This window comes from Micrasema longulum, unplaced genomic scaffold (assembly GCF_059751315.1).
Source record: "Micrasema longulum isolate JH-2025_06_02 unplaced genomic scaffold, ASM5975131v1 h1tg000287l, whole genome shotgun sequence".
In the NCBI taxonomy this organism is placed as follows: domain Eukaryota; kingdom Metazoa; phylum Arthropoda; class Insecta; order Trichoptera; family Brachycentridae; genus Micrasema; species Micrasema longulum.
Window position 1 is genome coordinate 16,761 of NW_028277491.1, and position 72,089 is coordinate 88,849.

The 72,089-nt window shown below is 32.0% G+C and overlaps 1 protein-coding gene across 1 annotated transcript; it reads right to left on the reverse strand.

The window, feature by feature from the left end:
* Positions 1-28,530: 28,530 nt before the first annotated feature.
* On the reverse strand, positions 28,531-30,418 carry LOC148282806 (forkhead box protein D4-like 3). The gene has a single exon (XM_088224521.1). It carries the CDS (start codon positions 30,057-30,059, stop codon positions 29,142-29,144), a length of 918 nt encoding a protein of 305 aa, XP_088080647.1. The 5' UTR covers positions 30,060-30,418; the 3' UTR covers positions 28,531-29,141.
* Between the last annotated feature and the right edge of the window lie 41,671 nt (positions 30,419-72,089).

The window sequence follows — 72,089 nt, forward strand, 5'->3', positions numbered from 1 at the left end:
ACTTAATAAAACAAAAATACTTAAATAATACGAAAATATTATCATATTAAAAATAATAAATATAATAATATATAGAAAATAATATATTATTTGTTTATTTGGAAAAATACATTTTAAAAATACTATGGGAATAACGTGAAGTACATACGTAATGTATTTTTATTTTTGGTCAATTAATAAATTCATACCGCTTGTAATTTCTACAAATGTATGTGTTTAAGGGTAGGTACATGTACTTGTAAATGTGTTTTATAGCACCCGAGTACTGTAACTGATTTAAGGGTGTGAGTGGATTATACGCAATAGGGGTGTGAATAAAAGATTTAGGCACTCAAAAAACAAATCACTTTCAAATTTGATTATTACTCGAAAAATATACGCACATGGTGCTTTCACATGCTGTGTCTCCAATGTTTTTCCAAATCGATAAATACCTACGCAAGATTATATGTTTTGTTCATTTTAAGTTGTAAAAAAAAATTCAAAATGTTTTTTATTATCATGTATTATTTATTTTGATGTTTGTTTTATTTTTTTTTTATTTATTTGTATTACGACGCTATTTTTTTTTGCATATGTTGATAAATTACACATAACGGCATAGTTCGCTTTTTGATTTGACAGTAGTTTGCTTTGGCCGGTTTATTTGATTCGAAGCGGATTTCTGCTGTCCTTTTGAATGATATTTTAGGCAAGTTTTAAATACATCTCGCTACAAAGTTAAACTAATTTTACTGAATAAACATATTTTGTAATATAATATCAAACGTTTTGTAAATTTTATCAGTCTGTGACCCAGTGTTCATTGAAAGTGATCGATAAATAATTTCTAAAGTGAAAATGATAATCGTATAATAATTTCCTTAGTAGATCAAAAAGAAATTATATTCAGATGTGAAAGGGTCAAACGCCTTTTAAATAACATTCCCTTAAATTTCAGGCAACCAAGCAGAAATGTCAAGAATTTTGTTTATGGATTTTATCAGCTTGATTAGGTATTTTATTTAATTATTCACTATATTGGTATGTATATTAAATAGAACAGTAACGTATCGAGTATTATTCAAATATCTAAGGGAGTTTTTCGATGCAAGATTATCTTTCTTTTTTAACATTTTCTCAAGTTATTACGTACATTATCACTATCTGAACAACATTCAGCACTATATGTGCATCATATTGTTGTTTCAAATAAAGTCAAATAAATAAAAACATTTTTTTAACCCCTTTTTTTATTTTCTACCGACCCGTTTCAAAGCAATACAACCTTCTTTATCAAGGTTTACTTAACTTATAAATTGTAGCCTTTTTTATTTATCCATTTTTACTAAATTCTACATGTGTTGCTAAGTATTTTTGCCTTACTGTAATATGAGATTAATACGATCTTTCAAACTAGACAGAAGTGGATTAAAATAAATTTCGTTTGTTTGGTTATGTTTTATTTTTTTCTTATCTTGAATCGCTTTTTTGATTTCTAATATTTCCAAGTTGTCCTATTTTAATATTATTTTTTTTAACATATAGAACTTTTAATCTAGCATTTTTATTAAAAAATTATTATATTCTATCAGATGGTTTGCGAATTCAGTTTTTTTTTCATTATTTAGGCACCCTGAAGTGTTCTTTTACTCTAATATTAAAGTGTCTTTTAGTTTTTCCAATATAGATTGAATTGAATGAAGAAAACAAATTTGTTTTTTTATTAAAACGAATAACCGCAAAGCTAGTGCTTCAAATCTAAAATTTATAAAATAAAGTAGTTTTTGGAATGTCTCGCAGCAGTTTCCTACAATGGACTCTTCCCCTAAACGAAATCCATATTTGACCCTCGTGGTGTAGCGGTTAAGACGCTTGGCTCACACAGATAATGTTCCGGGTTCGATTCCCGGTGAAAACATTTTAAATGTGATTTTTCTTAAGCCTGGGTGTTTTGTGTTGTAATTCGCCACAGTAATTGGGCCTCCTGGTTTGTGTTGGTGCAATTTTTTTTTCTCAATAAATAATAAGAAATGGCTTTCGTTTTGGGTAACTTAATATGTTCATTCGGGATATTGAACACTCTTGGGGCCACGAAATAAAAATATATTTGTGCAAAAGTCACATGTCTTGAAAGTATTAAGTAATTTTACTAACAGAAAAACTTTATCTGTTAGTCGTTGGTGTATTTTTACTTTAAACTCTCACACATCCTTTTTTTTCGTTTTTTTGTGTTCATTTTCACTAACTTTCTACAGATTTTACGTAATTTTCACCGTGTGGTTACATATTTTCAAGCGTTGCCAATATATGGGTGAAATAATTCAGTCAGATGAATCTCACTTGCATAAATAGAGGTTTCAGATCTTTTACTTCACTAAAATCAACAGTTTAAAGAATTGAAGAAATATCTATGTATAAAATGGGCAGAATGGTGAATATTGCACAGTATTTAACTAGGGGCGGGGGGAACAATCACATAAATCAACTTATTAAATTATTTTTTTATTTGCTTGTCTTGTTCTAAATCAGTAAATTAAGGATAATATTATCAATGTTCTTTATTACTTTATGTTTATGTTTAATTATTTTCAATTTTACCTTGTTATATTTATATTTAGACAATAAGATTTTCTCACTTAAATTGTTATCTTTTATTTGTCATCTTAGATATGTTTTTATTTTTTTATTTTTGCAGTTTTTAAAAAAAATATATTTTACTTTAACTAATTTGTTGAGTTTAAATTATTCAGTTACATTATATCGTTAAATGTCACATTATATAATACATAATTAATTGTTCAATGCTGAGATTATTTCTATAAAACTTTTTATTCTAAAAAATTCCTCGAACAGTTGATATATAAATAAATAAATTACACAAAAAAAAATATTTAAAACATTTAAGTTTGGAAGTAAAAATTATTGATGGAAGTTCATTGTAATTTATTATATAAATAGAAGACGAATGATACTTACATCCACAAATTTGGAATATCCAGTAACCGGTTTCATGGCTTTCGCGACATCTTCGAGACTGGTATCTTTATTAAGGAGCTCAATGTATTTATACAAAATAGAGGTAAGGATAGATAATTCGAAATCATATAAAAGTAAATTAAATAAAGTTATTTTTATCTTAAGGATCATTATCAATAAAATTTCGGGTTAACTAATGAGTTGATATAATGCTATTTCAATGAGTATAATAAGTATAATAATAACTAAAAATAAAATACTTACACTCATAAAATAGCATTTTATCAACTCATTAGTTAACCCGAAATTTTTTTGAAAATGATCCTTAAGATAAGAATAACTTTATTTAATTGACTTTTATATGATTTTGAATTATCTATCCTTACGTCTGTTTTGTATAAATACATTGAACTCCTTAATAAAATTAACTGTCACAAAGATGTCGCGAAAGCGTTGAAACCGGTCACCGGATATTCCAAATTTGTGGATTAAAGTATCACTCGTCTTTAAAATTATTTGTTATCGGCTACAAAAAAAGGTTTCTCGAGGAAGAATATTTTCTAACTTTATGCCTTAAACGACGTAACATTCAAGAGTTATCACTTATCGCCATACTATATATTCCCAGTTTTTAGCAATAATCAAATTTCTATATGTATGGAGAAAAAAAAGAGACATTTTTTCATTGTTAGATTAATTTCCTGCAATGTTAGAGACACAAAAAACGGTCTCCTGAAAAGAAATACATTTTGACTTATGTGGTTTTTCCCCTCGCCCATGGATAATAAGTATATATGTAGTTACAACTTAAACCAGATAACGACAGGAAAGGGCAATTATCATGTTTTTTTTTTATTATCTAATAAATTAATCTAAAAAACCGCAAGCCGATCGGTACTATTCTTATTAAAATCTGTTAAGAAATAAGGGAGCTATAAAGGATTATATTCTAGTAATTTGAATGGTGCCAAAAACAAACGATTCGTGACGTCATCAAGTATGACGTCTTCGGATGTTTTGTGACGTCATCGGATTGTTTCTTTCAATGTCTATGGAGTATTGTAGATAGTTTCCTTTTTTTATGTGTCGTTTGTATACATTTTCGGCGTCCTGTCACTTATCAAACGCTACGAGTTGTGATTTATAATTTTCATGATAAATTGATAATTCAATTTATCATTATCATAATAAATCAATACAAAGAAGACGTTGAAAACCATAAAATAATTTTAAAAAATGGAGATGTAAGATGTAATCCGTTTTCACATTCATCTGTCAGTGCCTGGAACTGGAGTGTGGAGTGGGTAAGGGGGGGGGGGCTTAAGATAATATGCATGGACAACACCTCTCCTTATATTTCTATCTGTGGCCTGTGGCATTCATCATCATCATGATGACCAACATTAAAATGAAATCATTACTCGTGAACTTCTGTGACAAAATTTAATACCAACTTGAGAAACCATCGTTTTCGAAAGACCTTATTTTCGAAACGAAAATATTCATTAAAAGGGTTTATATAAACACTAGGAAAATCTTTAAAACATCTTTTATTTGTAGAGAAGGTTAAATCCGATATTCCTCCCGAGTGATAATACCCTATTGTTAAAGCCTAGACTTTCACATTCCCTTTTCAAAAATACTTTTCCTCCCTGTTACAATACATGTTTATATTATGAAACAGTTGAATCCATCATTTTGAATAATCATGTTACGCAATACGAGTACCTACTAGAACCGCAACGTCCCGATTAAGCTGCAACTAAGGATTACTTTGGACATTTTTTAATAATATCATAAACTTTGTTAGACGGTAGAAAGCCAAGCGTAAACACAGATAAAAATAATTTACAGGTAGGTATTATACTTTTACTCCTAAATGAATGATAAACTGATTAGCCTTACAACACTCGTAACTCATAACTCACATAGGAATAATATTGAGGCAACTTGTTTGCTCGGGAATTAAGCGAAGGTTTATAATGCGTATATTATTCTTGTTTCTTAGAACGAGGGGTACAAACACGATGCAATGCGGTATAATAAAAATTATGTTACTAGAACTTTTCTCGATTCTCTCATTGTTCTGTGCAGGCTAAAAAACAGTATTTAAGTAATTTTATTAAATTTTAAAAATTTAAATAAAACTTTGTTACTAGACCACTTGAATTTATTTCAGCTCAACGATATAATTTCGGAAAGCACAGATCTTTCCATCTACAGGACCCGTATGGGAAGTTAAAATTAATCTTTAATTTTATCCACAAATAAAATATTATGTTTTGTGTGAAAAATACAGTGTGTGTAATTTTTTTTACACGTGTTCAATTATAAGTTACCGATAAAGATACTTTAACTTTCATACAAATATATACATTTTTGAACATAAATATCGATATTAGAATGTAAAGTCTCGATATGTCCGATGAAGATAGCGTTCATAATCGCGGCCCTAGTTTAGTTATAAAATAAATATAAATAAACATAATAGGAGTTGGAAAAACTAATGACTATTGAAGGAAAACCATTTACAAGAAAATAACAAGAAACAATTTTTTTTCTAAAATTTTATTTGTATAAGCCGGTTAAAAAATTGGAAGAAGCACTAACTTTGTGGTTGTTTGTGTGTTAACATAAATATAAAACACATTTGTTTTTTGTCATTTTTTTTACTTTTTCTACCAACCAGTTTCAAAGCTACACAAGCTTCTTAATCTAGGTATAATTAACGAATTAATATTTGACTATTTTACTTTAACAGTGTTTACTAAATATTACATCGAAACATATGGAGCTAACGAGTTACGTCTTTTTGTCTTGTTTTTGTGAGGATAAGTCCTTTACTAGTTCAATATGTAGAAATAATTGTTAAATATTAATTCCATATGTTTTGATGTAATACTTAGAAATCAGAATTAAAATAGAATACGATAATATTCAGAGGTTAACTGAACGTAGTTAGGCAGAAAGCAGCCAGCTATAGAAAAGTGAACCTGAGATAATAGCACTTTTATGAAGAAAAAAAAACAATCTTCACAACAGTTGGAATTTTTTCGACTTTGACAAATTATAAACAATGAATACGTTAGTTTTTTTGAATATTACAAACAAGAATCTAATTATGTATTTGACTAGTTTTCAAGATTTTTAGAGTACCGTAAGATTCTTTTAGTGCTGTGGGTGTTTTCTGCAAATTGAAATGTCATTTTTGTGATCGATACTATATTGAGAAGGTGATTATTTTATTTTTTGTATTTGAGTGGTCTGACTGTTTTCAGCAGAACATAGAATTGACGTTACTGTACCCGATAACACTCATATCTCATTTTTTCAAAATTGTGGACTGGCTGCTTTCTGCATAACTACGTTTAATTATGCATTAAAAAAGAAGCTTGTGTAGCTTTAAAACCGGTCACTAGAAAAAAAAAATAGTGGGTAAAAACAAAGCTGTTTTATATTTATTTTAATTAATTATTTTTCATGTTAGTATGCTACTATGTACAATTTTAACTGGGCTTATAATAGTGTTTAATTGAAAAAATTCAATCACGTTTTTCCATCAAGTTAATGCAGATTCAATATGTAATATTTTGAAAAACAGAATGTTTCAGGATTTATGCACGCACCAATATACCAGCGAGCTGAGGTGTCAATATATTTAGCAAAGTATTAGGGATACGTTGAATGTTTGATACAATAATGAGGATGTTCGGTGGTTTTCTTATTTTTTCATTTGGTAACAGTCAATTAAATTAAGCTGAATTGCTTCGCGTGTGATGTCTCAACTTGTCTTCTCCTTCTTCTCGATGAGTTCTGCTGATTTGTCAGTTGACTTACCGTCAAACGAAAATCTAACACAACTCTCTTATCAATTCGGAAGAACTAGTGACATCATACAAAGTAGTTTGTTTTTTTTTTTTTTTTTTTCATTCATTTTCATGAAACTTCGCCGCACAATAAATACTCAAATTTTTACCATGCGTTAAAATACATTTTAAATATACAATTTCCCGAAGGGCGGAATTTCCGCATAGGCTTTCACGACACTGCAGCGCGAGTGAGGTGTTTGTTGCTGCTAGACTTCCTCAATGGGATGGACTACTGCGAGTGGGACCGCATTACAGCTTTAGGCACACTAGGCCCCGGCCTCAGGGGCTCAAACTTCTAAGGGCCTTCTGCCGGGACCTAGGGAAAAATGAAGACTAACTAATCAGCATTGGCAAATGGTGATTTTATTTACATGTAAGCTATAAAAAAATATCATATATTGGTACCTACATAGGAGGTACATAATAAAATGTAAGTAATACATATTATAAATTGATATTTTTCTGTGGTTCTGTGTGATACAACAACTCTCATCCATGAAATCAACTCAAACGATGTAATTTCGTTATAAATTATATTATATAGATATATTATCCATTACTTTAATAAATAATTTATTGAAAATAAATAAAAAATAGCATTACGAATTCAGTCGATATTAGGTATTCAATTGAAATATCAACTGGCCGCATTGTTCTAGTAATTAATAGTGCTAAAAACGGCCGCGTGGAGCGCTATATGTCCTGCAATATAATTATCGTCTTATGTCAAAAGTATCATCACAAAGAAAAATATTCCTTTGTGTAATCTGCAAGTTTAATCTAGGAGAAAAAACCCGCACTGGGGTTAATACATTTAAAACATAGTATACTTATTTGTATGAAAAATAAGCTGGAATAATCGGCTAGTTTCTTGGCTCACCGCAGGCGCTGGGCGTGTTTTATTAAAATTTATATTTATATTAGGATAAAAATACAAACGATGGAAATGATTTAAAATAAATGTTAATTATTTTTTCGTTTTTCTGTAAATAAAGTTACCATTAAACATTATTATGGTTGGTCAAATAAAACGGTAAGCTGCGCATAATCGCTTCTATACACGGTTCGCCCCTGCTAATCAGCAGTTTGTAGTACTGCGATTTGCTATGCGAATGTTGATCCTATTTATGTCAAACATATCACTATTTAAGAAGTGTATTTTAACCAGGTTTCAAACTCACGTTAAATGGGTAGTTGTTCTTTTAGATAACAAAGTATGTATGAGAAGAATGCCTAGTTATCTGGTCAAGTAAACAAGGAAGCGACCAGCGCAGCGTTTGTTTTACCAGATATCAACCATTTTGAGTTTCTTGGCAGTTTTTACACTTTCAACAACTCTACCGCAGTCCACTTAATACTTGATAATCATAAAACGTGTATAATACGGATCAGAAAACTGAGTGAAACAACTCGTCATTTTTTAAAAGGAAAAAATAAACTTCAAACACAGGCAAAGCAGTGAATGTTACACATTGTGTAAAGTGGCCACTTAAACCAGCCGATGACAGGTCATAAGTCCTTTAAATGTCTAGATTTTCATATTCCCTTCTCCAAAATGTTATCCATCCCTGATGTAATTTGTTAATCTTAATGACTCCCTAGGTGGTAAAATTTAGTATTTTATCTACAAACATTTGGACAAACTTAAAATATTGTAATAAAACCAACTGGTCCAAAATGAAGTTTAAAAATTGAAAAATTGGTTTAAGGCGTTGCCTAGTAGGTGAAATAACTCAATCAGATTAATCTTTTCACAACAATAAAGGTTTCAGCTCTTTGACTTAACTTACAACTGTGACTGTAACAACTGTGCACAGTTGTAAAGTGGCTACTCAAACCAGCCAATGACAGGTCATAATCCTTGTTAATATCTAGGCTTCCATATTCCCTTCCCTAAAATGTTCTCCATCCTTGTTATAATGTGTTAATTGAAAAAAATAATATTTACGTTTTTACCCTTATATTTTATTTTCAGGACCATTTTCAACAAGTTGTATTTAGTTCACTGTTAGAAAAACTTGTAATAGAGTGAAGTTGGAACCTCGGACCTCTGATCCGCTAATCTGCGTTACTAAAAAACAACCACAATCTGCAATTCCAACAAGGGATCTGTAAGTCAACTTTCCCTTTCCGGTGATGTATAGCCTAAACATCGCATCTAAAAACTTTCACGTCTCTGTAAATATAATAAATACACGATTTTCCATTTTACATTTAATTAAATATTAAAATAATATATTATTAAGTAATACATACTCATTGGACACAAAAAAAGCATTTTACTATAAATTGGTGATAAATTCCCTCTACAGTCAAAAGCTAACCGATGTGTCGCATTGTCGCGGCAATGAAGTAAAAGAGTACAGAATATGTTTTTATTTATTTATGTAACACTTTATATACATATTAGGGCGGGCATATTGCCTTAAGGCAATTTCTTCCTACCTACACAAACCGTTCAGTTTGAGAAAATTACAAATACATGGACATAATCTTACAATTATATACAAAAAATAAAAACAAAGATTAACAAAATAAAAAATATATATAAAAGAAAAAACACAATACTATGAAGAGCTGAGAGGGGATGGGAAGGAAATAAGAAGGACAAAGGAACAATTTAAATATTAAGATAGTGACATTTTAATCTGGACTTAAATGTAATTAAAGAAGGAGCGTCTCTTACATTAGTTGGTAGATTATTCCATAATCAAGTGGCTTCTACTGTGAAAGAGTAGGCAAGAAAATTAGATAGGTGACAGGGTATTAAAAGGGTTCTTTACTTCGTTACTAGAACGAAGAGATAGTCCGTGATGTGAAAGAGGTTGGAAGAGCTCTCTCAGATAAACAGGCGAAGTGGAATTATTTAAGATATTGTGAAGAAGTGATAGAATGTGCGATACTCGGTTATGTGGTCAAATTTGTGAAGGTCAAAGATATAACGTATACAAATATTCTGCAATCGTTCTAACGGTTGTCTCAAATACTTTTACGTCTCACTTTCGTGGCTATAGATGTATTGGCAAGTGAGAGAGACAATTTCACGACACAGGCCAGCCTGTACCATTGCCATTGAACAGAAGTTGCTCTCGGAGCTCCACTAAGGGTGAACCGTTATCTCGCGCTGTGAGCGTGAGCAAATGGTCCATGTTTTTAGCCATCGTATTGAAAATATTCTCTCTTTTTATTTCAAATATACATAGAATGGGTGCCATATTAATTGGACGTGCTTTAGTAATTGTACGCCCTAAATTTAATTGTCAGAAATAAATAAATGCAATGCGTTCAACACAACAAGAAAAAACACATAAAAATGTATATTTTACTGTGGAAATAAATTCTTACCTTAACTTATTTTTGAGCATCAGATTTAGAGCGTACAATTACTCTAGCATATCAAATTACTAAAGAACCCACCCTAGTTGATTGAACGCTTGCCTATTAATGTTTTATTTTTCAGATTTTAAATCCTTAAATTAAATTTTTATATATAAGTGGTTAAAAACAAGATGTTTTTATTTTAAACCACAAAGTTATTGCTTCAAATATAATGCAAATTCAATATTCATCTGTTTAGATTTTTAACGAATTGTTGGATTTTCGATCAGTGTTACACGGCCATAACTCTTTCGGACAAATCCGTCTAGCCTTGTTGGTTCTAACAAGCATTTTCTTGTGAAATCTTCAGATTAGATTGTTTACTCATAAAACTAAAACAGACGTGCTGGTAAAATAATATTAGGTTATCTTGGCTGTATAGATATGTCTTGTATTCATTTTGTTTGCTCCATAAATTACATAACTACCCGAATCAACGTAGGTATCACCATGTACAAAATCAGACCATTTGATGTAAAGTAATGTATTATTAACATATTACAAAAGATATAGAAAACACTTTCGATAAGGGAATATTTATTTGGTTATTTTATTGGGTAAACAATCAGTATGTACGAAATATATTGACAATTTCTTTGTATTTTAGTGTAGGACACCTATGAAAACACCAAAATAATATTTACACTAGCGACAATAATTCAAATTATGTTAAAAAAACAAATGTGAAAGATAAAAAACGAAAAAGATGTATATAACAATAAAATTAATTAAATATATGCTTCTCTCAATATTTAAACAACTTTTTGTCATGAAAAACATCAACCTCGGGAAATAAAAAACAGTTATATTTCTCGCATATTCTAGGTATTATAGATTAATTTAAATGGTTTATTGATGCGTTGTCTGCGTAAAACAGAAGATTTTGACTTGATGGTCTAGATGGCACACGGAATGCAAGTCTTTCAATTAGATTAGGAGAATCGATTTTATTGTTTATGAATTTGAACAAAAATAGCTGGCACAATATTATTCTTTAATTTTGAAGAGAGTTTACTCTATGGTACTGCATGCTTTCAGCATTGCGAGAGAAGTTACGGTTTAACCGGTAGTCGATCTGTATAAACTTTTTTTTTTACTCTTTTCTAGTGTATTAATATTAACATTATAGTAAGGTGACCAAATAGGGCAACAGCATTCTAGCTGAGGACGAAATGGAAGTCTAGGCATTTACAATAATACTTACGGTCTGTCATTGGCTGGTTTCAGTGTTCACTTTAAACTCTATTAAACATTTACCATTCTGTCTATGTTTGAACATCCATATTTATTCCATTCTTCCAGCTGAAACTTGTATTCATCCGGTGAGATTCGTCTGCGTTAAACTTATTGTGAGCATTCAAGGACAATTGGCCAAGCCAATTTTTTGCAATTTTGAAATTTTTTCACCATTTTTAGTTCTGGAAAAAAAGAGTCCAGTTATCTCTTTTTTTACGAAATTGATAATCGTAGATTAATCAAGTTAGTCTATAAACATCTGCTACAGGAAATGTCGACAAAATCAAAACACTTCCATACTAACAAAATACGTTGCTAATTATTTGTCTATGTAAAGAAAAAAAAGTAATATCAAAAGAGTACTAAATAGCAAAAGTATTAGTTTGTGACAATTAAAGAACTTCAATCTTGATTTGCCAACAAAAAAGAATTCAGACTAGGCCAGTTTTCCTTGTATGCTCACGATGTCAGTAAAATAATAAAATATTTTTGGTTTTCAATCAAATAACCTATATGTTATATAAGAACATCTCATTCAAACAAATATCTGAAAAACAATGACTTCTATTTATCAGGGGCGAACCGCGTATAGAAGCGATTAAGCGCAGCTTTCCATTATATTTGACTAACATAATAATGTTTTATTGTAACTTTATTTACAGAAAAACAAATAAATAATTACCGTTTATTTTAAATCATTTCCACCGTTTGTATTTTTATCCGTATAAATTTTAATAAAGCGCGCCCAGCGCCTGCGGTGGGCCAAGAAACTAGCCGATTATTCCAGCTTATTTTTTCATACAAATAAGTATACTATATTTTGAATGACGTATTAACCCTAGTGCGAGTTTTTTCTCCTAGATTAAACTTGCAGATGACACAAATTATTTAAAGAAACTTGATTTGGAAAACAGTATTTCAAACATTGTTTCTAAGGACTATTTTTCATTGAGATTGTACTTTTGACATAAGACCATAATTATTTTCATGCGTCATATTGCAGGATATATAGCGCTCCACGCGGCCGTTTATATCACTATTAATTACAATGCGGCCAGTTGACATTTCAATTGAATACCTGATATCGACTGAATTCATAATGATATTTTTTATTTATTTTATCATTAATTATATAGATACTAAAGTAATGGATAATATATATATATAATATAATTTATCACGAAATTACATCGTTTGAGTTGATTTCATGGATAAGAGTTGTTGTATCACACAGAACCACAGAAAAATATCAATTTGTAGTTTATATTACTTACATTATATAAGGTACCTCCTTTGTAGGTACAAATATGTATTATATTTTTTATAGCTTACCTGTAAATAAAATCACTATTCGCCACTGCTATTTATGACCTCTCTGTTAAACAAATAATTATCTACCACCAGGTAACGATTGCCTGTCATTGACTGATATTTGCTAGGAAATTCGACCCCTAAGGCGCTTAAGGCCTTATTTAACCGGCCTTTTAGGCCTCATGTTATCGGTCCTTCGAGTCTCGGTTGATTGCAATCTTATACACTTAGAAATTGCTCCCCATTGTTCCTCACAATGTATTTTTTGTTGTTCGGAGCCGTCAAAATGAGGGTAATAAATAAGAATCGCTCACACAAAAGAATGCTACCACAACCGACTGGCGCCTAGTAGATAGGCACATAAAATGATAAAATTACTAATCAATAAAAAGGTCAATACATCTTGATCACCTTGACAACTTTTTAACTTTTCTCACTTCGTAGTTTTATATTACTATCCTTGATCTTACTGGCGCGGCGTCAAATACCGAACGAGTAATAAACCGATGCATAAGTAAATAAAACCCTAAACTTGAAGAAATCGTACAATAATGCACCTTTTCAATACAGGAGGTCATTTATTGTGGACGATAACAGGGCCTGAATTGAATAAAATAATACTTATATAGTTATTTACCGATTTTAGGATTCGCGTAATGTGTCTAGGCATTTAAAAATTGCACGGCCTGTTATTTGATGATTTAAGTGATCACTTTACACAATGTAACATCAACAATTTTGGCATCGTTAATTACATATTCCGTTCTCAAAAACGTTAATTTTCTATTAAAATATTTCAAACCAAAATTTTGGTAATTTTGTAAACCAGTTTATCTTTAAGGTTATTTGGGCAAGAGGACTGTCAACGATCATAAATTTATAAACATATTTTGCGGAAGTGAGTTATGAAGAACATTTCTAAAAATTGTAAAAATACGCAATATTTACTATCTCCATATAAAAAATGAAGGTCTATTAAACTAAATATTAGTATTAACAAAACAAATTATTATTTTGGTGACTTTGAGAAAAGTTATTTATTTACTTAAATCTTTGTACGACTTTATCTGCGTACTTAAAAAAAATAGAGTTGCAGTATTATTGACCTTGCTTATAATGTACAAGGTTTATATTTTACAAGTGGATTTTATTTCCTGGCTATCTATATCTAAGAAGTGTTAGAAAAGTATGTATTCATTTCATATGTATTATATTTTCTTTACTAACTTTGCATACTTTGTGGAAATCTGTTATTAGTTCTGAGTTTATACATGATATCTGTTTGTTTACTATAAATATGTATGTAGAACTGTTGATTTCCCAAAAAAATAAAAATAAAGGGGGGAATTTCGGCTGTGGACCTTTATAGGAACTTCTCCGCATTTGATTAATGAAGAGAAAACCCCAGAAAACTTATTTAAGAGAAGCCGGACTATTGATAGACATCAGCAGACCTTCCGTTTCACTTGAAGAGACCAGGACATTTTGTGTCATGTTATCATTTACTGTCCTTATTACCTGTACTATCCTTACCATCAAAGATACTACCTTTTGTGATAAATCATTGTGACTTATTACGGAATAGATGTGCTTTAGATTCTCACCGACGCTTCTGCATCGCGCCTCCAGGTTACGTCTTTCGACGCTGAAAAGGGGGCAATGCATCAACAAATGGGGAACATCTTGAAGGGTTTCATCATCATACGGACAGCACTTAATCTTGGAAAGTTTAAAACAGTGCAGGCAGCTCATAAACCCGCCATGACCCGTGAGGATTTGAGCGAGATCGAAGCTCATACTTTGCTTTTTCCTGAAATCAATGGAAAAATAGAAGCAAAGAATTTTTCAGTTATTTGTCCTGTGGTTTCGTTCAAATAACGTTCATTCCAGATTTTATTGCTTCCAATTTTTCTTTTGGCAAAACTTAGAGAAAACTCTGCAAAATCGGGAGCTTAATCTGCGTACTTTATAAACGATGACTTAACCTTGACGCTTAAAAATAAGGTATATTTTAATGCGGAAGACAACTCAGTCCTTCATAAACGAAAAATATAATGCAGTTAAAATTTTCATCTTCCTTCACACTAAAGGCGGTTCTTTATATTTCCTATTTCTAGTAATAAATAATACGTAGAGAATGGACTCCTTAGTTTTAGAAAATTATTTCAGTGAGTGAAATATATTTACTTAAATATGGAATTGTTTAGTAATTATTCAAATCGTATTAGTAATAGATCCGATAGTGTACTGTCAGTTCCAGGATGCAGAACTAAGTTCGCACTGAGGCACTCCTTACATGTTGGTCCAAGATCCTTCAATCTTCTAAGCAAGGAACTACAAAACATTAAACTACTGGCGCAGTTACAAATAGGTTTAAGTTCTTGGATTAGCATGGAAGGAGCAGATAGACACATGCTTAAAAAAATAAAAAATTAAATGCATACTGCGAATAAATCATATTTTCGTAATATCACTTTATGTTAATTTGGTTTTTCCTTTATTTTTATTTTCTTTTCTTTTCATGGTTATGTCGTACCATATATATGTTTTATAAACTTTTTAATAATTAAAAAAGGAATGACCCACGCTCAGAGGCTGTAGTCTTTGTGGGCATTTTTTTCCAATTCATGTTATAGCTTAATTTTAAGATGTATTTTTCTAAAGTTTATTTTTGTAATTATATTTATATGTAAATAATATATGTATGAAAAATAAACAAATAAAAAAAAAAAAATGTGCACAAGTGTAGAGCACTCTCAAGTAAAAGTATTTTTTTAAAATTGAAAGTGAAAATAATTCATACGAAGAAGCGGGGATTCATAGCAACATTATTAGCATAAATATTTCTGGTTCATAAAAAATTTCCCCTTTCAAACAATAAATTTCGCTAGTTTTCTTCTTTCTTTTATTTTCTTTAGTAAACTACACGCATGGGAATGTAAAATTCAAACCCCACATATGGCACCCCAGAAGCACAGTGAATTTGATCCCTGAACATAGATTTAGGAGAGTTTTTGGTTTTGTTCTTCTTGAATTATATTTTTTATAGCTTGAAAACAATTACGTAGTTTTCAGTTTTTTTTAAACTCTAGATAAAAAAAAAACAGTCGTACAAATTCGTACCGCCAAGGAATAAGGAAATATCGCTTTTTTACAATTCTTAATTAATAAAGATTAATGAAATACTGAAGTCAGCCTCGTGGTGTAATTTCAGCGCGTTTGCCTACCATGCGAGAGGTCTCGGGTTCGATTCCCGACACGGTTGATATGAAATATTTATTTAAAAGGGTGTTTTCACACCAGAATATTTCAAAGTCCCTGGACTGGTATCTGAAGCGTAAGACTGATCATCTTAAAATTATGTAACAAAAACGATCAAGATACGCTGCGATTTGTGTACCAATGCAGTGCCCAATGCACCATTTGATGATGATGAAGAAATACTGTCGAATGCAAAAAACTTTTTTTTATACTTATTAGTAGTTCAGTTACTTAGTTAAAAACATGTTACATTTTTTAAATTTTAAATTCCCATGAAATCAATTTATTGCATTGGTCACGCTCCTAATACGTCACGATTCAGTTAAATTTTGAACTTTGTTTGTTACCGTTTAAATTTAAATCGAACATCGTCACGAAGCTTTAAGGCACATTTGTAAAGGCCAAACATGTCGCGTTTTTGTAAAGACATATTTCTTGAGAATTATTTTTTTTCAATTGTGTATTAAAACTACAGAGCAATAATGCGACAAACTACGCGTTATTACTCTGAAATTAAAACATTACTCCACAATATCCATATTTATTTTTAAAATTCTATATTTTTCTTCTAAATTCATTTCATATTTTTTTATCGGTATTTGTAGTATATGAATTTTCCCTATTGCAACTTAAAAAGCTGTTGTTTTTTTCAGTACTATGTATTTACAGAAATAAACGATAAACTCGCATTATAGTCAAACCACAAAAATATTTTTAAAAAAAAAGAGTATTTTTGTTTTTATAATTACGGTATTGAGGTTTGTAAAGGAGTAGTAATGTTACGCAAACAAACGGGTGACAGCTATACGCAAAGCTGATCCTCAGGAGTAATTTTTTTAACTAATTACATCAAAATAGCCGATTTAAAAAAAAAAAAAAAATTGTATGTGTGCCCGGCCAGGTGGCCCAATTACAGTGGTGAATTACATCACAACACCCAGTTTTTAATTTTTTAATTATTGTTTTCTCACCGGGAATCGAACCCGGAGCCTTCCGTGCGTGAGTCAAGCGTCTTGACCAATACACCACGGAGGCCGTCAATCACTCAAAAATATTCAAATATAATTAGTTACATAAAATTCACTCTCATATAGGAGATTTTAGATTTTTTTACACCGATACAAATTTGTACCATCGCATCGGGAGTAAAATACTTACCACATTTCTCTCTTTTTTGTGAGAACACTAACGTATCTCTTCGTTTTTATTTATCGAGTTGTACCATCAACTTCAGTATACTTTCAAATAAATTTAGTAAAATATGGAGCAGACAACAGCAGTAATTGTAATGCTACAGTATTATTATCATATTTTAACAGTCAAATGAGCAAACACCACAAAAATACCGGGCATTATACTCGTAAATAATTTTTAAAAAGTTTGCTTTTGCTCTCCTGAAAAATGGCTGATTTAGACATACGACAGTAGGCATCTGTACGTGCGATGTACAGAAAATTGAAAAATGAAAATTGACATACTAAATATGGGAGTCAACTACGTAAAGTGATTATTCAGGCTCTATAATTACCTACCATATTCTCAACTGCTTCATCTCTGTTGAAAAAGTGTCTGATCAAAAGATCTAGTTTAATCATGGCTAGCGGAAGACCTTTTTATATTGTCGGCTCACGCACGCGCCAATCGTTTCGCTATCTTTAACCCTTAATTTACTTCAATGATGTGAAACCATGGCTTGAGCGAGATTGACCATGTATGGTAGACAGAACACAATACAGGTAACCGTTAATCGCGACCCAGGCGAGTGCAGATTCGTTATAACGCGATATTTTTCACAATGTAGTGACGTTAGAAAAGAATCTCAAAATAATCGAAGAGATAGAAATATATGGTGATTTAAATGCAGTTGTAGGTAGGAATTTCAAATTGCCTGAGTCTACAGTGCGATCAATTGAAAAAAAGCTAGGAGAAGATTAAGCTGAAAGTCCGATATCCCCCGTTGATCGCGAAATTTCGCTTATCGCGGCCATGTCCAGAACGTATCCCCCGCGACCAACGGGGGTGACCTGTATACATAAATCCGTGCAGTGCCGGCGCATGCGCGGATAGGTCGCTCGTAACCTCATTTTGAACATGCGTGCTGACAGAATATTGATAAGAATTTCTATGCTTAGTTAGGTTCGAACAATGTAAGAACAATAATTGTGCTTATTTAAAAAACATGGGAGTCAACCTTTAATGACGGTACAAAAAGTTTTACGATAGTTAATAACAGGCTTGAAACATATTTACTTAGTTTAAATCAAGAAAAAAACATGTATTTGCCTTTTCAAATCTCAAACAAAAGTGGCCCTTTACAGAATTTGTCAATTAAAATTAATGATTTAAAATGTAATGTAGATATTTCTAATAAATGCTACAAAATAAGTTCAGGGGAAAGCTATAAATATTTGGGAATATACATAGATTATAGACTATAATGGGAAAAACATATAGCTTAACTAACATATAAACTCAGATATTTATCTTATGTTTTCCAAAGACTGAAAAATATCTTAACCAAAAAAAAAAAAATTGTATATTACGCTTCAATTCAATCATCAATAACATATGGTATGATAGGGTGGGGAGGAGTCTTGGACGCGCATAGTCGCTCAATAGGAATTGCACAGAAAAATATAATTAAAATAATCTACAAAAAACAAAGACTATTTCCTATACGTAGAGAGTGGACTCCTTAGTTTAAGAAAATTATATTTATTTCATTGCCTGAAATATGTTCATTGAATGGCCCACGCTCATACGCTAAAGTCTTAAATTTTAAGATGTATTTTTCTAAAGTGTATTTTTGTAATTACATTTGTATGTAAATAATATATGTATGGAAAAATAATCAAACAAAAAAAATAAAAAATGCAAACAGCTATGACGGATATTCTGATACGCGGGTTACGATTGTATTTATTTATTATTTATTTATTTATTATATATACGGCCTAAGCCAATTACAACAGTTACATGAAGAAACATAAATGCAAGAAACTGAAACAAAAAGAACATAAAACTATTTAGCAAAGACAAACAAGGGCAAAACAATAATTGTATACAATATTTTAAAAAAAACGAAAGACCTAAAACTTTGAGCTAAACCATGCCAATCCAACTTCATCCCACACTGTTTAGTCGCGAAGAGATCTACGAAAAGCCGGAAGATCTATCCCAAAAAATTCCAAGTCGTGCGATGAATTGACTAATCTACACATTCTGGACATTGGGGCATAAAAACCAAAGTTGCTCTTAGAAGATTTTATAAATAGCAGATTTTGACTTCTGGTGACACGGTTGGGAACATGAAAAGAAATCGATTGCAACAGAGATGGGACATCACTTAAAGCATTAAGTATTTTGAAAATGCATATCAGTTCTACGTCTCTCCAATGGAGACAGATTAAGAGATTGCTCTATTTCAAAATAGGAATAACTACCCCTTTGTAATCCGAGCAACCATGCCACTTTTCTTAGAAAACGGTGTTGGACAGACTCGATATGGTCAATATGAGTCTTGTCTCATTTACAACAACAGATAGATTTACATAATATTGTACAGCATTTTTATACCAAAGTTATAGCTTATCAGTTCATAGTTTACCTCTTCGTTCTTATTCCCAAAGCACCCTCTTAAATCCATCCACACTATTCCTTCTTCGCTAACTCGTGTAGGTACTGTCCATGCGGCTCGACTCTGAAATCATCTCCCATCCACTATCAAAGATGTTTCCGCATTCTGTCTGTTTAAATCGCACCTGAGGAAAGATCTCCTTTTTCTTCCTTAATCTCTCCTCGTTTCTTTTCTCTTCATTCCCTTTTCCCATTAAATACAAGTATCGATATTAATTCATTTATATTCACATTATATAAGTTTTATTTGAGTATCCAGTTCATTTCGCATACATTTTCATACTAAAATTATCAATATAACAGATTTTATTTTATAAGTTGGTTGGAAAAATTTTCTATTTGAAATTAAGCTGTCCAATGTGCAATATGCATGCAAAAGAGTCGAATTATTTTTTTGTAAGTATTTCCTAAAAATACATTCGGAAAAACACCTTCAAAACTTTATTTAATTTTTCAGCCTATGCAAAGTACAAACTTCTTTAAAATATCATACCAGTGTGACGATGTCGCGAGAGCGATAAAACGGGTAATTATTCTTTCAAAGTAGGTACGGGGATTAAAGTGTCAACTGTCAATTATCAATAATTTATTGATTACAAAAAACAATCACCAAGAAACTTCATCAACAAATTTGAATGTTTTGATATTATTGTAATTGTTAATGTATCTGTAAGAATAGATTATCAAGGGTTGGAGCTCCTACTCCAGTTAGATATTAACAGAAGACACAAGGTTTAATGCGTATTTATTACAGGGCGAATAAATAATGAATTGTGTCGCGCGAGTGTTACTGCGATGATTAGTTGAAGATACTCCAATTGAATTACATGCTGGAACTGAGTGACTGCATCGAGCAGAGTTTTTGGGCTGGCTGGACTGACTGAACTGAACTGTTTGAACTTAACTGGGCGTTGACTGCGCCCTGCGGACTCTTTGTATACCGCGTTCCTTTGTTAATCGTATTTTGATGGCAGGGACGGTGTTGATGTACTGCAGAACAATGCCCTCGTCTTTCCGTGCAATACTGCTAGAGTTGCAAAATTTATTTGATTGGATTGTATAGAAAACGATGATATTGCTTCATCGGTCATCGCACTATTTCAAGTGATGTGTTTAAGCACGTGTGTGTCATCGATTATGGCCTATGAACCCCACATATTATAGTTTAGGATAGTTTTAACCAATAAAACATTAATAAATCTATGTGTTCGCGTGAACGTACATTGAAATGGAAAATATATTTAATTGCATTAAACAAATATGTGTTCTAGACTGTAAATAAAGTAAATCAGCCGAGTAAGATATAACTGGGTTATTTAATAACTACTTTGTATTACCTTCACAAGGAATATTATTATTTAAAACTTATTACGGTGTTATGAGAGACTTGAGATGATTTGAGTAAAAATAACAGCTTAAGTTTTTTTAATAACTTAATTTATTGCGAAAGAGAGGAAAACCATTTTTTTGCCATTTTTTTGCCATTTTTTTATATGGGGTTGCACTATTTTTTACCTTGCTTAAAATGTACAAGGTTTAAATTTACTTCGGAGGAATAGTTATTTATAAAAAAAACTTTTTTATAACTTCCTTCCATATCCCATTATACAACTGCTGACAAGCCTCTAAAGAAGAGGCTTAGCGGGTTATTAATTTTTTTTAAATATGTTTATTTAAATGGGTGTTTTCAGACTAGAATATTTCAAAGTCTCTAGACTGGTACCCAAAGCGTAAGATTGATCATCTTACCTTTATGTAACAAAAATGATCAAGATACGCTGCGATTGGTGTACCAATTCAGTGCCCTTTGCACCATTAGGTGTAGAAAGGGAATGATGATGAATTCCAAGTTTAAAATGTATATACCTTAAAAAAAAATATGGACTATATCCAAAAAGTTTTGGTGACAATAATTGTAGTAAGGAGTCCACATTGTAGAGTTGTACTCTTACTGGCTTCTCACTAGTGAAGTTATACATCATGTTCAAAGTCACAAGTTTTTTTTAATTCCTTAGTCACACGTAACAAGATTAACACGAAGCCCAACATTTTCAGTGATTTACTAGTTTTGTTGTTAATGTGACTAATGAATGATAATTTTTTATTAAAAACGACACCTAAGTCGCGCACCTCAGAAGTTGAGACTAATTGTATAAATATTACCCATGACATAATCAAATAATGTGGATTTTTTTTTCAAAAAAATCTCATAATCAGGCATTTTTAAATACATATTTAGTTTTAGTTTATTTATTAGGAACATTTTATCTAAATTACGTTGCAAAGTCACACAATCATTAACAGTATTGATAACTTAAAAAAATTTAATGTCATCGACAAACAGCAATATCTCCACATTATCAAATACATCTATTATATCATTAACAAAGATAAATAATATTGGGCCCAAATGGGAACCCTGTGGAACACCACTAGTAGCACAGAAAGTTTGGGATAGAGTGCTACAAATTTTCACCGTTAGTGTTCTACCAGCTAAATAGCTTCGAAACCATTTAATCATAGGACCACTTATTATTAGTTTAGATAGTTTGGCGACAAGAATTTTTAAACATGATGATTTGTATAAGGGGATCGGATAGGATGATGTGGCCTGTTTTACGACCTTCTCCGCATTTGCTCTAATGACGAGGACATCACAAAAAACCTCGCCCAAACATTACACACTCTGTGTATAATCCAGTCAATATCTGAAAACTTTTGGACATACTCGTATCTAGTATTTTTTTTTATTGTAGACTAATGGTGATAGAGCATATTATGCATTAGCCACCAACTTTCAATTCCTGCGATTAAATACATTTTATGATATTTTCAAGATAAGCAAATTAATTCAACTTTTACGAAAGTCACTAATCAAATGACTATACGACTATTAATTTCATGTGTATGATTAGGTTGGTACATATGCATTAACTTCATAAATCTTTAGTATGCGACATACTCCTCTACAAAATTATTAACAGTCTAACTGATTCGTCCCAGCTCCTAAATAAAATTCAAATTAACTGTCCATCACGTGCCCTACGAAATCACCCAACCTTTCGAATACCTATCGTCAGTACAAACCATTGTCAGAATTCGTTTTTACATTGATTGTGTTCCACTTTTAACGGCTTTTTAACTATATAGATATCTATCATACAGGATTTCAATTATTCAAAAATAGTGTATTGAAAGCTTTTGAATAAAACTCCCGTTGATCCCTTTTTCTCTTACATCACTTCACATTACATACATTAATATTGTTAATTTTAATCAAATTTTTCTAATGAAATTTGTTTTACTGCGAAAATCACTTTATGGAAATTTTATCAACCACCTTTGGTTTAAAATCTTCTCCTTATATTGCTTTTTCAAATTTTAAATATTACTTGCTATACCTTTTCTTTTTTCTCTGCTGCATTGACATGTTTTTATACTTTTTAACTACTTTTAATTGCTTATATTGTATATGTATATAAAATCAATATATTGCTGCTCTTACTATGTGTCATTAATTTTGAAGGTGTTTTTAAATTGACTTAAATTTATTTTCTTATTTACAGATTTTTCTCATCGTTTCTTTGAACCCCTTAAACTATGTGTGTGTATATTTATGTTTTTCCTTTTTAAAAAAAATAAAATATTATTTTCTTTTATTTTTATGTCTGAGCATGTTTTATATTTTCATTCTTAACTTTTAATTGTTTTTCCAAATTTTCTTCATTTTTTTACTTTAATTTGAATTTTTAAACAACTTCTGTTTATGTTTATTTTCCTTCTCTTTTTTTGTACTTTAATTAATAACCTTACATATAATTACTTTATAATATGGAAACTTCACCGGTCCATTAGAGTTAAGTCTAACTGTGTAAAATATAAAACTATGTAACTGTACTGTATGTTTCCTAAATAAAATAAAATAAAAATACTAAATAAACCACATAAATTTATTTTCAAGTTATCATACTCTGACTCCCAAGTGGGACACCCTTGACCCACGGGCTAGATTTCTCCCTTGGGATGTTTTGACCGTACCAAATTTTGTTCATAAACTCAAAACATCGAACGTATGTGACTTATCAAGGTTTTTTTCACAACAATTATAATATCAGCCAGCTTGAGCAGATTTTCATGAAAATAACTCTTAATAAATTCGATCCAAATTTGTTGCAACAAAGAGGGAAAACATTTTTAAGAAGAGAATATGGAAGTCTAGGAAATTGGTTGGATTAAGTGGCCACTTTACACACTGTGTAACATTCACCATAATCAACAATATTTTGAGTTTATCCAAATGTTTGTAAATAAAGATTGGATTCAACTCCCTGGGGAGCTGTTAATATCAACATATCACAACAGGGATAAATAACATTTTAGAGAAGGCAATATAGTAGTCAAGGCATCTACAGGGCCTATGACCTGTCATTGGCTGGTTTAAGTGGCCACTATACACACTAATTCCAGAAGCATTTTGGGGCAATAATTATGTTCGTTTCTGTGTTGCGTATGTTGTCATAAAAATCTTCTTTACTTTTGCGTTTTTGACGAGATCGTAAAAGGTTGAAAGTGTGTTTGTCAGCTACTTTGTTGTAGTTTTTCCATTGTTTATGGTACGTATTATTCTCTTATAATATTTATAAGCCTTAGAAGGCCATAATGGGAATTTAGTGGTTCTTGACATCTGTACGGTACATAAAGTTCAATGCTTTTTTGAAAGTAGAGGGAGAAAGAGTCAACAGCATGGTCAAGATTCATTTCTTTTCAGCTGTCATGCCAATCAATGTTTATAAGATATTTATTGATTGAAGTTTGATAGGCTTTATGGAAAATATAAAGTTTATTCTGCATCTTTATTCAAAATTGCAAATTCAATATAGGATTGCCTGAACTGTTATCTCTCATCAACTTTGGGGTGCCTGGAAGAATGACTAGACAGGTGCCACCGTTTTGTAGAAACAATTCACGGACAGTGTATACTTGTAACGCCGTATTGAACAGACTTCATGAACTCGGAAATAGTTATTCCCACGTATCGGATATATTTAGTGTAGGGTATTGTTCCTATAGAACAAAGCTTTTGAGCTTTTTCAAAGATGGTGAATGGTAACGTTATTTATTTATTTATACATTTCATAATATTTGCAATTTTTGTTCACTTTGCCCAGCTGTATGAAACAGTACTTACGAGTTTTTTGTCATATTACTTTAAAATATTTTATTATTTAATTGGTTTTTTACATTTATTCTTAAATTGTTGAAAATTTTTACTGAATATGTTGTATAATTTTTAGATTATTTATTTTTTTATTAATCTTGTACAATTTTTGGTTTATTTTTTTTATGAATCTTATGTAAAGGAAATTTACGTTTTTTTTTATTTTAATATTTAGCCAAATATCTTAGTATTATATTTTTTTGTAAAATGCAGATTTGCCGTTTATGTTAATAAATTAAAATAAAAATCTTTTCTAGAATCGTGCTATAAAAGTTAATTATTTCCATTTCTAGTGCTGGATGATGGTTATCTTCTAAATGATATGAAGAATATGTATATATGTAGAGGATAGGTCTGTTTGCAACGACAGAGTGATATGGCAGTTGATCCTCTCTGCAAACCTCTACATGGAAACGGCGTGATGGTTGGTTTGTCTTTTTTTAATAATTGTGTAATTATTTATTTACAATATATGTATTTTTTTAAAATTATTATTGTTTCTGATCTTGAATAACATTTGTGGTCGTATACTCGTATGTCTGTGTTAACTAATTACTCCTCCCAACTCACACTAGAACTTTTAGTATCATGGAGTTAAGACTTATGTGTCCAAAAATGAGTAATAACTTAATGTAATAATAATTCAACCACATAACCGAATATCGCACGCAACTACACTGGCTCAGTATCGGGCAAAGAAGAAACATTTACATTATATCACTTCTTCACAATATTTTTAATAATCCCACTTCGCCTGTTTATCTGAGAGAGCTCTTCCAACCTCTATCAGAGCACGGACTATATCTTCGTTCTAGTAACGAGAGAACCCTTTTAATACCCTTTCATCGCTTTAATTTTCATGCCTCCTCTTTCACAGTAAAAGCTGCTCGATTGTAGAATAATCTACCCACTAATGTTAGAGACGCCCCTTCTGTATTTACATTTAAGTCGAAATTGAAATGTCACTATCTGAATATTTCAGTTGTTCTTTTATCTTTCTTCCTTTCTTCCCATCCCCTCTCCTCTCTTTCCTCTCTTCATAGTATAGTGTTGTTTTTTTTTATATATTTTTATTTTCTATATCTTTGTTTTTAATTTTGTTTAAAATTGTAAGATTCAATATGTCCATGTACTTGTAATTTTCTCAAACTAAAAGGTTTGGGTAGTTAGGAAGAAATTGCCTTAAGACAATATGTCTTCCCTTATATGTATATAAATTGTATATGTAGATAAAGTGTTAAATAAAAAAATATATTATGCACACACATTTAACTTTTTGTTTTTCAATTTTTATTCTCCTGTAATATAACTTGTTGACAAACATTGTTATTCATTAGTGTGAAGAAGGATTTTTTTAAGTATACGTATATTAATAAATTACAACAGGGATGGAAAATACCTTAAAAAGAAGGAAATATGGAACTCTAGACATTTTACAGGGCTTGTGACCTGTCGTTGGCTGGTTTAAGTGGCCACTTTACACACTTGTTTTCACAATTGATTTTAAGCGTTGCCTAGTATGTGAAATAATTCAGTCAGATGAATTTCTTTACAACAATAAAGGTTTCAGCTCTTTGACTTCACTCAAATCAACAAATGGAAGAATTGAAGAAATATGGATGTTTAAACATAGGCAAAATGGTGAATGTTACACAGTGAGTAAAGTGGCCACTTAAACCAGCCAATGACAAGTCATAAGCACTGTAAATGTATGGACTTCCATATTTCCTTCTTTAAGGTATTCTCCATCCCTGTTGCAATTTGTTAATATACGTTTACTTTAAAAAAACCTTGTAAATAAATTGTACATGTAAGGTAAGTGTTAAATAAATAAATAAATAATACACTGTTTATAAGTAAATAAATATAATTAAAGCAAAAAATTGAATAGTAAAAACCGCTCTAAATTTTAAATGTATTTTCAATGGTATTCTCGATTTGTAAAAATATTTTAATTTCAGAAACATTTCTGCATACTAACAAATCGACAATTTTGGACTCGTATCACAATTATGTAATGTAATTTGATGTTCATTTTACATGGCTCTTTTTTTGTATTCACTCAATCTTTTATGTATATTGTGTAATATATTAAGAAAGAATCGGAAACTCTGTAATGTTCTCAATATAATTGAAAAATAAATAAATGAAACGAAATGAAAAAAATGTCGCTCAGGTGCGAGGTGCAGTTATTCGAAGAAAACCTTTAAAGGTTCCTAGCCGAAATTCATCAAGAACGGAAAAAATAAGAACCTGAATGCTAATTTAAATTTGCATGGTTCTGCAAAATTAATTGCCAAGTGTTGGGAATTCCGTTATCATAATTAAATCATAAAAATAAATTACCGACATTTGTTAGTTTGCTTTGGCTTATTTTAGGATAGGTGCCACACGTCGCAGAGAATACAACGAAGCAAATAATTTATTATTAACAAGATCTTTATTATGTCTAAATCTTTGAAGACTAATTCGTGTTTTACGCCAATATTATGTAAGAAATGGAATATGATAGTATGGAAATCTAGACATTTATGAAAATGACAAATCATTAGCTCGTAAATACCTAAACTTTAATATCCCAAACAACTTTCATTAATTATCTGAACAACATTTGAAAAAAATATATATATTTGAAGCAGTAACTTTGTGGTTATTCATTATTATTAAATAAATGTAAACAATTTTGTTGTTCACGACTTATTTTTTTATAGCGAACAGTTTCAAAGCTATAAAAGCTTCATTGTCAAGGTGTAATTAACTAATAAATTATATCTCACTTCATACTTCCGATTTATACAAGAACAACATGACAAAAAGACTAGACTTATTACCTGCATATGTTTCGATATAATAGTTAGTGATCACTGTTCAAATAAAATAAGACATAATTAATTAGTTAATTATACCTTGATAAAGAAGCTTGCGGAGATTTGAAACCGGTCAGTAGAAAAAATTAAAACTTAGTGGTTAAAAGTAAAGTTGTTTGCTATTTATTTCATATCATTCTGTCTATGTTTGAACATCAATATTACTTTAATTCTTCCGCCTACGGCGACCTCCGTGGTGTAATGGCTAAGATATTTTTGTCGCGCATGGAAGGATCCGGGATCGATTCCCGAAAAAAACATATTTTTTTTTAATTCCCAAGCCTGGGTATTCCGCGCTGTAATTTACCACTGTAATAAGGACTCCTGGCCCGCTGTGATGCAAACAAATTAATAAAAAAAAAATATCTGTTGATTTCCAAATGATAGATCATAAGCCTTCTAAATGCCTCAACTTCCATATTTCCTTCCCTAAAATGTTTTCCGTCTGTGTTTTGATATGTTAACTCCATCTCTCTTGAAAAACATACAGTTAGGTTATTAAATTATAATTTTAAAAAAACAAACTATACAAAAAATCTCCTAGTCTGACGTGGAGATTGAGGACTAGGAGAGCTGACTCCAAGTAAATGGTACGCACAGCAAAGAGGAAGCAGAAGTTTTTAAATTCTCAACTAATATTTCGGACTTTTCCGTTACATGTTATCACCAGTAAGTTATTTATTTTATGCTGCATAATATTTACGCTATATATGTAACAGATTAAGTTTGCAGGTAAAATTTATAGGTTAACAAAAAAATGCTTTCTTTCACATTATGATTTATTCAGTTGGTTGGTTCTACTAAATTTATTGATTACATTTTATACACTCTTTTAGATGCGAATATTATTTGGCTTCATCTAAAAATAAAGTTTAAACACGAATACCTATATTTATTGCTATTTTCCTTACGCTATTGAGTTTATCAGTTGGTTCATATGTTTCAATAATAAATTATTTAAATAAACCTCATATATTTACAGGAATCATATCTACATATTTTCATCATTATATTCTTTGATTTTACTTATTAAACTCACAAAATAAAGTGCAGAGAGGATCCAACATTGTACAGATAAGGTACTTTTTTTATACAACTAAACTAAAAAATATGATAAGTATATACATTGACTAGATACCTACATAGGTAGATACATAACAAACTTTACTTTATTATCCATAAGTTCACAGAAGTACATTTTGCTTTCTTTTCGTCACTTTAAAATTAGTTCGACGTATACAGGTTTCAGAAGAAAGCGTTCTGAAATCACTGAAAATTTTAGCGTCAATATCTGTTCGCGCGAATCATTTCACTGAAAAAATAATTATTCGCGTTTAGCACATTATTTCCAAACTGTTCAGCCGGGTTTCCTGGGAAATCGTCTTCGCTGGAGCAGTAACTTCGGCTTCATCTGCTCCAGTCGTCGGGCGGCGCGAGGGGCGAGAAGGCGGAGCGCCGTAGGGGAGGCGCCGAGCAGGGCGGCGGCGCCGGGGGGCCGAGCAGGGACTCTATGGAGAAGCCCTGACCCAGCTTGCGGGAGGAGGAGAGGAGCTCCGTGCGCGGCGCGGGCCTCAGAGGGCGCGGGGCCAGCAGGGGCGGCGGCGGCAGCCCCAGCGGGGGCAGGCAGTAAGGGAAGAGCGAGAGCGGCAGAGGCAAGGGAGGCAAACAGTACGCTTCGGGACCCAGCAGAGAAGCCAACGCCCGCTGCTCTCTCAGCAACATTCCCCCAGCAGGCCTCTTATACCGTTTTCTCCTTCTCAGAAAACTTCCGTTGTCGAACATGTCCTCCGCCAGCGGGTCCAAAGTCCAGTAATTCCCTTTACCGGGATTTCCTGGCTCCCGCGGAATCTTTATAAAACAATCGTTCAGCGACAGATTATGCCGAATCGAGTTTTGCCAAGCTGGAAACTTTTCCCGGTAATAAGGAAACCGAGTCATGATAAACTCGCAGATACCGCTCAGAGTCAGTTTCTTGTGCGGAGACTGCAAGATGGCCATCGTGATAAGAGCGATGTAGGAGTACGGAGGCTTGATGAGCCCGGACTTGGGCTTGCTGGAAGGAGAGACGTCGCTCTCCGTCGACCCGGACATGAAGACCGGCGAAGCGTCATCCACCGACAGCGGTTCCTCGTGTTTCTGGATGTATTCGAGGGACATCTGTTCCCGCTTGCGCAAGTACTCTTCCATCTCGCTGTCTTCTCTGGACGGGTAGAAGTCGGGCTCGGGCTTGCTATCGCACAGGCGCAGGTAGCGCTCCTCGGGGGCGAGGGGGCGCAGGTCCAGGGCCTGCCCCGGGCCCCCCGCGGCCCACTCCTCATAGCTCATTCACACTGACTCCTGCACACTTAACATTTCTCACGCACCATCGCCTTAAAAAAATCCAAAAAGGTTATTGCAAATCACATAACCGACTTATAAAACTCGTAGAGTCGATCGAATTAAGCGGTGAAGTTGATTCTCCAACTAAAAAATCTTTATTCAACTCTTAAAACTCATATTTATAGTATTTTACCATGGTGAAATTACGTCACTTGCATCAAATCTATCAATGTTTCTTAACACAAATGTGGAAATTTAGCTTAATTAATTTTACTATGTCAAACAAACTTCGGTCACTGTTTCGTTGAACGATGTTTTTCACGACGCTAAGTCCGTCGGTGCTCGGTACCGGCTATCGGCGGCGTCCGTCGACTAACGAATGTAACGGATTGAGCGTCGCTGAAGCCAGCGGCCGCCAGTGGCGTAGCTCCGCCCCGGAGGCGTGTCCCCGAGGATCGATGCCTAACTTCATAACGGTCCACCGGCAGACTAAACTTTGCACTGGCGGCTAAATAGCGAGGAGGGTGGCTACGGGGGTTGTGATAAATAATATTATGGCTATTGTAATTATACAAAGCGTATATACATACTTACCACGTCATTATCGTCCATTACGCGCGCTAACTGGATTTATTTGCAACATTGGCATAACCCATTTATATTCAAGTTTTTAACACATATTGGTAATTTTAGGTAGTATTTTTAAAAAGAAAAATACCGAATGTAAGACTATCGTTAAAATATTGTATCAAAATAACATGAAGCTAACAATCAAATCACATTAATATCAATTTGTTTACATATACATAATATATTTGGTATTGAATTTCGGGTGTAATAAAAAATATTTGGTTATTTATTTTATATGATACTTTATTTTTTTATAAGAACTAAAACACATCCGTGTCGGAGCATTCATTTTCATGATTTATATTACGTTCCTAGTTACAATACTTGATATCTAAATAATATACACGAAAATGTAAACATACGTATACACATATTTACAAAAATACTAAAAACAATCATAGTAATAATATTAGCACAAAACATAAGTCCTGTGCCGATATTAATAAAACTTATTCATAAATTAGCCGCTAACGTAATTGTAGACAAAGAACTAAAACTTGAAAAGAATTGTAGTAAACATGGACACAATACATAAAATAACACAAACAACCTTCTAAAACCAGACAAGGACAATCGAGACTAATAAACGGTAAAAGTAAAATACAAACAGTAAATTTTGGAGTCCCACAAGGATCTATTTTGGGTCCACTGTTATATATTATATATTAATGACTTATCACTGTATAATTTTAAAGGGAAAATTATTATGTATGCCGACGACATTGGACTTTTTTATAAAAATCAAACAGACGTATTAACAAACAATGACATAAACGAAGACCTTACTATATTGACTAAATGGACAAACACAAACTTACTTACACTTAATGAAAAAAAATGCAATATTATCCATTTTGAATCTAGAAAAAAATGTCACAAAGTAGATGCTTACATAAATAATGAACGACTAACTGAAATTGAACATGTTAAATATTTAGGACTAACAATAGACAGACAATTGACATGGACAATTCATATCAACAATTTAATTAGCAAAGTGGCAACTTTATCGAGTCTATTTTTTAAAATCAAAAACTTTGTTCCAATAAAGGAAAAAATTTTAATGTATGAAGCATATGTTAAAACTAAAATATGTTATATGCAACTACTATGGGGAACCGGATATCAAAATGACATAAACAGACTACAAAGACAGCAAAATAAAATATTAAAGTTAGTATATGACCTTCCCTATCTAACAGCAACTAAAGAACTTTTTGAACAAACTAAACAATTAAACGTAACTGAACTCTTTAAACTAGAATCTTTAAAATTTATTCATAAATTAGCCACTGATGTAATTGTAGACGAAGAATTAAAACTTGAAAAAAATTGTAGTAAACATGAACACAATACGAGAATTTCAGAAAAATATCATATACAATCTTTTAAAACGAGAAAAGGACAATCGAGACTTATAAACCATGGACTGAAATTATACAATAAACTACCAGACAAAACTAAACAAAAGACTCAGGCAACCTTTACAAAAGATGTTAAAAATATTATTATTAACAGTAGAATTTGAATTTTAAAAGTGAAAATATTTTGTTAAATGTATGTAACCCGTAAGAGTTTATCAATAAAATTTAAATAAAAAAAAAAAAAAAAAAAAAAAAAAAAAACCAGGGACTGAAATTATACAATAAACTACCAGACAAAACTAAACATAGGACTCAGACAACCTTTACAGAAGATGTTAAAGATATAAAAATTTACAGTAGAATGTGAATTTAAAAAAGCAAAAACATTTTTTTTTAATGTATGTAATCCATAAGGGTTCATAAATAAAATTTTAAAATATATACATAAGTTTATATTGAGCCGAGAAACAAGCCACGCTACGGTCGCGGCCTTTATTCTATATTTTATGTATTAGTTAACAAATATATATTTTTTTAATTTTTATTAATGAATTTCATAAAATTAACATGTTTTTATAATGTTCTATACATATCTACTTTTACACATCTAGTGAATGTTATCACTGTAACTCTCTAAAAAAGAGACTAACTTTTGTGCTTGGAAATTTACTTACACTGTTGTAGTTGTTTATTATAAGAGTTTAGATAATTAAATAAATACGAGTATATTAGAAAAAAATAAAAACATAGGATATATAAAGAAAAAACATAAAACAATAAAACATTCATACTAATTTTAATTTAATGTAGTTTTTACACGTGTTCAAAAAATTTCTTTAGATTTACTTTAAATTTATTTATTGATATATTATTTTTAATAGTTTTTAGTTCATTGGAAAGATTATAACTTTTTTTTACACCTTTGAAGATAAAACTATTTTTACCATGACTTGCGTGGAATTTAGGAATTTTAATATTATGTTGGTATCTATTTATTTAGAATATTTTTTTGTCTAGTATTTGAGCAATATGTAAGTACTTACAAAGCGAAATTCATGCTTTTGAAAATATACTAAATTATTTAACAAAAGAATATAAAGAAAATTAGCATTGCGAAGAAATATATTTTGTACATTTAAATGCATATTTTGTACATTTGGTTTATGCATCAAAGTGTAGTTTAATTATTATCAGTTAAGTAGCGACATAAAATTTGGAATTTATTACAAACGTTTGGGTGACGAATTTGATATTACGAAAACATAAACGTTAAACCTTATAGAAAGCTATTTTATACAATTATTACAGCATTTCCTTGTAAGAATAAACAGACACAATGAAATGCTACATATCACTATCACCCAGTTATTATACGCGTGTTATTGTAACCGTAAGTATATAATTAACGTTTTTCTGTTAATATTTTATTTTTTAAAGTAAGAAATATACTTTAGATGGTTACTGAATTCTATCATATTTTTTTAGTTAGAACTTATTCAATTTGACAATTAATTCACAGGTGCCGTGACGCAATTGGTTAGACGGCCAACTGTAAAACTGGCGTCGCCAGTTGCAAAAAAAAAATCCAGGGAAGATTTTTTTCTCAATTGGTCTGGGTGTTGTGGTGTATTTTTCCTTACCTCCTTTCATATCCCCTCTATCCCACCTCCTGTTAAAATAGATGCTTAGTGGGTTATTCCTTTAAAAAAAAAAAAAAACATTTTTCGGTTAAGAGAATTGTCTACATTTACTGTAGTAAGTATTAAAAAAAAAATCTTTTTCATGTTTCATTTAAAATCATCAGGAATTTTCACAACCACTATGGATGCATCATCTGCGTTGCATGTGATGTTACCGACCTTATCTTCCTTAGTTCTAGATTTATCATTTCCTCCATTCTTAAAAGCGTTTTTATATATTTATTTTGTTTGTGTAAGTAAAAAAAAATGACTTATGTATTGTTATGTTATATTTAGTTATAAAAGTGTTAAACTTCCAGTGACATATTGCAGCGTCAAACCGCATTTCAAACGAGTATTTACATTCAGTTCTGCAGTACCGCGTTTATCGAAGAAATTTGAATGTTTAAATATAGGAAAAATTGTAAATGTTCATAGTGTGTAAAGTGGTCACTTAAATTCGCCAATGACAGATTATAAGCCCAGTAAATGCCTAGACTTCCGCATTCCCTTCTTGAAGGTATTCTCTATCCTGTTGTAATTTGTTAATTATATTTGAAGTTACATGTTATAATTTTAGTAACCCACTAAGTCTAGAGATTTTGCTTTGAAACACGTTTTTTTTTTTTAAAGGTTTGTTTTACACACCTAATTTATTATACATTTTACGATACATATTTTAATTAAAATCAACTATAAGGTGTAAAGGGAGCTATTATTTTATATTTCCTTTTTATTATTTGAAAATCTTCTGAGTAAATAATGGTTTTCGCGAGATTATTGAACAGATTTTTTTATCAAGTGCCAGAAAGTGACCCGGTGCCTCAAGCATAGTAGGCAAATACGCTAGGAAACGACTACGCTATGAGACCGATTTATCTCCACTCAATTTCGTTTCAAATTTTACTTGAGAGTAGTCCTCAATTAGAAAAAACGATGCTGGTTCTATTTCGCACAAACAACTGAATTCTACATCCGTCTGGATATAGACAATTATTTACGTTCAGTTTTTTTTTTAAATACAGAGTTTAATATATACCAATCTGCGCCTTTATATTTTGAACCAGGTATAACAACTCCACAATTTTTTTTAATTAAAAATATACCAAAAAGAAAATGGTGACTTCAGTTGGCCGCTTGGCTAAATCTTAATCTTAATTTAAATCTTAAAATAGGGCACACATATCATACATATTGTTATGTGTGTTCTAATAATAACATTGCAAATATATTTAATTTATAAATTGTTTATCACATATGTCTTGACCATTATTTTAAATTTTGATATGTTTTTTTCTTCATAAATATTTTTTTCCATTTCGTAATACTTTTTAATTGCTTTAAATAAAATTGAATTTTGTGACTTTGCCTTTTTCCTAAATGGAAGTCTAATTTTGTTCTAAGACGATTGCTTCGCGCACGCAGGACTTCGGGTTCAACTATTGGTGAAATCACAATAATAAAATGTAAATTATACCTAATTTAAATGTTGTATGCTGTAATTCAGCGGCCTACTGCAATAAACAAATAAATACAAATAAAATTAATATAATCCTTTCAATTAATCGCCGTGATCGTAGGACAACGATGGATGCGATTTTTTTCAAATTTACATGAGAGCGTTGTAAACAAAAATTTTGACATTTTACGTAACAACTTACAAAGACAAAAGTATATCATTTGATACTTGGGTTAGTTATTTGTAATATATTTTCCAAACCTTGAATATAGCGTTAATCTAACTTTTTCAAGATCAAATGTTAAATAAAGTAAAAATCTAATTTTCCGCACATCCATCGTTTTTCTACGATATTTATCCGATATTCATAAAATAATATTTTAACATGTTGGGAAATTACAAAAACGAGTTTTTTTTTTTTAATTGAAGCATCCTGGTTAATTATATTAAACAAATAAAAAACTTAAACGAACCGGGTTGTGATCCCTTAGCTAGCTAGAGTGTCGCGGGCTAGTGTATCAGGTTCGAACTCTACTCTACCACAACTTGATTCCTATTTGAAAATAGCCCCCAAATTTAAAATTTTGGAAAACTGTTAGAAGGTACTTTAAAAAAAACTTAATAAAACCTCTAGCATATCAAAAGTTGATGTAAAGTTTGTTTCCATTTTTTATTAAAGCTTTTTAGCTAACAAATATTTTTTGTCACAACGAGCCAGAAGACCCAATTACAGTGTTAAATAACAGCACAGAATACCCGGACTTGATAAAAATACATTTTTTGTGTTCTCGTCAGGATTCTAACCCAGAGCCTACCGTGTGTAAGTCAAACGTTTTAGCCATGACGCTATTTTTAATTAATCAATTATTTTTTTAATTATAATATCTCGTCCAATCGTAAATTTTATCTACCTAGTACCTATATTAAATTAAGTTTAGGTTATTCAAATATACAATGGTATTTTTAGTAAGTATACGAGTATGTCCATAGAACTATGCAACGTAATTGAAATACTACGAAACAGCATAATAATATTTTCATAAAACAGCAATAACATAGTTGCTATTTCTCACCACGCTCCACCCATGGACCGCAGCCGTAACCCAGTATACCTTGGCAAGCAAAACATTTACCCCACGGCGGGGAGCGGAGGGGTGTCCTCCGGCCAATCAGGGCTCGAGGGCGGGCCCAGCGGCCAACATGTCAGCGGGGGGCGTGGCCAGCCGGATCCCATTATGCCGCGTTATGCAAATAATATTCTGCACAATGTACACATTGGTCCGGGATTGTGGGGGCGGGTGGGCACCCTTTGTATAACGGAACATTCAGGGCTCAGAAAAAAAAAACAAAAAAAACTCTTCAGAAGGTTTGGCACCACTGATAATATTAGATCGCATGGGTTGTTCACATAAATGGGCATGTTCCTGGTTAGAGGAGCTGCTCTTCGGAGGAAATACAAGCCCAAGTCAACGAGTCGCTGCAATCTCTGGGCCTCAATTATCTTCATCTGTATATATCGAGACGGTAAACTTAACTTCTGTACTATCTATATCCTAACTCGGTATGTTCTACCTGCTTGCCATATCGATATCATATGATCGAAACAAACCAATGAATGACCGCAAAAATTAGTCCGCGTTCCTTACTTCATTAACATTTAAAATAGTTCTTATTTATATTTGAAATAGGCTTCTGTGATAGAAAGTGCCCACTTCAAAGCTATTATAAACTCGAATAAATCCCAATTCAAGCAAAAAAAGCTCTAACTTTTAACCTTTGCCAAAACGATATGCTTAGCAATCGTCTGCATCTACTGAGGTAGTAGGTACTGAGCGATTACAAGGCCGACTCTTGATACATTCTCTCAGAAAGATAGTAAAACAGATGGAAAAAATAAAATAATTTAAAAAAATTTACAGTGGTAACAGAACCTAGTGATATTTTTTTTGCATCTAGGCGTTCGTTTTATTAAACTGACAGTTATGTCGGAATTTAATTCGACTTGAAAATTAACTATTTTCTCTCTCATATTTTTATAAGGCTTTTAAGAAAAAAAGTACCAACCTCAAAACGATTGAAAATTAAAATAAATCATAATTAAAGAAAAATTGCTCGGTGGGACAAATTTTTTGATTCTTTTAATGCGTAGATAAACGTATCAATGGATTCTAGACCCGTCGGTGTCAACCGATGTACTTACATCAAAACTTGATGGTAGGGGGATCGGTAGATTATCTTTGCAGTCGGTCGGGAGAATTTTATCTTCAACTATGACGTTATACTGGAGCTATGTCATTTTAGAGCGTAAATATGTGTAAATACGCTTCCCCCTGTTTCATATCGATGTACCTACCCAAAACTTGAAGGTTTATATTTGCCTATTTTAACAGATAATGAAAAACTGAATTAAGGTAAGTGAAATTAAATATTTGGGTGTAATTATGGATTCGAAACATTCGAAACATATATTTCAATAATAAGGGTGACAAGAAAGATTGCAATAAAAATGATTTTGGAAAGAATCAGAAGATTTGTTAATAAGGATTCATGCAAAATTATTCACAACGCAATAATTGATCCACACATTAACTACTGTAGCTGCATATTGTTCTCCATCCCTGTTGTAATTTGTCAATATAAATAAATATTTAAAAATAAAAATGCGGCAGCCCTAATATTCAGAGCACCCCTCCCCTTAAACTAGGTGGAACTTGAAGGAAGGCAATTCTTCGAGGAAAACAACTTTCATAGGCTTCTTTGTTGTTTATTAAGATGAAACAATCGCTCTCAGAGAATTCAACCAAAACAAATTGAAAGAATATGAGAATCTTAGGGCTTCTTAGAATAAAACTACATTCTTTACTTTGAAGGTATTCTAGAACATTCTACAAATAGATTTCAATCAAATCAGCTCTAAAGTAAAAAGTGCGATAAATTGAACCTTCTTTTTTAGCTCTGAATCTATTAGATTAGCGAAGGCATTTGATTGTGACTATGGCACCTCATATTCAAACTAACTTAAATGGAGAAGTTAATTTTTTTTTTCAATTTGTTAATAAAATATCAAACTAGGCAAAAAAACGGATTAATGTGAATCAAATTTTATTGTCATCGCTATAATTTTATTAAGCTTTGTTATTACTCCGCCCGTGATGTCACTAGTTCTCATCCGTGAGTTATTCCGACATTTAAAGGTAAAACCCCGTGGCTGTCAAAATCTACTAAGTGTTTAAAAAAATTGCTTCCCGGGAATCGGAAATCTATCACAACACATGTCAATCGCAAGCAACAGGGGCAGGCGCCGTGGCGCAGTTGTTTAGACGACCAACTGTGAAACTGGCGTCACGGGTTCGATTCTCGCCAGTTGCAAGAAAAAATCGAAAAAAGATCTTTTCTCAATTGGTCTGGGTGTTGTGGTGTATTTTTCATAACATCCTTCCACATCCTCTCTTTTCCACCTGCTTAAAAACCTCTAGAATAGAGGCTTAGCGGGCTATTCCTTAAAAAAAAAAACAATTTATTTGTTGATGACAAAAATCTGCGATATTGTTCAATATGATTCATTTTTATTAAAACCGTTTTTTAAATCCAATTTCCCGTATCCCTGAGCTTCCTCATTATTCAAATCCATTTCCTTTGATATACTTACGAAACAAATAGCGGGTTCTTACATTATTTATTTATTTAAAACTTCAAGTACTTTGGCGGACTTATTGCTGAAAGCAATATCTTCCAGCCAACCAAAAAACAGACTGGTCAAAAAAAGAGTTGGTCTAAATATTGTAGGTACTAAAAAACCATGAATACGTATCAAAAGATACATACATAAAATAAAAATAACCCAATTAATTCAAACAAACAGCTGTTTTTTTTATTGGGAGATCAGGCTTGCACATATTAACTTTAAAAAAAAAGTATATTATGTTTTGGAAGGAGGGAGAAAGAGGAACCAAGGAAAGAAAAAGGGATAGCAAAATATATTTAAAAAAAAACAGTAAAAATTCAGGGAACTCAGGATTCTGGAGATGTATAATAATGTTTCAGGCGTTTCTTGAAGGTGCATTATCGCACTGCAGTTGGATTTTTTTTTTGACAACATTATAAAGCGCCACTTTAGTAACATACATAATAGCTTAAGGGCGCTTTGTAAAACGTTTTTTTTTATAGAAAAGATATTTAAACTTTTAGGGCCAGTTTCAACGAGTTGTAAATACAACAATGTTTGAGTATGTTAAATGCTTGCAGACTGGCTGGATTTCCTCCCTTCTATAAAATGTTTTCCCTCTCTGTTGAAATAAATTTAAATATGAATAACTCCCTAGGGAGGAAATCCAGCCAGTCTGCAAGCATTTGGGCATGCTCAAACATTGTTGAATTACTACCTGGTAAAAGAAGAAGTATAAAAAATGGAAAATTGTTTTCAGGCGTTGCCTAGTAGGTGATTTAGTTCAGTCGGATGAATCTCACCCACGTGATAAATTTTTCAGCTCTTTACTTCACAAAAGTCAACAGATGGAAGAATTGAGGAAATGTGGATGTTTAAACATGGGCAGAATGGTGAATGTTACACAATGTGTTAAGTGGCCACTTAAACCAGCCAATGACAGGCCTGTAAATGCCTAGACTTCCATATTCCCTTCTCAAAAATGTGTTCCCTCTCTGTTGAAATAAATTTAATTAGCTTTGTAAATAACTCACTGTTAAAAAAATAGTAATTGAATTGGGGTAGAGTGGGGTTCGAACCTCGGACCTCGGACCTCTGATCCGTGAGTCCGCAACGCTAGCTATGGGATCACGACCTGATTCAAAATATAAAGAAATAAAACTACATATAAAGAAAGCTATCAATTATTATTTTCTATTATTTTTTTATTTTTTTAAATTCTTTATTTGGATAACCAACAGCTATATTTATATTATATATAATAAAAAAAAATCAAATAAGCCAATTCCAGGTTTTCACAAATAGCATCACTGTAAGATAAAAAAGATTCTCGAACATAAAATAAACAGTAATCTAATGTAAATTCAAAAGAAAAGAAAAAATACTACGAATTATTTCTAAAGCAAACGCCGCACGTCATTATGATTATTTGCAAATAAATCTATGTTTAATGATTTTGTTACTATATTAAAATTATTAAAAGTTTGCCATAAATATGAATTTTCCCCATAATTAGATGAAACAAGAGTAATATGTTATACGCAACTATTATGGGGAGCAGGATAACAAAATGACATAAACAGACTACAAAGACAACAAAATAAAATATTAAAGTTAGTATATGACCTTCCCTATTTAACTGCAACTAGAGAACTTTTTAAACAAACTAAGCAATTAAATATAACTGAACTCTTTCAACTAGAATCATTAAAATTTATCCATAAATTAGCCACTAATGTAATTGTAGACGAAGAACTAAAACTAGTAAAAAATTGTAGTCAACATGGACATAATACGAGAATATCAGACAAATACCATATACAACTTTCTAAAACAAGACAAGGACAATCAAGACTAATGAACCAGGGACTGAAATTATACAATAAACTACCAGACAAAACTAAACAAAAGACTCAGACAAACTTTTCAAAACATGTAAAAAATATTATTTGAACAACAGAGTAAAAATGAAAAATGTATATATTATTTTATGTAAAATGAATGAAATAATCCGTAAGGGTTTATAAATAATTTTTCAAATAAAAAAAAAATGAAGAAAAAGGTTATTCATTAGAATTTTGGAAGGAACATTAATAGAGAATTTGCACAGTAGTTCAGGACAGTCAATCGAAACATCCAGGCAAATTTTAGTAGATAAATTATATCAGCTACATCACCTAGAAATGGGTGATGTTTTTTACATGTTTGAATATATTGATCGGATTTAAACTCAAGTTTCAACCGGAAAATAATACCTACCTATTATAAAAAACACCGACGATTATCTGTTGGAGTGATGGAAAAACAATGTTCAAATACCTATTCATAAAAATTCCCAGATACCGCCTATCCTATTAATATTTTTGAGTGAGTGTTTCAGAGATATCCGCGTACCATTATATAGACACTACTGTCCGTATTTAAATCTCCTTATATGAAAAGATTTTTCTAGAATTCTTTACCGCACATCTTTACGCAGATCCTAAGCGGGATTTTTTACGCCCACTCAGATTTACATAACAAATAACGGCCCGGGGCTTCGGGGGTCGGGGTCGGGGGTTAGGGATAGAGGTAGGAAAAGAGGTAGGGAAGGAAGGGGGTGGGGAGAAATCTCCGTAATATTTGCCTGTCACAGCTCTTTGTATTCTCTGGTGTTATGTGCGCCTGGTAGATATACTTTTGACTAACATAATATAGGCACGGTTGCCTGACCAATATCTTACAGGCGCGAGCGAAGCATTTAAAATTATTTTATATTTTATTTAGGTTTCATTTTATTGTATTTTAATATATTTTCGAATAGGGATAGTTTAAATATTTATTCAAATGAAAAAGACAGAAAACACAAAAAAAACATAAAAGTAGAAAAGAAAAAGCAGAGTTAGTCTCTTTGTTTGGAGAGTTACAGTGATAACATTTACTAGATGTGTAAAAGTAGATATGTTTAGAATTTTACAAAAACATGTAATTTTTATGAAATTTATGAATAAAAAATAAATAAATATAATTGACACACATTTATCCTGGGCCGCGATTACAAACGTATAAAGTAAAACCCATATTTTTGTACGAAAACGTGTATAGTTGTATGTAAGGAGAGTGTAATGATCTGGCAAAAGGTACCCGGTTAGCACCATGCGAAGGAACTGATAAAAGGATACTCGCAAAGTTTTGCTTTTGACCTAATAAAGCTCCGCCGAAATCAAGTGAGGGTTATCACTATAGCCCTTTCAGGGCACTGCAGATTGAACGAACACCTTGCTAGAATGAACCTTTCCGAAACTTCTAGATGTGGGTTCTGCAGTGCAGATGAGGAAACACCTAGACACATTCTATGTTAATGTGATGCTTTACAATAAGTAAATGAATAAATTAGTAATAGATAAAAGCTAGTTTATAACACATCTTGCAGCTACATAGTTCTTGAGCGATTGTAGTTTTAGCTACCAACACCTTTTCAAAAAAAAATACTGCTTAAACTCAAACCATACTTTTTAAAGACAGGTGCTGGAAAACATGTCTAGCAGCTACAGAGCGCATGGGCGGAGCGGTTGAATTTATAAAATTAATTGTTGATTTTAATCTTCATCATCATTCCTATATCGCATTAAATAGTGCAAAGGGCACTGCGTTGGTCCACCTTTCACGACGTGACTTGATATTTGTTATTATGATTATTCATTATTGCATTATACACATTATTCATTCGATGTGTATCAGTTAAATTTAAAAAATAAAATGCTTTTTTTTTCTTCAGAATACGGTTTTGAAATTTAACATACTTAAAAAAAAAAAAAAAAAAACGATTTATATCATTTCGTCATTTGAATTTTAACAAAAAGGTTTCTAACTTTTTACTAAGCTCTTTATTGTACCATTTTTAATACAATTTACAAGTTTTAAGCAAATATATTATTTTCATACTTACGCACCCATACAAACGCACTCTCTCCCTCTTTAATTCCCACACGCACATGTATCCTCTCCCTCATTCATTCACGCATACACACATTCACATACACATGAATACAAACGTCACACAAATAAAATTACTAAACTTCTTTTCTTATATATTATGTGTCATTATATTTACAGTGGATTTTTTTAATTGGCTTTAGTATTGTTAAGATTTTTTTAATTATTTTGTTTATGTAATAGCTGTAAAAATCCCAAATAAAATGAAATAAATAAATAAATAAATAAATGACATACGAACCGAAGATGATTAGTCTTACGCTTAAAGTACCAGTCCAGGGCCCGTATTACCATAGGAAGTTAATATGTATCTTCAATTTTATCTACAAAGTAAAATTAAGTTTTCTGTATGGAAAATATAATATAATGGAGGTATTTTTTTTCTTTCTAAACATGTTCAATTACAGGTTACTGACCGAGATGGTTTAAATCTTAGTACAAGTAAACACATCTTTGTACATAAATGTCAATTTTACTTTTGATACCGTCTCGATATGTACCGATGTAGGTAGCGTTTGTAACCGCGGCCCCAGGACTAAAAAATATTTTTGTGTTAAATCGCCTTTCAAAATAAATACTTATTTTAAACCTTGTGAGGAATCAAACTCGAGGCACCCTGCATGGTGTGCAAACGCGCTGATTATTTGATAACTTGATGAATAATGAATTTTTATAGTGTATGAATCATTATTTCATGACGATGTAATGGTCCTCACTATTTTAACATATTGTGGAGGAATAAACGGATCTTTTAATTCACTGTTCACGTGTCATCATCATTCCTCTGTCAACACCAGGTGGTGCAAAGGGCATTTGGAAAAACACAGACAGAACTTATTACAACAGAGATTTCATAACCGGTGCGACGGGCGGTAGTGACGCGGCTGACGCCGCGCCGCGCCGCGCCGACGGCAACGCATTCGGTCTAATAAAAGTGAAATTATTAAATTTGACAATTTCTTTCAAAATAGCGCCATTTTCAAAATTAAATCATTTTCTTCGGTATTTCTAATAAAAAATATACTTTAAAGTTTTCTATATTAAAAACAATTACTTTTCGACCGGCAGTTTACGCCTCTTGATATTTAAACTGAAATCAGGTAGGGGTGCTTGTGTAACAGTGGATCACGGGTTACAGTAGATCACAGGTTACAGTGGATCACAGGTTACAGTAGATCACGGGTTACAGTGAAACGTTTACAATAGCTTCGCGTGTATTGCACGCACATGCACACCTTTTTGTTTATGTCACACTTCTTCATCTGCCACACGAATTACCACTCGGAGTCCACTTTCTACGCATTGTTCATTACTAGGAAGTAGTCTATGTTTTTGTACATTATCTTAATTATATTTTTCTGTGCAATTTCTATGGAACGACTTTGCACGTCCAAAATAATAAGTATATGGATGTGCAAATCATTTTTTCAAAATACTGAAGGTAATACCGTACAGCGACTTATTCTGAGCGGCAGTTTTAAATTGGAAGAAATCGTGTTACATATGTTAGTATTTGTCACACTCATTCGTTTAGTGTAGCCTCGCACCCTCTCAACATATTACATTTATTAGTCAAAGGTTTGATTGATTAAGGCATTTCCTTATTTGTAAAAATACTTTAATAGTGCTTTTTTAGCCTTGAAAGACTACTAAATTAGGCGAACGATGTACGGAATTACCCGCAAGTGTCGGGTAATTCCCTACTTAAGCTTTTACAAATTCTTTATTTTTGAGGATTTAGGTTTTGTTAAGGAAAACATAACTAAATGAATGGTAAATTGGTACATAAAAGTTAGCCTTTTAGCGAATAGATGAAAAGAAAATAAAGTTCAAAATTAGGTGTACGGCATTACCCTATACTCTCCTACTTAAAAAAACTACATTTTTACTACGTTGTCTTTTGAATTATTCATTAATTAGTTTTAAGTACAATAATCATGATCATCATTTTATTTGCATGTTTAAAAAACTCAATAGTTTATTTGATGTCCCGACTATTCTCCTACAAATATCTCTTAATGTTCCTTTACGTAGACTAAGAAATAATTAAATTCTGTTCCTCGGTCATCGTGAGAATAATTATGGTTTCCATGCGCCTCTACCCAGATTAATTAGATTTGTAAATGAAAATCAAGATTTCAATTATTTTGATTGAAAATTGAGTTTTTTTTACAAATAGACTAAAAAAAAAATTTTCCCAATAAATTTACTGTATATTTGTAGAATTAACCTGGATTCCATAATGCCTGTCTTTGTCTTTGGTTGTCTTTGTCTTGTCTTTGGTTTTCTTTGTTGTATTGATTCTATTATTTGTTACTGTATTATTATTGTTTTTCGTTATATGATTTGTTTAAATTGGACGTTGTCCGTAAATTTGTTACATAAAATAAAACAATAAAATCATCATCATCATTCCTTTTCCGTACCGAATGGTGCATAGGGCAGTGCACTGGTACACCAATCGCAGCGTATCTTGATATTTTTTGTTACAAGAAGGTAAGATGTTCAGTCTTACGCTTCAGGTACCAATCCAGGGACTATAAAATATTCTAGTGTAAAAATACCCTTTTAAAAAAATATTTCATATCAACCAGGTCGGAAATCGAACCCGAGACTTCTTGCATGGTAGGCAAACGCGCAGACCATTACACCACGAGGCCGACCAAACATTCTTTTAACAAAGTTATTATATTAACTCTTGTGTGGCTGTGATGTCACACAAGTCGACATAGGACACAACACTTGATAAATCTCTCTTATTTTTTTGAGTGATGAATTCGTATTTTTTGTAATCTTCAAATGGACATTTTCACACCCGACTTGGAAAGTAAAATTTGTATAACGATGCTAAATTTTTATTCAAAAAATATTTATCCTTGCTACGCGAAGAATGAATGTCCGCTAATTCAGCAACACATCTATACATATACCTTATACAAGAGAGAGCACGAATATATAAGTCATAACAGGAAAGACAGAGACGCTGTTCTGCGGCGGGTGTCGTCTAAAACAGATTTAGCCTTCAGTTGGTTAATGACAATGATAGGGGGCGCACGCGCGTAACATGAGCGGCGTTTTTGTGATTTTTAATTTATTTGCCATAACGGGGCTAAATTATATGTTTATTCGCATAAGTTATGGAAAAAGAATTATTTAACAGTATGCTTCCATGTTTTTAATTTTATTTTAAATGTCTGAACTTCAGAATATTCCGTCTTTTACTAGTGGTAACGCGATGTTACATCACCGCGCGCAAGGGGATTTATTACCATTCTTTTAAGAGTTAATTATTTCCATTTATTTTCCCGTAAAACGTTATGATTCTACAATACTACAAAAAAACCTAAAATTTAATAATACCGCCTTTTGCTGCAATTACGCCCTTCAGGCTTCGGGGCGTGCTATCTATACTATTTTTTGCATTGCGTCGGAGATCGAAGTTGTGATTCCATATTCTGAAAAGAATTTTTATCAGTTGCTGCTTAGTGGTGATGACTTGCTTGCGATCTCCCGTTTCGTAAGCTAAACGGTCTGCTCTAGGGGACGTTTTCTATCAATGATCATTTTAATTCGGCTAGCTGCTGACTTCGAAACGTCTGTGAGTACTGCTTTACCTCTTTGGTAATATGTGGAAGGAAGTAGGTATTTGTCGAGCTTTGTACTTCGCAAGATTTTCTTAAAGATGCGCCTGCAGACTTGGTTAAACTAAAAAACGTATATGATATTGTGGTAAGTGATAAGGAAGTTGAAATTTACGCATTACATTAGAAAAAATAATAAACTATCACAAAATACTTCCATTCTGATACTGTTAAACTAAGAAAACTTGCAAAAAAATCGTTCCAATAATTAATAATTGAGCTCACACACACAAAACTTTTCACTAATTACAGCTAAATGAAATATCACTTAACTTTTTGACTTTAACTGACAGTCTTACTATAATTTTAAAGCAAAACCGGTTTTTTTTCATTCAAATTATTTATTGACAATTCTTGATGGAATTCCATTGTAATGATGTAATAACTTATATTTACATATAAGTTATTAATTTAAAAAATACTTGGTACACTTTCACTTATTTATTTTGACCAATTAACGCTTTCATCATCTAATGGGCATCTTAAGTCTGAAGATGCCCATTAGAGGTAATAATAAATAAGTGAAAGTGTACCAAGTATTTTTTAAATTAACAACTTTCAAATAAATATAAGTTATTAGGTCAATACAGGTTGTTAACGAAAAGGTGGACTGTAAATGAAAAAAGAATTTGATCAGTTTTGTGATAGGGAAATAATTGAAGCAAGGATAGGAACATGGAATGGATACCTACCTTTAATATAATGTTAATGTTCTTCAATTTTAGGCACTGGATGACAAAATGAACTATAAAATGTAACAATGTTTCCCACGACGCGCGAAGAATCTGTGCACTTTTTATCCGATTTTATGTGAAGTCAAAAATGTTGTATGTTTTGTGTTCTAAATCCGAATATTCTAATTTTGAATATCTTCTATCTTGGTGTTAGGTAGGTACCATAAGGATAGGTCAGGGGAAGGATAGGAAAGAAAGGTAATCGGCCAGGAATAGTATTGATAAATGCTGTTATTATAAACAAAAGAAAACCAAATTAAAACGAATTTATTTGCTCGAAAAATTTATCTAAACTTGAAAATTACAAATAAGGTGTACTGTCCCGAATAATTTGGCCACCCACTGTACATTGCATATGATGTACTAATGCATTTCCCTGTGCACCACCGGGTCCAAATGATATTGATTATAATCGATTATGATATTTTATATTTTTTCTTGTACGAAAAACTCCTAGAATTGAGTTTTATTGGAAAATTATATCCATGAGATTCCACCTTTTTCCGGAATGTCTTAAAACACGTGGTTATATTATGCTTACCTCCGATAAATAATGAGAATTAATTCATTCATCTGATGAGGAAGTTCAGTGTTTTTTTAAAAATATTATTAATTTGTTAATAAGACTATTAAACTGAGCAAAAAAAATATTTTTATGTATCGTATTATCAGCGCTTTGATTTTTAAAAGTTTTGTATTTCTGAAATAAACTCCGCGTGTGACGTCAGAGGTTCTTCTCTCTATGCTCTAATTTTTACCACGCGCAAGAAAAAAAAAATTGTATCCAATTTCTCGTAGGGCTGGATTTCCAAAAACACTATTATGATACTATGAAGGAGCAGTTGTAAAATTTTACACTGCCATCTATTGACTTTAAACGAACTAATAAGAGTTCCTTAAATTGGTTTGAAGCTTGGAAGAATATTTTTTGGTCATTAATATCATAAACAGTTCTAGAATTATTTTCATAGATGCCACTAGTAATCAAAATATTTTACCGATTAAAATCTCGTGTACAAATACCTACATCATTTTTGACCTCAATGCATAATAATTTATTTAATTATTATCAGAATACGCAAAATTCGTAATACTTTAAAAATGCAATACTTTTAAAGAACATCGTTATCAGCATTCCCTTATCCGCATATTGCATAGGGCACTGCATTGGAACAGCAAATTGCCAGTCCTCAAAATATTGCAACGCAACAAACAAACCATTATTTCCACGTAGGAGTAGGCAGAGATGATAGAACGCCATATCACTCTGTCCTTGCATACATACCTCGCTTCCTTCATCCACCTACACGCTTGAGGCGAACGTAATCAGAAGCTCTACAGCGCCTACGTACCTACCTATATTTGCTGCATAACCTCCGGCGAAGCACCCCATGTGGGTTTGGCGGCTCTCACGAGTTTGTTTGTAATGCCTGCGGCTTTTTTACAAACACTGTCAACGTGTTTGGACCAATTTAGGTTACGATCTATGGTACGACCCAAAACCTTAAAGTGGTCCACATAGTCCTTTCTTCTGATTATAAACATTGCGTTGGTTTTGTCTTCAGCGAAATGTAGTTTAGATTTTGAGCCCCGTGTTATGATAATCTTCAGCGCATTGTTTGTCATCCTCTCAAGTTCCATGGTATTGTCTGTCACGGCTGTCAAGAGAAGGTCGTCCACAAATGCCTTTAGTTCGACTCCCGCACCCAAATCTTTCTGGAGTACATCATCTAAGATGTTTTTCCAGAAGCTCGGTCCGCAGGAGGATCCCTTGACGCATCCTTTGGTCGTTACCTTTTCGAGTCGAAGTGTGACGATACAACTTTCCTTTGTTGATGATAGCTCTTCACTAGCAAAAACAAGTTTCGAGCGCACTTCTTACTTCTAACTGCTCAGTTGGCACATTGAAAATGGCCACCAAGCGTTATCTTATGTCAAGCGAGATCGCTACTATCATTTTCTAGTCCTGCAGTGCAGTCCTGATTATCTTGACTGATGCGTTAAGAGCGTTTTCTGTTGATTTCTGGGCCTAAATCCGTATTTCTTCTGACTCAACTTACCTTTGCGATGAAAATGCCAGTTGATCCGATTGATCATCAACTTTTCTAGTACTTTACCAAATACCGGGATGAGTCCGATTGGTCTGTAGGATTAATGTCTTGAAGGTCACCCTCTCTGAGCTATCACCTGAAATATAAGGCTGACCTTGCCTTTGTATAAATTTGGTGCACCAATGTTGTGCCTTATGAACCACTTGCGTGCGGAAAGGGAAATTACTGTTTAGTCATTTGTTTTATAGAAACATGCAGTCAACAATAATTAAATTACATAATAACGATAAGGTTGAAAGACAGACAACCGAAGTTTCTAAATAGTGTGGTTACTGACTGCATAATAAATGTAAACAACGAATGTCTCGAACAAGCAGAAGAATTCGTGTATCTGAGAAGCATGTTTTCAAGAGATGGAATAGTAGAAAAAGATGTTGAAAGGAGAGAGAGTGCGGGCAAAAAAGGAACGGAGCACTAAGCACAGTAATTGCTAATAAGAATATGTCAATCAAAGCTAAACTGGCAGTGCACAACGGAGTTTTAGTCCCAACACTTATGTATGGAAGTGAAACATGGAACTGGCAGAGAAAGGATGAAAGCCGAGTGAATGCGGTTGAAATGCGATCTCTTAGACGAATGTGTGGGAAATCAATGTATGACAGGGTTACGAATGATGAAATCAGGCGAGAGTGTAAATCTGAGTCAAGTATAATTGATCAGATTAAAAATGGGTCTCTGAGATGGTTTGGTCACGTAGAACGAATAGACGACGAAAGAATGGTAAAACAAGTATATATGGCAAAAAAGGTAACGTGAGATGAGGACGACCAAGGAAGACGTGGGATGATCAGATAAACCAAAATCTTAAGTCTGGTCATCTAAAAAGCAGACAGAACCGAAGGGCTGTATGACAAGATGTATGAATGAGGCTAGGAATGTATGCCAGGATAGACGTGTGTGGCGGTCCAACGGGGAAATGGCGTGATGGTAGTAGTAGTAGTATATGGCTTTTGAAAAAATGCATTAACGCATTAGCTCCATTTTTAACAGACTTATTCAATACTTCCATGGAACACAGCATTGTTCCAAAAGCCATAAAGAAAGCGAATGTAACTCCACTTTTAAAAAGTTCACAATTAGATGTGGAAGATCTTTCTAATTTTCGCCCTATTTCCAATCTTCCCATCGTATCAAAAATATTAGAAAAAATAGTTTCTCAATAGGCTCGTTAATTATATCGAGCAGAATTCATTATTTTCGGTAAGGCAATCGGCATACCGACGTTTTCATTCTACGGAGACAGGGGTGATAAGTGTGCTATCTGACATTATAACGGCGGTAGACTCTGGTAATCTGGTGTTGTTGGCTCTTTTGGACATGAGTGCTGCATTTGATACTGTAGACCATAACATTTTGCTTGAACGTCTGGAAAAAACTTATGGTATCCGTGATCAGGCCCATATGTGGTTCAGTTCATATCTTAATGAAAGAGAATATGCAGTTGTGTTCCAGGGTAATAGCTCACCCAACTTTAAGGTGTCTACTGGAGTACCCCAAGGATCAGTACTCAGACCACTCCTCTATCTCCTGTACACCAAAGATATAGAGAATATTATCGAAGAATGTGAATTGTGGTCTCACTGCTATGCAGATGATACGCAGATTTATTTTTATTGTAAACCGAGCGAGAGAAATGTGCTTGTTGATTTGATTAATAGATGCATTGAGAAAATAGGAAACTGGATGGCTGAAAATAGACTAACACTTAATCCATCTAAACGGAACAGCTATGGATTGCTTCAGCCAGACGACAGAATTTGATCCAGGATACGGCACTACCCGATGTAAGGAGTACCGCTTTACCCACCGTTAAACTACTGGGAGTCATCCTTAATTCTGACCTTTCTCTTGACGCTCAAATTAGTAGAACGATAAGTTCATGCTTTAACCAGCTGAGACAGATTAAATGCATACGCAAAAATTTTCCAGTTGATGCCGCCCGTCAATTAATAAATGCGTTTGTAGTGTCTAGAGTCGATTTTTGTAATGGTATCTACGCAGGTCTACCAATGAATAAAATGACTCGCCTACAAGCTGTACTAAATGCCGCAGCGAGACTTATTTTTGGAATCTCTAAATTCAGTCATATCACTCCACTACTTCGGGAATTTCACTGGCTACGTTTTCCACAGAGGGTGGAATACAAACTCTGTTGGCTTATGTATAAGTCACTGCACAACTCTGCTCCAGAATATCTAAGGGAACTCTGCATTCCAGATGAACTAGCTGACAGACGTCTTATGCTTAGATCAGCTACATCTACGTTGAAAGGAAAAGTTATTATACCTCTTCGCAAACAGCGCACTAAATTCGGCGAACGTGCATTTGCGGTCGCAGGCCCTACGGCATGGAATGCTCTCCCAGCAGAAGTCCGAAACTGTGAGAGTGAAGTGATATTTCGTAAGAAACTTAAAACCCACTTGTTCTCTAAATCATTTGAATAAATTCTTAGCATGTGGTGGAAAAGTAATATGAAAAAGTACATTATTTTTCTTAAATTAAAAAGTTAAAATTAAATTTATATCTTTTTAAAATGACTTTGTAAAGCGCCCTTGAGGTAATTATTATTATTATTATCAAAATATTTGAAATTATTACGAAAATAAAAGTTTGTTATATATGAAAAAAAAAAAATTATGATTAAAAATTATTGTGATATGTCAGTAATAAGGTAGAAAAACTGGAACTACCTTTTTATTTACAATAGAATCTCCAAATTATATTCACCCTGCTTAACCTGTCAGCGTCAGCGGGTCACGGTCGATAAGGAGGCAGGTATCCTGCGTGGATCTCATCCTTTCAATCATAATAATTCTAAGGATTTCACGCTTTACTCGGGATAAAGAATCTAAAATCCTTTGTGAAAGCGCTACCGGTATTTTTTCTATGAAAAGCGGTTCGGATCAAAATCACTGAAAAGTAGATATTATCAAAGGAATGTTTTATAGGTTTTTTTTAATGGGGCCGTTTTTTAAGTCTCTAAATACTAAATAGGCACCAAATATTGCCGAAAAATGTCATGAATGTGTTAAAAAATAAGACATTTTAGACGAGTTTATGTTTTGAAGGCTTAAAGAAAAAAATACTTTAAATACCTAACTACCCTACACACTTTTTGAATAATATTATTTTTTGAAATTCTTATAAGTGATCAATAATTATACGCTTCAGGTTCGAGACAAGAAGCTAAAATATTACAGTGGAAAAACACGTGTTGATTTTGCCAGGAATCGAAACCGGGACATCGAGCATGATTAGCGAATGCGCAAACCACTACACTCGGGACTCATATGTATATTATGTATCTGCACTCGATTTTTACTTTCCAGGATTTTTAACCTGAGAGTAGCGGTCGAGACGAAAATACCTGTCATGGATTCTGGTTATATTATATCCCACGTGAAACTGTATTCTTCATCAGCCAAGACACTGACTAAAAAGTGTTAAATAAGAAAGCAGGGTTCGTTTACCATTAGGTAAAAAAGCATGAACTTTGTGGTCAAGCATTTTATTAAACGTTATTAAATAATTGTATACAACCGCTGCGCTGGTGGCCGACCAAAATTTTAAATTTTTGGTTGTTGTTCTATTCAAATAATTGTATTCAAATGTTGTATTCAAATAATAAAATAATGTAAATAATGTTGTATTCAAATAATTAGTAATTGTGTTGCACTTGTCTGACAAAAAAATAAAACTAGACTGATTTTGTGATTTGTTAACTATGGTTTATCGTTCTAAGATCTTTCATATTTATATTTTTTGTGATTTCATTGAAGAACTTTTATATATTATAATCTTTAAATATGTAAATTGTACATAATGTACATAAAACCCATAAAACATAACAATGAACCAAAAAGCGCTAAAAACAAACAAATTTATTTACCGTTTAAATTTTTTTTTTTTTTTTACATATTTATTACAGCAATTTACAAGTTATTATTTGTACAACAAATTAATTAAGTAGTAAAAGTAAACATACATATTTTTTATTTTTGCAGTTGGTTCATCTAAACTGCCTAACTAGGGATAGCTTCCCCGTTCTAAGGAAGTAAATTATGTATTTTATAATAATATTAAAAAGTAATTACAGTTATGTGTGCTTTTTCAGTCTTAAAAGTAAACAATAAATATTCAGAGAAAACATAAATAATACCAAAATCTCTATAAGTCCTAAGTCATTACTAGTAAAACGAGAAACCAGCTTACGTCCTTTTACATCGGACAACAATTTCTCTGACTCCCTCCGACCAATATGGATTAAAAATGCAGTCAACACTTTCCTCAGCCTGGCAATCCCACCACATTTTTTTAATTTAGTATTTTATTTAAACTTATAATATAAGAAAAACACTAATTTGAGAATACTGAACACTTTATTTTATTTTTACAAATATAATTGAACGAATCAGTGTTTGTTTTCATATATTATAAGTTTGAGTATCGAGTTCTACAAAATAAACACCAAATCAATCAATATTTTATTTAACACTAGATAACCCGACAGACGTTGTCCTGCCCGGACGTTGGCTTGCCTGCCATTAGCTGATTCAACAAACGTTTTTTCGTAAATAAGGACACGTGTTATTTATTTTAGACTTTTTTTTATATTGCGACTTTTTGAGTTATTTATATATTATATATAAGGGTGAATTTTTCGTTTTATCGCCTTATGTGATTGTCTGAGAATCTACGTCGTGCTCAAATCATAATTATGCAAAAGTCACTGCTCTAGTGCCATAATCCATGGAGAAAATACGAGAATGCGTGTTAATTAAGAAAAGTCAGACCGCGTTTTACTCTGAACCTTCTAAAATTATGTCACTCAACTCATGCCCTACGCGAATTTAGTCATTCATTAACCAAAATATATAAAAAGAAAATGCCTGATTGTGTCATGAAAGCGTGCAAAAACTGTTCGGATAAAAAGAAAAAGACCTTTTATTGATAAGTAATTACCTAGGTACTGGTTTATGATTAAATTCCTTAACTAAAAAATATTAATATTCAAATATTGAATTTAATTAATTAGGTACCAAGGTAGGTACTTGTTAATGGTTGAATTCCAAAACATAAATCAATTATTTTTTAAATATATAATTCTTTTTGCAAATTTCAAACTCGGCGCTACTTACCAACAGTGGTGCATTTTGTGTAAGAATCCGTTTTTTTTTTAATTTATCAAATCTAAGTTTAAATTATTTAAGCATTACTAAAAATCCATTAAAAATAAGCTAATATGTAGAAACTAAGAAATTGTAAGGAAAATTATAAATTCAGTATCCATTTAAAAAAAAAATGTTTGTTGACGTTAAAATATAAACAAAAATATAAAATATGCATTTTAGTCGAATGCAACCCTGGAAGTTCGATGAAAAACACATATTTGCTCTTTTTCTGATGAACATAATATAAAATATATAATTTTTTACAAACCTCATTCACGTAAATTAGATCATTTTGCAAAAAATCGCATGTAAATCGGTCGAGTAATTATTGAGTTTATAAAGGACGAACATATATCCATTTATTTATATATATATACATAGATTTCAAGCGCCTAATTTTGGGCGTTTTGAAGTGACTTCGAACTTAATCAAATAAAGTTCGGTTTCGGCCGAAACTAAAACAGAAGCCGAAAATTAAAATTAATAAAAAAAAACTAAACTAAACTAAAACGAAATCTGGTTTTGGTTTCGGCTAAAAATCTTGTTTCGGTCCGTCACTAATAACCACTTATCGATTTTTCTATGTCCACCGGTTTCGAGGCGAACTCGTCTTTTTCTCAGGACACTAATTACCCCGACATGCAAATCCCACAATACACCTTTACGGTTATTTACAATTATTTACCAACATTAATTTAGTAAATATATTTTATTCAGTTAACTGAAATTCGAGTCCGATTTGTTTCTTTACAACGGACGTAAAGCGGATGCATGAATCATTCACTTTAAACTTAGCTTCGCTTGCATTCACGCTTTATTTTCAATCTGTTAAGTTTGGTTCAATGACACAGCAATCTTTGTTATAACTTCAGACAATGCACACAAGTTAAATATTCAGCCGCCACAAAATAAGATCATAAACGGTCGACCTTCGTGGAACAAAATAATATGCACAGATGTATTTAGTGTTGTAGTTTGTATATGTAGAAATATTAACTAACGGTCCTATTTAACTAACCTACCTTTTCATGACTAACAGTCCTGTTTTTGCGTAGCCTGTCCCGATGTCCCCAAGCACAGCTTCGGGACGTCGAAATGTCCCGTTTTCAAAAAGAAAGCAACACACGGTAACTTTTTTTAAAGTGTTGACAAAGAACAAATAAAAACTACAGCTGCTGAATTCCAAAAAATAAGCAAAGAATATTTGGAGCAGTGGACTTGGTTCTTTGAAGAATAAGAAATATTTAAATGGGCGGATTTAAGAAGAAATTCAAGGTGTAATGCATAAATTGATTCAAAGGGTATTTATTAATTGTAACTGAGATCCAGAACTATTTGTTGAATATTCACATATTTCTTACTATATTACACCGCAAAAAGTGACAGAATGGAACTTTGGGAACGTTTAAATCGAATGTCGTTGGGTGGAATTGTTCCAACACTTTCGCACCAATAATTTAAATCATAAAAACTTTCCTACAATTATTGAATACATTTTATGCCTGCCCGGAACTAATGCACCCGTAGAAAGAGTTTTTTAAACAGATGAACAAGTTGTGGACGACTGAAAAAACGCAATTGGATTTTTTAAAATTAAATCATACAAAAAAAATTGTACTCCCAGGAGTTACAACAAACTCATTTTGGGGCAGAATAATATTTACATAAAGGGATGGTAATAATAATAATATAGTAACAAGTTATAATATGTACATAAAACTGAAATAAGGTAGCGAACAAGTATATAATACGAAGTATAATACTTCCCTGGCATCTAATATTTAGCCATCTAGAACAAAAATGGCAAAACATGATACGTTTGACATACCATATTTAGCCATTTTTCAACAGGCATGACATGTCATCTTCAGAAATAGAGTAATGGTTGATAAAAGTTTGACATATCACGTTTTGCCATCTAAAACAAAGATGGCAAAATAAGATGTGTTTGAAATATCATAAATTGTCAACCATTACTCCATTTCTAAAGATGGACGTTACGTCGGTTGCTATGTTATGTTTTAATTTTCCACCTTTGGAAATAAAAAAATAGACATATTATAAAGTGACACGGCTGATACTCTCTAACTGTATTAAAGAAGAGATATAAATAATATTTGCCAGATTGTAGATCTCATCGAGACGAATCTGGTGGTGTATTATGAAACCCAATATGTCAAAAAAAGTAATATATTATACTAATAGCCATCATTCAACTGATTTATCGTCTCATTTTTGTTTAATGTGTTTTAAAATTCAATTTTCCATCTAAATATATTATTGATTTCTTGTTATAACTAACGGCCGTAGCCAATTTGTACAAAATCAAAGTTAATTAAAAAGTTTAATATAATAGAAAGAAAACATAGTTAATTGTTAAAGTTGAACTCAGTATAAGTCTTAGTAATGTATAGTAAAAAAATAATTAAAGATTTATAAAAAAACAGTGAAGTATAGAAGAAAAGTAATAAATAAGAGATGCAAAGGCAAACATTATAAGGCACACAAATTCAGCAGAAATAAAAATAAATAGATCTTCATATGAGTATATTATACAAACAGACTGAATCTCTGGTTCATCAATTATTGTTGCAAAGTCAGTAGTACCCACTTCCTATATACATCCGAATGAGCATGAACCTATCTAGGTAGCAAGTATGACTGCTTGTATATACATATAATGTTTCAAGTGTCTCAAACTAATTATTTTATTTATTCTATCTTCAAATTAAAGAAGATACATTTTAAAAATAAAATAAAAATACTGCATTTAAAAAAAGTTGGTGGGAAACAAATTCCCACGCGGATGCGGAGCAAGATATAGCGGGGGCAAAGCCCTAAGGCTTCTTCGATATAGTGGACTGTATTTTAAATTTAATAAAAGAAGTGAATATCCTCGATATGCGGTATGCAGTGTCAATCGGTCACAACCCCAACTAATGAGATGGATTAAGAATGGATGCCACTAATCTGGTTCGTTCTTGGTGGAATTGCGGTGGTCCGACTGGTCAATTGCAAGCGGCACCAACACTAGGACAGGCCCCCGATCTGCAGCCGAACACTGGTGGTTGGTGGAAACAAAGTCTATGATGCGATAAACGTTCAACAAAATAAACGCGCAATCTACTACCCGGGGTCTTAATGTGGCGTGTTATCAAAGGACACTGGCGGTTGGAAAGGAACATATGTTGTGGGTAAAAAGGATTTTGAAGTAGTGACAATATTTTAATTCATACCCACATAATTCGCAACAATTAAAAACAAATAGAAATATTAAATGTGTACATATATACATACACACACACACACACACACACACATATACACTATATACTCGTATATTACACATTACACACACATACAAGATATTATACATAATCTAGAAATACTGCAACCATCGATTCCATTTACTTGGGAAGCGACATGTACTATGCAGAGATATTTTATTTTATCAACGGAATTTAAAGCTTCATCAATATTCGTATGAATTGTCTTTCCAATATTTATTTTTTGTTTATTCATTTTCAACTGTTTTTAAATATTTTAATCATCATAATAAATGTTATTTATTACGGCATTATAATATTTACATTTAAAAACCCGCTAACCCACTATTTTATTTATTTATTTAACTTTTCGTACATAATGTTATTTGTACATTGGCGGGCTTATTGCCAAATGGCAATTTCTTCCAACCAACCAAACGCTTGTCAGCAGGTAGAAAGGATGTGATATGGAAGGAAGTTATGAAAAATACACAACACCTAGACCAATTTTTTTATTGCGACTGGCAGGAATCAAACCCACGACGCCAGTTGGCCGTCTAACCAACTGCGCCTGTCATAAATATGTATAAACAAGCCCTGTATATCGAAACAATCCCACTACGATTACCATGTATTCATCACAGGTTTGGACATAAAATGTTGTTCAGAACACTGTTATGTATTATTTATTTGTAAAAAGTATCGACAATAGTAATAAGGAACGAACGTTTAATAAGGAAGTTGAGTGTTTTTTATTTATTTTTTTTATAACTATTTTTATGAATCGTATTATCAGCGCTATGATTTTTTAAAGTTTTGTATTTCTGAAATAACTCCGCGTGTGACGTCAGAGGTTCTTCTCTGTTTATTCTCCCGATTGGTTCATTTGCGGTAAGCAAACCTGGTATCTTTCACAGCTCTCATATCATTGGTTGTTTCATATGAACCAGTGACATCGTTCAAAGTAGTGAGTTTTATTAAAATAAGAAAACATTTTTGTATCCATTTTCTCGTAGGGTAGAAGTTCCTCACGGTTTCGTATTTCCATCCACGAGACATTTGATTTTAATTAAGGGAAATACATAAGTAGATGCTTTCAAAATAACACCATTTTACACCACACAGCCCTCTATTATTATTACGAATCCCATAATTTAAATAAAACTCCTTAAACAGGACCTACAGTCATACTAATTGGGTACTAAATATACGCACAGAAAAACGTATTCTTTAAGGGTTACCAACATAGTTAATATGTTATTATTTTATGTTTGAACCAAAGAAACATATAATTTACAATGCAAATTAACAATTCAATGGATTAAAAATTACAAATTATAGTTTTATTATTTTATTTACAAATCATAAAACACAAAGTATTTTACAAGTATAATACGTTGAATTTCATTCCCAGGAGTTACAACAACTCAATTCGATTGGAATGGTACCTAAAGCGTAAGACTGATCATCTTACCTTCATGTAACAAAAAAAAAACACGATACGCTGCAATTGGAGTACCAATGCAGTACCCTGTGCACTATTAGGTGCGGAGAGGGAATAATAATGATGATGATGTCTACATAAATTATTATGACGTCTTTATTTTTTATTTTCTTAATCTTAATTAATTTCTTAAAAAATCCGGATGACTAGAGTTCGGATAAACGAAGTTCTACTTGAGATTCTATATTCCTAGAATTTTATATCGTTGTCTTTTTACGTCATTATTTTTAATGTTATGATAATGCAATTGAAAGTTATTTCCACTGAGATTGTTGATAAAACTTTAGGAACCTTGTTGAAAAAAATTGACTATCTTATTGATAAAATCTTAAGAACTTTTTTGAGAAGACCTTGAGAACCTTATTGATAAGAACTTGAAAATCTTATTGATTACATTTTGGAAAACTAGTTTTTTAAAACCATGAGACCTTGTTTATAAAACCATGAAAACCTTATTAAGAACGTTCGTTTTCTAGCAGGTTCAATAAATCCGCTTAAATGATTTACTTACGCTCCTAGTGCCAGTCTAGCGATTGAAATATTGCAACGTCTAACCAGCTTTTAAAATTGAGATATTACAAAAGAGATGGAGAACGACGGAGGCGGCCTCCGTGGTGTAGTGGACAAGTCGCTTGACTCACACACGAAAGGTTCCAGGTTCGATTCCCGGTGAGAAAACAAAAATCAAATGTGATTTTTTTTCTCAAGCCTAGGTGTTCTGTGATGCAACTCACCACTGTAATTAGGCCTCCTGGTCTGTTGTGTTGCAAAAAAATTAGATAAATATAAAATACAACATTTAAACAAAAGATAAGGAATTCTAGGCATTTACGCCCATTTACATGGCTTATAACCTGTTGGTAGCTTGACGCACTGTGTGACATTCACCATTATGCTTACCTTAGAGCATCAATATTTCTTCAATTCTTCCAAATGTTGATTACTGTAAAGGATCAGAAATTAAACATTTATGGATGTGCAACGCCGAAAAACACTTAATTTTTGTACTTCATCATGGATGAGTTGGTTTTATCAACAATATTTTGAGTTTGTCCAAATGTGTGTAGACAAGGACTGGATATTATCCTCCCAGGGATCAAGATTAACAGAGAGATGGAGAATATTATTGAGAATGGAACATGGAAGCTTAGGCATTCCCAGGGTTGTTAAAGTAGCCACATTACACCGTGTAACATTCACCATTCTGCCAGTGTTTGAACATATTCCAGCAATTCTTTCATCTGCTATTTTTTGTGAAGTTAAAAAGCAGAAACCTTTATTGATGTAGTTGATATTTATCTTACTAAACTATTCCACCGACATATCGACACCTCCTACGTATAATATCGTAACCCACAAAACGCGATTTTACAGGAGAAAGATTTAATTATCTTTTTGTCCAGTACAAATCTAAATAAAGACCGATTTAAAAAAAATATTGTGTACATTTAAATTTTTATGTAATTTTTCATTTAAGCTTACAAAAAACATAAAATATTTTACAGTTTTTGTAAAAATGCAGATACGATGTCAAATATCGTATGAATGACATACGATATTATACTTTGTATAAGAAGTCAAGTTAAATATTCCATGAACGACATGCAACATTCTACATAGGGATCGTTTTAAAACAATTGTATGACTAACATTTGATAATTATTTGAAACTCACAAACGATACATATAATCGAAAAAAACACTAACGATAATATACGTTGTGATTCTTTATATTATAACAAATATAAAACATTAGTATTAAAACCAAAAAAATATTATATATTTACCTGGTTTGTTTTATGAAGCAAGTTGCTGTCTTTCGTGCAAATGTGGGCTTTAGTTATCATACGGTGAATCTGTGGTTGGCGTATATTATGCATAGTGTAGATTAAGTTTCTGAACGCTAAATCACATTTTTATGCTCCATTTTTTTTCGCATAAGCGGGATTCGTTTTGAAAGACTATGGATTTAAAAATGCTATTCAAAAATAAAACACAATACACGCGGCGGACGTCCGTCTAGTCCGAGGAACACAATCGTAACGTATACTTACGCCGCTTCCGGTCATCTCTTTCTTCCCGCGAAAATTATTGCAAGGGTTCATACAATAATACATATTCGCCCCAACTCAACACAGGACTTTGGTTCCATAGAATTGGGACTTATGTCTCAATAAATGTTAAATGAATATTTTGTAAATAAATATATTTTATATAAGTATAAATAAGTATACTTTCTAAAAATTTAAGATACGACAACATGCGTCCTTAAAAAACGAAACTAATTACGATTTTTTTTTTCTCTTTGGAACTAAGGATATAGCAATATTTAGACGAAAAACTTTAAAAACTCTAAGTCGACAATTTGTGGGTTACGACATTATACGTAGGAAGGGTCGATGTAAGACAACGCCAGGAAAAAAATGTCAATTTCCATAATTCTTCCTTGATCAATTGAATCAACAATTCCACCTTCGTTCAATATGTTAATCAAATTAAAGGTAAAATTCAATCCGTGTTTGACTGTGTTTGAGCATTCATATTTCTTGTATTTATTGATTTATTTATTTATTTATACATCAACGGTTCAAAGAACCTTTTACAAAAAAATAATCATTTACAGAAATAATCACAGCAGTGCACAATAATCATGTATGAAATAATAGAATTATTAAAACTAAACAATTTAGTAAACATATAATACAAAAAGTTAAAAAGAAACAGAACATTTCTAAATAAAGATAGCTATAAATTGATCGGAACCAGCATGAACACGATCACAATACTAGAGAAAAGAACAAAATTAGACTTCCATTTAGGAAAAAGGCAAAGTCACAAAATTCAATTTTATTTAAAGCAATTAAAAAGTATTACGAAATGGAAAAAAATATTTATGAAGAAAAAAACATATCAAAATTTAAAATAATGGTCAAGACATATGTGATAAACAATTTATAAATTAAATATATTTTCAATGTTATTATTAGAACACACATAACAATATGTATGATATGTGTGCCCTACTTTAAGATTTAAATAAAAATAATAAAAAAATAACCATGAGAAAATCTTATGTACTAAATATTAATATAACACAGTAATGTTGAGAATAACTAGATAATAATAATAAAACATTAGTACTTAAAAAATAAAAGTTTTTTGAGCAATAAAACAAAAGTAAAAAAAGTTAAATTGCTAAATAATACCTCTATTTATTGAAATCATCATCGTCAGTTGGTTGGAAGAAGTTGCTATTTGGCAATAAATAGTACAATTTAAAATTATATCTAACATGATAAATGAAGAAATAAAAATCACGTATTCCAGAAAACAAAGTTAAATTTAATAATATATTTTTAAATAAATCCACTATTTTTCTAAAAAATAACGAGTGAGAATTCGTTTTAATTCATGAACAGAATTTGTATTTATGTAAATTAACAGACCACAGAACTATTTAGCCTGGGTATTCTGTGCTGTAATAATCCACCACTGTAACTGGGCCTCCTGGCCTGCTGTGGTGCAAAAATAAAGAAAAAAAAGCTTTTTTGATGTGGGTGAGATTCACCACAGTCAATTATTTCACCTACCATTATTTATTCATGTACACATGAATATCAAAGCCGATTTTTCGAAGCATTGTCGATTACACCTTTGTAAATATCTAGTAAATCAAGTTCTATCCAGACAGGTTATTCCGAGTATCTTGTTTTATCTTCTCTGTCTTCCCCCTTCACACATCTCTCCATCACAGGAACTACCTACACTTATAAAAATAAAATAAAATACCTGGTTCTCTCAAAGTAGGCGTTAATCAGTACGTAGACTCCTCACACTTGAAATATCTCGTGTTTCTTTTTTCTTCTTGCTTTCTACTCTTCGCTTTCCTTTTACGAAAACCAGAAACGAGCAGGAATTCAACAGAATATAACACGAACTTGTTATTTTTACTTTATTTTTTCTATTGTTTGCAGTGGATATTATATATTTTTATATGTATGCAATTCTCAATGATGGTGTTACAAATGGTATTGTCGTATTATGTAACTGTGAAAAAAATGGTGTTGTTGATGAATATGTATATTTGGGCATTACTATTGATATTTTTTCAAAATGGGATAAAAATATTACTAAAATATGTAAGGTATTAAGGACAGTAATAGGTAGCATGTTTAGAATAAAATATTTTGTTCCACTTAAGACTTGTTTATCAATCATTAGCGGAATAAATTATTAGGTATGGTATTACCAGTTGGGGCCTTTCTTGTAAAACCAACATTAAAAAATTAAATTTTTACAAAACTCGACTATAAAATTAATCAACAGATCAACTGGAATTCATAAAAAGGTGCACCTGAACAAAAAACTGGTGTTTTATTTATTAATTGCCAATAATGTTAAAAGCTTGCGAAAATAACCATTCTTAAAATTACAATTCCCTAAAAGCAACCTAAAAACATGGAACACGAAGGGGTTTCATGTTCCCTGGTAGAACAAGTTAAACGCGGAACCTTCCGACGGATCGTTAAATTTAATCATGTTGACTTTTAAAATAAGGATAAATAGTTAATAACAAGGTAATTCAAGGAGCCTGTGATGTTAAAACCAGCAGTTAACAGTGACTATTCCAATTATCGGGACATGCGGAACACGTTCTCGACTCGATCATTATAATGCATGCAATTTCTGTTCTTTCTCTCTTAAAACGTTTGATCTGAATTGACCTGAATTTTTTTGCCAACGTTTGCTGTTACAGTAAATTCAAATTTCCCCCTTAAATTGGAATATTTATATGAAATGTTGTAGTAAACATAATTTATGACTAACACTTTGTATGAATCGAGTTGTGGTCTCGTAGTATTTTCGCGGACCCACAGATCAGAAATCTAAAGGTTTTTTAAATTTATTTATTAACCCTTAAGGATTATTACATTCATTTTACTAAAATTGCCTACATATTTTTTTTCATATTGTTGACAGCAATATTTTTTACACCTTTTGAAACGTTTATGTGAGTCTTGTGATAAGTTTTGTCTGGTAGTTTATTGTATAATTTCATTCCCTGATTTATTAGTCTCGATTGTTCTGATATTCTTGTATTATGTCCATGTTCATTACATTTTATTTTCACGTTTTAGTTCTTTGTCTACAATATCAGTTAACCCTGCTCTACTGTATTTTTATTTTCCTTTTAATTTTTTTTAGAGGGGAACTTTAGCCCTACGAGAAATTGGATACAATAAATAGTTTCTTGCGCGCGGTAAAAATAGGATCACTAAATTGTACGAAAAAGTTTCCTGAAAATATACGGAAAAAATCATAAAAACGGACTACTTTAAATGACGTCACTGGTTCAATAAATCATTTCCGATTATGAAAGATTTCCGATTTGCTTGCCGTGAATGGACGTTGGTCCATTTCTGACCATTGGGGCAGAAATGATTGAGAATAAGTGGAAGAGAACCTCCGACGTCAAACGCTGAAATGAGTTATTTCAGAAATACGAAACTTTAAAAAGTCGTAGCGCAGATAATACAAAATACAAAAACTAAAAAATTTTCTTTTAGCTTAGTTTAATAGTTTATTAACAAATAAATAAAACACCACTGATCTTCCTCATTGACCCCGACTAAACTAACTAAAAATGTTATATGACACAATTAAAAATACGAATATTTTATTTTTGAATAGTAAATGATACATTGTTGACAAACATCAGCCTAGCCTAGCACTAGCGTTTCCATGTAAATCGAGGGCCTGGTGTTTATTTTGATAAATCATATTAAATTATTAATTTTTATAAACTTTATATGGCCACCAATTTCAGTATTATTTCACTTTTCAAAAGCATTTTCGTGAGTTTGACCTATGATAGTATTGTTTCACTTTCTGAGAATCGGGCGACATTTTCAGAAGAGTGATCAAATTATAGTACATCGATGAGTCAAATAGTGGCCAAATAATTTATTCAATTTGTATTCTGGGAGTCGAGTCATGACAGAGCTAGATTGTATTATTGTCTTTTAAGGGCATTGCCTTGATTTGACCGTTTCAAATAATTTATATCGCATAGGAATATCACGTACTACGAATACCGATAAAAACATATAAAACGTATTAAAAATAATTAATTGTATTTTCATAATCAATATGGATATTGGGAGGAAATGTTTTCATATATAAATGTAAAAAAGAAATTTAATAAAAATAACATAAAGCAAAGAAAAGCAAAGAAAAAAGAGAGGCGAAAAATCAACATTTTACTAGTCATTCTACAGGGAAGGATTGAAGGAAGACGCAGTGCAGGTAGGAGGCGCATCTCTTGGCTAAAGAACTTGCGTGACTGGTTCCATTGCAGCACTCCGTCCTTGTTGTCTTGGGCAGCTGCCAAAAGGTGAGAATTTCTGCGATAATATCCAACCTCCATCAGGGAGAGGAACGATAAGAAGAATAAATATACGTTACTAGAAAAACGCCACATATTTGGCCTTGGCAGTTGTAACGTCAAAATTTGTGACCATGTTCCTAACAAATTTGAATGGGCAGGAACAAATAAACATGATTCGTGACGTATTAGGGGCGTGGCCAATGGAATGGCCGTTTTTGCGGGAATTCAAAATTACATATTAAAAAATACTTTTTATGCTACCAATACTTGGCAAAAAAGTTATTTTTTTATTGGACAGTATTTCATAGACCTTTATAACTTTCAAAATGTCTTTGAAAAAAACATGATATTTCCCTATTATTTTACGCTTTGAATGTTTTAATGTTTCATCTTCGAGGGCATTTTCTTCTGTCAAACTTTCACATAGTAGGGTCAAAGCATTAGTAAACGACCACCCCTCAGTAAATGACTACCCCCCAGTAAATAACCATTGGTTAATAAAACACAATATAATAAGAATTGCTACATGTGTCCAGTCAAAAAACTTTTAACACTAGAAACTATGACAAAAGCAGTAGGCGGACACATCTTTTGGTAAGAAACAAATCTAGCCGTTTTGAACTGTGAGTTGTCAAAAGGTAGTAGTGCGTATTCCCGTTATTGTTCTGAGATTAATAGTGTTTTTAAAAGGAAAGGTGTGGTAAGTGTTTTATTTGATGTTATTTCTTATGCAATTCTTTGAATATATTCGTATTCTAATGCGTTAGGGTGTTTTATAATGTTTTGATTTAACTAAATCTATGTATTATTTTTACTGGGGTAGTAGTGGTCATTCACTGGTGATTCTGCTATTTTTTAATAGTAATATTAATTATAATTGTAAACTCGTATTTAAATAAAAAAGTAAAAATACTAGAAAAATTCATGTGTTTTTTTAATTTATACCTTTAATGTGGATATCAATACTAGCTGAACCCTTAACGGTCATTCATTGGAGCTTTGAGCTTTGACCCCATATTGATTCAGTTTCTGCGTTTAAAACACACAAATCCACACTTTTGCATACACATGTGTAAGTCCACCCAAACTCTTAATATTATTTTTAGAAGCCTTACTACTTCGTCTTTTGTTCATTTATCAAATTAAGCGTTTTCTTTTTGTAACAAAAAAAAACACTGACACTTGGCATCCAAAAACGCTCATATAATTTAACGCACTTGGAATTAAAAATAAATAACTTGGTCTCGTAATGAATTTTTCCTTTACAGTTAGTGACAGTCGAGGGGATATTATTTTTAGACTCGTGTGGAGATTGTAAATCTCGCGATAAAGTAAATAGTAAGACAAGCTTCTTTACATACAGATTAAATGTTTAGGTAAACAAAATTTATTTTCATCCTTATTTAGGCATTTGTCACGTGTATATTACAACGTGCTGTTATTTACTCATTACGAGACAACATTGTAAAAAACAAACAAATTGTATGTAATTTTCATACTAAACACCGGGAGCTTTTTTGTGGGTACCGAACGATTGTATAAAAGCTAATTATTGTATATTTTCATTTACTTGTATATATATAATTCTTCTGTACGTGTGATGTCACCGAACTCCTCCTAAACGGCTTAACCGATATACGTGCGGTTTTCAGAGAAATATAGATCTTTGCGCGGTGCGTTTTCGTCTATATTAAAATCTTTAATCTAATATGTAAAAAAAAAGTAAGGAGCATAAATGTTTTATTCATCGATCTACCAGGGTTGCATTTGAGGAGAACGCATTTACAAAAAAATGGAGAGATGTTGTTTTTTTGTGTATGAAAAAAATTGATTTTGAATGTTTACAAACAGCATTTGTTCTTTACGGATCTCAATCAAATTCTTTCTTTAAGGAATATAAATTCCTTATTATTTCTACCCATTTAATTCAATTTACTGGATTTTTGGTAATACTAAAATAATCTTAAATGCAATGCTACTGTTGGTGAGAAAACCGGAGTTTGACGTTTGCAAAAAGCATGCCATATTTGAAAAAATATTTATCTTATGTTTTGAAATTCAAGCATAAACAAGTACCTAAGTACCTACTTAAATTCAATACTAACAATTTTTAGTTTTGGAGTTCAATCATAAACAAGTATCTAGGTACAAACTTATCAATGAATGAATGCCTTTTCTAAGGTAATAGCAGGCAAACCAACGTTTGGGCAGGATAACGTCTGTCGGGTCCGCTAGTATATATATATATATATAAATTGCAATAAGATTGTATAAATCATTTGTTCATAGGCTGCTTGAGTTTAATTCTATAATATGGTCTCCTAATTATAATATTCATATAACACGGATTGAATCGGCGCAACGTAAATTTTTGAAATCGTTAATATTTAGAATCGGATCAAATACTTTCAGTTTGGAATTAAGAAGGATTTTGGCTGGTTTGCTATTCTTGCACAAATTAATATTTAACTGTATGGATGCCCATGATATTCTCGGTCGGATTAACCTTAATGTACCTCACCGCAACTTGCGTACCAATGCTGTCTTTGCTGTGGGAAATTATAAAACCAACATCGGATTCTTTTCCCCTCTGCCAAGGATCCTCAGAACAATGAACAAAATCTCATTAAACGGTACTGTTGATGTGTTCCAACAGCAAAGGCAAGCATTCAAGAAGCAAGCGGTGTTGTCACTCCTGACTCCCAATGATTCACTTTCCATGTCCGCCTAGATTATGCCATAATTACACCTTTGTGAATTTAAATAGACTAAGATTGTTTAGATTAAGTGTTATTATATAATATATATTCAATACTGCCAATATATTAGGGCTTTCATAAGCCTGTTGATTGGTTAAAAAAATAAATTTAAAAAAATAAATATTTTTTTTATTTAAAAAAAAGTACGTTCTTATGATTTACCAAAATATTTCGAATTTAAACAAATAAATAAATAACCGTGTTAAAAATAGAGACACATATTGTGTTAGAGTGGGGTTCGAACCACGGACTTCCTGATACAAAGTCCGCGACACTATCCACGGGACTACAACCCATCTTATCATAAACGTTAAATAATGAAGCTCAGTGCTCCGGGAAATTGTAAGTATAAAATATTTTCTTACACCCGGTAAAAATTATAGCATACGGCGAAATCTCATCGAAAGCGTATAAAAAAATTAATTAAAAATAGTTTTAATGAAAAACGAACTACGTCACAAATCAGCCAATTAATTACATAGTTGTTATGTGTTTTGATAGATCTCTGGTTTCCGGTAGCCATTATTTACCTTTTACGTTTAGTGTATTTTTATGCTGCGGGGCTCTACTTTTAAATGTCAGCAGAACTCACCGACGAGAACTTGTGACGTCACGGGAAGAGTAATTTCAAAATTACAAAACTTTAAAAAATCATAGCGATGTTAATACGATACTTTAAATATTTAAAAAAAATTAGACTTAGGTTGATAGTCTATTAACAAATAAAAATTACTAAAAACTACTGAACTTCTTTACTGAAATGTACAAATTTAAAAAAAAGGACTTATACTTCTCAATTAACGTTATAATGCACACGATAAATACACTATCCAGATGAGACATAACATGATTTGACTTTATGTTTTTATAACCCAAACGGATTTTTATAAATAAATCAAATATTATAAAATAGGGGCGCAAATGGTTGTTACAAAAAAGAAGCATAAAAATTCAATTAACTTTTAACTCAAAAACACTATATTAATTTATAGTCGTATTGTAAAAGTTGATAACAAATGTAATGGGCATTAATATCTACCTAATCAATAAACCAATTAAATAAACGTTTTCACAAGTTATAAAAAAATATATTTCCAACAAAATGTAATTAAGAAGAACGATAATTATTCAGACAACAATAATTCATGTTTGACCCAATATACATTATATACGATACAAATTAAAAACAATAATGATAACAATATCCTGAATTATGTTATCAAAATATTATCAAAAGCATGTTTTATTTTACATTACATATTTTGGTCATCAAACAAAAAAATATCACATTTTAGCATTTTTCAGGCCACTCCCCCTTAATTTAAATCAAATATTTATTTCGCCCATTTGACTTATATATTCCAAATACATAGGACACGGTAAAATGAAACTAGATTGATATCTATTTACCTATATTTATACTACCGTCATTTGTAAAAAGGCAGTTATTTTCAAATGTAATATTTTGAGATATGACACTTTTTAGTATTTATCAACTTTATTTAAATTTAAAAAAACTGTAAATAATCATAAGTAAAATCAGTGTCTCGATGAGGGACTTTAGCCTTACGGGAAATCGGATACATTTTTTTTTCTTGCGCGCGGTAAAAATTAGAGCATTAAATTGAACGACAAAGTTTCTTGAGAACGTACGAAAAAAATTTTTTTTTTTTAAATAAAAACGCACTACTCTGAACGACGTCGCTGGTTCATATGAACTAACCAATGATATGAGAGCTGTGAAGGATATCCAGTTTGCTTACCGTAAACGAACCAATCGGGAGAACTGACAGATAAGAACCTCTGACGTCACACGTGGGGTTATTTCAGAACTACAAAACTTTAAAAAACCATAGCGCGGATAGTACGATATATAGAAATAAAAAAATTGGCATAATTTAATGATATATTAACAAATAAAAAAAGGAAAAAAATACACTGAAGTTTGTCATTGTTTCCAAAGCATAAAACCTGAATGTGCCTTGCCCGTACTGAGTTTTTGCCCATAAGTATCTAGACATTGTGTTATTATTTAAAAAGCATTATGTCGTTTTTCGTCCTGAAATATTTATTTTACTGCTTATTGCTACTCGTATATTATATCAAATGGTTCGAAATTTCTAGTACAACATTACCTCATATTTAACTCATTTTGTGATTTTTGTCAAAAAACTGCCTTTTCGCTGAGGACGGCAGTATGGTTTTCTACTCTTAGATTAGGTTTATTTATGACAAAATACATAGTTTTACTTTACAAATTAAATTACATATAACATTACAGATTTACAACAACAACAACAAACCATCACGCCGTTTTCCCGTAAGGGTAGGCAGAGAGGATAGAACGCCACAACACTCTATCTTTGCATACAGATCTCGCTTCCTCTACATTCATACATCTTCTCATGCACGCGCGCCGATTATTCCGACTTTTGACATGTCCATCTTTAAGTATTTGTTGGATTTGGTCATGCCATGTCTTTTTCGGTCTTCCTCTATTTCTGCATCCATCAACATTCGCATTGTAAATATTCTTAGCCGTTCTCTCGCTGTCCATTCGTTCTACATGTCCAAACCAGCGCAGAGCTCCTTTCTTGATTTTGTCGATAATGCTTGTCTCAGCCTTACATAATGTACGGATCTCAACATTTGTGCATCTATCGTACATAGTTTTACCACACATTCGCCTGAGAGATCGCATTTCGACAGCATTCAGCTTACTTTCATCCCTGTTTTTCCAAGTCCATACTTCGCTCCCATACATCAGGGATGGGACCAGGACTCCGTTGTGAACTGCCAATTTTGCCTCTTGTGACAAGCATTTATTTGCCAAGGTCGATTTAAGTGCACCGTTCACTCTGTTCCCGGCACTCACCCTCCTTTCAATATCTTTCTCAGTCATTCCATCCCTAGTGAACATACTTCCAAGATACACAAATTCCTCTACTTGTTTTAGTATTTCACAGTGATTTCACATTTAGTCATACTTTCATTTCTTTCAAAAACCATCACATTCGATTTATCGACATTCATCAGCAAATCGCTTCTCTTGCATACATCGTAGACCTTTGTTACCAAGAATTGCAGTTCCTCTTTGTTATTAGCAAGGAGTACAGCATCGTCAGCATACAAAAGACAATTGACTTTTAAATTACCCATTTTTGCTCCCATTCTTAAGCCTTTCAGTTCTTTCATGCAGTTATCGATATACACGTTGAACAGCCATGGTGACATAACACATCCCTGCTTCACTCCTTTATGAATGTCAAACCACGATGTGTATGATCCATTTACCCTAACACATGCTGTGCTGTCTTTATACAGAGAAGCAATAGCACGTGTTAGATTTCCGCTTACTCCGTACTCCGATAATTTTACAGATTACATTACAGACTTTATTTGTACAAAATATTGACAATCAGCAAAAGTGCTGGTATGAGGGCATATAATATATTATGACACTAATAAAAGTCCATTAAATAAAATCACATATCACTCGTCACATGGGTTGTAAGTGAGGTGTTTTTAAATGCGTTTATGTTTTGCATATCTTTAAAATCATTAAAAAGTTGATTGTAGAACTTTATTGCAAAATCTTTACTTCACAAAATCAACAGATGGATGAATTGAAGAAACGTGGATGTTTAAAAATAGGAAAAGTGGTGAATGTTACACAGTTTGTAAAGTTTGAA

What these genes read in the sequence shown, in the direction of transcription:
- LOC148282806 (XM_088224521.1), bottom strand. Translation starts at nt 30,059, where the DNA reads ATGAGCTATGAGGAGTGGGCCGCGGGGGGCCCGGGGCAGGCCCTGGAC.